At 40.1% G+C, this 70,510-nt stretch overlaps 2 protein-coding genes across 4 annotated transcripts; one reads left to right on the forward strand and one right to left on the reverse strand.

Moving 5' to 3' along the window:
- The first annotated feature begins 10,363 nt into the window (after positions 1-10,363).
- Positions 10,364-20,294, forward strand: LOC133662635 (neuroepithelial cell-transforming gene 1 protein-like). 2 transcript variants are annotated; one of them, XM_062066750.1, is made up of 9 exons: positions 10,364-10,614; positions 15,136-15,243; positions 15,323-15,487; positions 15,824-15,886; positions 15,972-16,145; positions 16,219-16,476; positions 16,557-16,727; positions 18,316-18,502; positions 18,561-20,294. In XM_062066750.1, the coding sequence occupies exons 1-9, from the start codon at positions 10,522-10,524 to the stop codon at positions 18,968-18,970; spliced, it is 1,629 nt and encodes a 542-aa protein (XP_061922734.1). In that variant the 5' UTR covers positions 10,364-10,521; the 3' UTR covers positions 18,971-20,294. The 2 variants fall into 2 exon arrangements, with proteins under 2 accessions (XP_061922734.1, XP_061922735.1); XM_062066751.1 differs by lacking the exon at positions 10,364-10,614 and adding an exon at positions 12,034-12,136.
- A 22,803-nt stretch (positions 20,295-43,097) lies between these two features.
- Positions 43,098-56,924, reverse strand: LOC133661327 (aldo-keto reductase family 1 member B1-like). Of its 2 annotated transcripts, none has more exons than XM_062064455.1 (10): positions 56,767-56,924; positions 50,531-50,698; positions 47,764-47,880; positions 47,609-47,686; positions 46,234-46,356; positions 44,204-44,310; positions 44,035-44,116; positions 43,877-43,960; positions 43,731-43,813; positions 43,098-43,661 (listed from the first exon to the last, which is right to left on the reverse strand). In XM_062064455.1, exons 1-10 carry the CDS (start codon positions 56,830-56,832, stop codon positions 43,619-43,621), a joined length of 951 nt encoding a protein of 316 aa, XP_061920439.1. In that variant the 5' UTR covers positions 56,833-56,924; the 3' UTR covers positions 43,098-43,618. The 2 variants fall into 2 exon arrangements, 1 of the variants encoding a protein (XP_061920439.1); XR_009827920.1 differs by having other exon boundaries at positions 43,640-43,661; positions 43,731-43,823.
- Between the last annotated feature and the right edge of the window lie 13,586 nt (positions 56,925-70,510).

A 70,510-nucleotide genomic window follows, 5' to 3' on the forward strand; every position in this document is an offset into this window, starting at 1 on the left:
ATAAACAAAATATATATAAATAAATAAATAGATTACTGTACAGATAAATATATTGCACTTTTTCACATGCGTCCACGTTTATGGATGTATGTTATATTGTCTTTTTTGGGGGGAGTTGAGGGGATCATTTAAATATATATATATATATATATATATATATATATATATATATATATATATATATATATATATATATATATATATACTGTACGTGCAGTGGTGGCATCCTGTGCAGTGGTAGTATCATGTGCAGTGGTAGTATCATGTGCAGTGATAGCAGAAAGTGGAAGGCCAGAAAGAGAAGATGTGCTGTAGAGAGGTTCTTTGGTTCTTCAGTCATGGAACATCAGAAAGAGAAGACGTGCTGGAGAGAGAGGTTCTTTGGTTCTTCAGTCATGGAACATCAGAAAGAGAAGACGTGCTGGAGAGAGAGGTTCTTTGGTTCTTCAGTCATGGAACGTCAGAAAGAGAAGACGGGCTGGAGAGAGAGAGGTTCTTTGGTACTTCAGTCATGGAACGTCAGAAAGAGAAGACGTGCTGGAAAAAGAGGTTCTTTGGTTCTTCAGTCATGGAACGTCAGAAAGAGAAGACGGGCTGGAGAGAGAGAGGTTCTTTGGTTCTTCAGTCATGGAACATCAGAAAGAGAAGACGTGCTGGAGAGAGAGGTTCTTTGGTTCTTCAGTCATGGAACATCAGAAAGAGAAGACGTGCTGGAGAGAGAGGTTCTTTGGTTCTTCAGTCATGGAACGTCAGAAAGAGAAGATGTGCTGTAGAGAGGTTCTTTGGTTCTTCAGTCATGGAACATCAGAAAGAGAAGATGTGCTGTAGAGAGGTTCTTTGGTTCTTCAGTCATGGAACATCAGTAAGAGAAGACGTGCTGGAGAGAGAGGTTCTTTGGTTCTTCAGTCATGGAACATCAGAAAGAGAAGACGTGCTGGAGAGAGAGGTTCTTTGGTTCTTCAGTCATGGAACGTCAGAAAGAGAAGACGTGCTGGAGAGAGAGAGGTTCTTTGGTTCTTCAGTCATGGAACGTCAGAAAGAGAAGACGGGCTGGAGAGAGAGAGGTTCTTTGGTTCTTCAGTCATGGAACGTCAGAAAGAGAAGACGTGCTGGAAAAAGAGGTTCTTTGGTTCTTCAGTCATGGAACGTCAGAAAGAGAAGACGTGCTGGAGAGAGAGGTTCTTTGGTTCTTCAGTCATGGAACGTCAGAAAGAGAAGACGGGCTGGAGAGAGAGAGGTTCTTTGGTTCTTCAGTCATGGAACGTCAGAAAGAGAAGACGTGCTGGAGAGAGAGAGGTTCTTTGGTTCTTCAGTTATGGAACGTCAGAAAGAGAAGACGTGCTGGAGAGAGAGAGGTTCTTTGGTTCTTCAGTTATGGAATGTCAGAAAGAGAAGACGTGCTGGAGAGAGAGGTTCTTTGGTTCTTCAGTCATGGAACGTCAGAAAGAGAAGACGTGCTGGAGAGAGAGAGGTTCTTTGGTTCTTCAGTCATGGAACGTCAGAAAGAGAAGACGTGCTGGAGAGAGAGAGGTTCTTTGGTTCTTCAGTCATGGAACGTCAGAAAGAGAAGACGTGCTGGAGAGAGAGAGGTTCTTTGGTTCTTCAGTCATGGAACGTCAGAAAGAGAAGACGGGCTGGAGAGAGAGAGGTTCTTTGGTTCTTCAGTCATGGAACGTCAGAAAGAGAAGACGTGCTGGAAAGAGAGGTTCTTTGGTTCTTCAGTCATGGAACGTCAGAAAGAGAAGACGTGCTGGAGAGAGAGGTTCTTTGGTTCTTCAGTCATGGAACGTCAGAAAGAGAAGACGGGCTGGAGAGAGAGAGGTTCTTTGGTTCTTCAGTCATGGAACGTCAGAAAGAGAAGACGTGCTGGAGAGAGAGAGGTTCTTTGGTTCTTCAGTTATGGAACGTCAGAAAGAGAAGACGTGCTGGAGAGAGAGAGGTTCTTTGGTTCTTCAGTTATGGAACGTCAGAAAGAGAAGACGTGCTGGAGAGAGAGAGGTTCTTTGGTTCTTCAGTTATGGAATGTCAGAAAGAGAAGACGTGCTGGAGAGAGAGGTTCTTTGGTTCTTCAGTCATGGAACGTCAGAAAGAGAAGACGTGCTGGAGAGAGAGAGGTTCTTTGGTTCTTCAGTCATGGAACGTCAGAAAGAGAAGACGGGCTGGAGAGAGAGGTTCTTTGGTTCCTTTGATTCTCAAACACGACCAAAGACTTGGCTCTCATTACTTTCATGTTGTCTCAGTTTGTCAATCATGGGTCAGTCCAAAGATGTCCCACATCCCAGAAGTCCTGGCACTTGGACTTTCCCCAAGGTTTAGTCCAGTCGGCTTTGAAGAATTGCCAGATGTGGACGTGGGGGTGTATTGGCCCCGAGGAACCGGGCAAGGCAAGCATTCTCCTCTCAAGAGAGCCTGGGGGCCTTCCTGTCCTGAGAGTGTGCGTCAGGTGTCGGGGCCAAAGCCAAGGTGCGCTAACTCACACGCCCACAAGGGCCACAAAAGACGGAGGTATGCAGTGTTCCTTTTAGAACAGGTATGCAGTCTTCTGCTTCTGGGCCACAAAAGACAGAGGTATGCAGTGTTCCTCTTAGAACCAGGCAGAGTCATGTCAGCTATGCCAAGACATCAAAGGTTGTATCCATCTTATGTCAGCATGTTTAGACTCTGGTAGGTCAAACCTGCCGGTACTACCGAGTACTGCTTCATGCCATGTATCCATCTTATGTTAGCATGTTTAGACTCTGGTAGGTCAAACCTGTCGGTACTACCGAGTACTGCTTCATGCCATGTATCCATCTTATGTCAGCATGTTTAGACTCTGGTAGGTCAAACCTGCCGGTACTACTGAGTACTGCTTCATGTCATTTATCCAGCTTATGTTAGCATGTTTAGACTCTGGTAGGTCAAACCTGCTGGTACTACTGAGTACTGCTTCATGTCATTTATCCAGCTTATGTCAGCATGTTTAGACTCTGGTAGGTCAAACCTGCTGGTACTACCGAGTACTGCTTCATGTCATTTATCCAGCTTATGTTAGCATGTTTAGACTCTGGTAGGTCAAACCTGCTGGTACTACTGAGTACTGCTTCATGTCATTTATCCAGCTTATGTCAGTAAATGCCAGCTATGCTAAACATGTTGGACACGAAGCGTTATAATTGCTGAGGATTCAGGAAGCGGATCTTCACACACTTCCTGTTTGTCCCAGCAGAGGCCTGTGGATGATGGACTGAGCAGAAGAGCCTTCAGGGGATCTCAGGACCTTTCAGTTTTTGGTCAGAAGTCTTCTTAGCTGCCGAGTGACTCTGCTGACAATCCACACCAGGTGTTAATGAACTATTTCCTGTCAGCTGAAACACCTCCAGTGCTGGCAATTGTTCCTTCACAATAAAAGCTGCTGACAATCCACACCAGGTGTTAATGAACTATTTCCTGTCAGTTGAAACACCTCCAGTGCTGGCAATTGTTCCTTCACAATAAAAGCTGCTGACAATCCACACCAGGTGTTAATGAACTATTTCCTGTCAGTTGAAACACCTCCAGTGCTGGCAATTGTTCCTTCACAATAAAAGCTGCTGACAATCCACACCAGGTGTTAATGAACTATTTCCTGTCAGCTGAAACACCTCCAGTGCTGGCAATTGTTCCTTCACAATAAAAGCTGCTGACAATCCACACCAGGTGTTAATGAACTATTTCCTGTCAGCTGAAACACCTCCAGTGCTGGCAATTGTTCCTTCACAATAAAAGCTGCTGACAATCCACACCAGGTGTTAATGAACTATTCTAATTGTCCCGCTGAGAGGAAGAACATTTGTGCAAGGAGGTTTGCTGTCCTAATAAAAACAAGAATCTCTGCTTGGCGACTTTATTTATGCTCTTTGGGATGGAAATAGGCGTTCAAAACATTCAGTGAGAATCGGGGCAACAATTGTTAATCAAGCTCATTTAGTATTAAAAATGATGATAATACAAGATGGTGTGATGCTCCACTAAAACAATGAAATAGTTCTATTCCTATTATTCTATGACATTTATTGTATTTCATTTCAGATCTTTTTGACATTTTCTCACTGCAGCAAACTTTGCTGCTGGATGTTCCAAAATGAGGATTGCCATTTCCATGATGTAATATTTTGGTGCCAAGCTGACACTTTAATCTTCATTTGTATGCCTTTTAAAGTCATTTTACCATCAAAGTCTTCAACCACAGTAAGTCTGCATTGTTGGCGGCAGAATGTTGGGCAGCTGACGTTTGATAGAGCAGAAGTCTGGCAGAATGTGGCGTGATTAGGAAGGTTTGACTTAGCACTCCTTTGTGACGTAAGATGCCATCAAAGGCAGGACTGATGACGAATCATGAGAGCGGCAGTGAGGAGAGCAAGAATGGAATGGAGGGAAAGTCAAATACAAAGAAGACTAAAGTCCTGATCGCTAAAATGAAGTTTGAACTGTTTTTACTACTACATCTTTATTACACACCTAAACAATGTGATCAAGAACATTTGACATCAATCAAACTAGGGATGTAGATATCTGCTCAGGACACTCCTCACTCTTTTGTCTTCACCTTCATTGTCCATTCCTTTTTGCTGACTTGATATACTCTGGACCTAGACGTTGACATACATGGCGGACAAGAACTGAGGAGTGCAGGGGAGACGTTCCTCCAGGGTCTATGTACTTTGTACTTTGTACTTCACCGCTAACACCCTTCACTTTACCCGGCAGTGGGTCTTTACAGCTGACGGTGAATGACGGTTTGTTGCAACTTTGTGACTTTATTGGTGTCTTCCACACTCCCTCACCTCTCTCGCCCACTCACTCACTGACGTCACTCACCTCACATGCTGTCATATCTTAAAGGGCCCCACACACACACACACACACACACACACACACACACACACACACACACACACACACACACACACACACACACACACACACACACACACACACACACACACATATGCTACTCTCATAACAGCTAACAAGACATCATGGCGAAGCCAGAAGTCGAGTTTCTTAACATTCTCACTACTTTTGTTTTGTCGAGCACCAAGAAAAGAACATTTGAGTTAAATGTAAGTTGTGTCTTGGATCAAAGATCTTATCTACTTCAAGTTCAACAATGATAGTCACACACACACACTAGGTGTGGCAAAATTATTCTCTGCATTTGACCCATCACCCTTGATCACCCCCTGGGAGGTGAGGGGAGCAGTGAGCAGCAGCAGTGACCGCGCCCGGGAATACTGCCCAAAACAGCAATTAAAATCTGCTGAAACAGCTACAAAAGCAACATGCTTCGACGAAGGTAGTAAAGAGAGACACAGACTCCGATGCCACTTCAGCTCCACTTAAGGATTTTAACGGAGGCACTGCTAGCCAGGACAACACTGATAGCGTATGTGCTAGAAGACATGCAGGCTATTTCTACAGTGGAGTCACCCGCTTTCAGGCAGCTAATTAGCATGATGCCGGCGTCAAACAGCAAATGGCACGGAAAACATGTTCCAAGTACCTGGACGGTGAGTACATAAACATGGAAAGCGAGCTAAAGAAGACACTCCAAACTCTGCCTCTGCTCATCATTCAGTACTAAAGGTACACACACTCTGTCAATACTCTTTCATTCTAGACTTCTAGAGTTTTGGATTATCACAACACTCTAAATGTATAGACTACAAAGTTCACAAAAATAAAGAGGGATGCTAGTGGGCCAGGCCAATCTTTCCTTTTCTCTAAACTAAAACTGGGGAAATGTGTAGAATGTTCTGGGCTTCAGTACAGTGTTGATCTCATGAAGACATGATTTTATTTCACAATTCCTTGAGAGAGAAAAATGCCTGGTTAGGCTTTGTGTATGTAGTGTGCGCCTTCCTTGCTTTGTGTGTGTAGAGTGTGCCTTCCTTGCTTTGTGTATGTAGAGTGTGCCTTCCTTGCTTTGTGTATGTAGAGTGTGCCTTCTTTAGATGAAGCCAGCTTTACAGCTATGTTGTTATTATGCTGTTTGTTACTTATGTATGTTATGTTGCAGCTAGTTCAAATAGTTGTGTCAGTTTGTTCTGGCCTGAAACAAATCGGCCCTTTGAAACATATCTTTGTCTTTGCGTGTTGTATGTAGAGCACATTGTTTGTGTGTTGTATGTAGAGCACATTGTTTGTGTGTTGTATGTAGACCACATTGTTTGTGTGTTGTATGTAGAGCACATTGTTTGTGTGTTGTATGTAGAGCACATTGTTTGTGTGTTGTATGTAGAGCACATTGTTTGTGTGTTGTATGTAGACCACATTGTTTGTGTGTTGTATGTAGAGCACATTGTTTGTGTGTTGTATGTAGACCACATTGTTTGTGTGTTGTATGTAGACCACATTGTTTGTGTGTTGTATGTAGAGCACATTGTTTGTGTGTTGTATGTAGAGCACATTGTTTGTGTGTTGTATGTAGAGCACATTGTTTGTGTGTTGTATGTAGACCACATTGTTTGTGTGTTGTATGTAGACCACATTGTTTGTGTGTTGTATGCAGAGCACATTGTTTGTGTGGTGTATGTAGACCACATTGTTTGTGTTATGTATGTAGACCACATTGTTTGTGTGTTGTATGTAGAGCACATTGTTTGTGTGTTGTATGTAGACCACATTGTTTGTGTGTTGTATGTAGACCACATTGTTTGTGTGTTGTATGTAGAGCACATTGTTTGTGTGTTGTATGTAGACCACATTGTTTGTGTGTTGTATGTAGAGCACATTGTTTGTGTGTTGTATGTAGACCACATTGTTTGTGTGTTGTATGTAGAGCACATTGTTTGTGTGTTGTATGTAGAGCACATTGTTTGTGTGTTGTATGTAGAGCACATTGTTTGTGTGTTGTATGTAGAGCACATTGTTTGTGTGTTGTATGTAGAGCACATTGCTTAGCAGAGTTGAGTGATGCAAATGCATGTGAAGTTGATCAACACATTGTATTATTATTATTCTCCAGTGCAATAACAGTACTGACATGAAGGCTAAAAGGGCATTAATGGGAGCTTTAAAAAAAAAAGAAAAAAAAAGAAGAAGTAACTAAATAGTTACTTTTCACAGTAACGCATTACTTTTTGGTGTAACAAAGAACATTACAAATAGCATTTTTAGAATTTTACAAATAGTATTTTTTAGAACGTTACAAATAGTATTTTTTAGAACGTTACAACTAATACTTTTAGAACGTAACAAATAGTATTTTTAGAACATTACAAATAGTACTCTTGGAACGTAACAAATAGTATTTTTAGAACGTTCCAAATAGTATTTTTAGAATGTAACAAGTAGTATTTTTAGAACGTCACAAATAGTACTTTTAGAACGTTACAAATAGTACTTTTAGAACGTAACAAATGGTATTTTTAGAACGTTCCAAATAGTATTTTTAGAACGTTACAAATAGTACTTTTAGAAGGTAACAAATAGTACTTTTAGAAGGTAACAAATAGTATCCTCCTGGCAGCACTTTGTCTTAACGCTTGTCATGAATCCCAAAATGATGAATTCAGCTTTTATGACGGCAGATTCAACACCTCTACATCTTTCATTGTTATTACTATTATTTGTATTACTATTATCTTTATTATTATTATTCTATTATTATTATTATTATGATTTACACTACCGTTTGGGGTCACCCAAACAATTTAGTGGAATAGCCTTCATTTCTAAGAACAAGAATAGACTGTGGAGTTTCAGATGAAAGTTCTCTTTTTCTGGCCATTTTGAGCGTTTAATTGAGCCCACAAATGTGATGCTCCAGAAAGTCAATCTGCTCAAAGGAAGGTCAGTTTTGTAGCTTCTGTAACGAGCTAAAGTGTTTTCAGATGTGTGAACATGATTGCACAAGGGTTTTCTAATCATCAATTAGCCTTCTGAGCCAATGAGCAAACACATTGTACCATTAGAACACTGGAGTGATAGTTGCTGGAAATGGGCCTCTATACACCTATGTAGATATTGCACCAAAAAGCAGACATTTGCAGCTAGAATAGTCATTTAGCACATTAGCAATGTATAGAGTGTATTTCTTTCAAGTTAAGACTAGTTTAAAGTTATCTTCATTGAAAAGTACAGTGCTTTTCCTTCAAAAATAAGGACATTTACATGTGACCCCAAACTTTTGAATGGTAGTGTATGTCATTGTTACTATTATAATTACTATTATTTTATTATTATTACTATTTTTATCACTATTATTATTATTATTTTATTGTTATTATTACCATTATTTTACTATTATCATTTTTATTTACATGACGCTCTGTCACCCATTTGCCGGAAAACACTTTCTGTGTGCACAAATTGCGCGTTTTGTGTGTGTGTCTGTGTGTGTGTGTGTGTGTGTGTGTGTGTGTGTGTGTGTGTGTGTGTGTGTGTGTGTGTGTGTGTGTGTGTGTGTGTGTGTGTGTGAGTGTGTGAGTGGGTGTGTGTGTGTGTGTGTGTGTGTGTGTGTGTGTGTGTGTGTGTGTGTGTGTGTGTGTGTGTGTGTGTGTGACGCAGGTGAAAGTGTAGCTCCAAAAAAGGCCTTTGCTAACAAGGTTGTTAGAGGAATCCACATAAAGGTGTTGGCCCCTCCCCTCTCCTCCCCTCCCCGCCAGGTAATCAGTATGCAGGTTTCAGGTGATCTTCAGGTGACCCCCGCTGGGCTGAGAGCAGCAGATGATTGATTCTCACACTTGATGAAGTCATCTTCTTGTTTCCTCTCAAGTCGACCTTTGACAGTGTGTGCCTTATAAGGGCGTGTGTGCCTTATAAGGGCATACAGTGTGTGCCTTATAAGGGCATACAGTGTCATAATAGATTATGAAACAAATATGTTCCCTCACTCCAACTCTGCTCAAATCATCTTTGTGATCGCCTTACGTTTATTTAGTTTCTATATATCATCATATTGATTTTATCATCATATTTAGTTTCTATATATCATCATATTGATTTTATCATCATATTTAGTTTCTATATATCATCATATTGATTTTATCATCATATTTAGTTTCTATATATCATCATATTGATTTTATCATCATATTTAGTTTCTATATATCATCATATTGATTGTATCATCATATTTAGTTTCGATACATCATCATATTGATTTTATCATCATATTTATTTTCTATGTATCTTCATATTTATTTTATCATCATTTTCTATATATCATCATATTTATTTTATCATCATATTTATTTTCTATATATCATCATATTTATTTTATTATCATATTTAGTTTCTATATATCATCATATTCATGTTCTATATATCATCATATTTATTTTATCATCATATTCATTTTCTATATATCATCATATTTATTTTATCATCATATTTATTTTCTATATATCATCATATTTATTTTATCATCATATTTAGTTTCTATATATCATCACATTTATTTTATCATCATATTTATTTTCTATATATCATCATATTTATTTTATCATCATATTTATTTTCTATATATCATCATATTTATTTTATCATCATATTTATTTTCTATATATCATCATATTTATTTTCTATATATCATCATATTTATTTTATCATCATATTTAGTTTCTATATATCATCATATTTATTTTATCATCATATTTATTTTCTATATATCATCATATTTATTTTATCATCATATTTATTTTATCCTCATATTTATTTTCTATATATCATCATATTTATTTTATCATCATATTTATTTTATCCTCATATTTATTTTCTATATATCATCATATTTATTTTATCATCATATTTATTTTCTATATATCATCATATTTATTTTCTATATATCATCATATTTATTTTATCATCATATTTATTTTATCCTCATATTTATTTTCTATATATCATCATATTTATTTTATCATCATATTTATTTTATCCTCATATTTATTTTCTATATATCATCATATTTATATATATACATATATATGTTTATATGTATGTATGTATATATACGTAAACCAACGTAATATATACGTAAATATATATACTGTATATATATATACATACTGTATATATATATATATATATATATATATATATATATATATATATATATATATATATATATATATATATATATATATATATATATATATATATATATATATATATATATATATAAGACATAGAAGAAGAAAGCACATGTTGAGTGTAGAAGAAGAAAAGAAGTCCTGCCTCCTCCCTGCAAAGTTGAGCCTGCCTCTTCTGGCTCCTCAGCCCCATAAAGTCCTCCCAGTCCCTATAAGTCCTCCCAGTCCATATAAAGTCCTCCCAGTCCATATAAAGTCCTCCCAGCCCCCATAAAGTCCTCCCAGCCCCTATAAAGTCCTCCCAGTGTGGTCCCAAGCAGACGGAAGTGAAGCCAATGAGAGTGGAGCTCCTCTCAAAGATTTGTCCCTACAGGGATGCTTCCATCTTGATTATTATTCTACTTCCTGTTTCTCTGTGGATTACCTGAAACCCGACTAAGGATTTGGAAAGATACTGAGAGCTATGGTGGCCTACGAAGACCTGGGCAGCTTGGTGCCTATCAAGCGGACTCTGCAAGTCCTCCACCAACAGAACCAGGTCCACAAAGAGTCGGAGGTGAGTTACCACAAAGAAGAAAAGCTGGTTGGACTGCAAATGTGAGGCTGTGTCTAACACACCTTTTATTTCACTCAACTTTTATTACACTCACCTTTTATTTCACTCACCTTTTATTTCACTCACCTTTTATATCACTCACCTTTTATTTTGCTCACCTTTTATTTTGCTCACCTTTTATACCACTCACCTTTTATTTCACTCACCTCTTATATCACTCACCTTTTATTACACTCACCTTTTATTTCACTCACCTTTTATTTCACTCACCTTTTATTTCACTCACCTCTTATATCACTCACCTTTTATTACACTCATCTGTTTATTTCACTCACCTTTTATACCACTCACCTTTTATACCACTCACCTCTTATATCACTCACCTTTTATTTCACTCACCTTTTATTTCACTCACCTTTTATTTCACTCACCTCTTATATCACTCACCTTTTATTTCACTCATCTGTTTATTTCACTCACCTTTTATACCACTCACCTTTTATACCACTCACCTCTTATATCACTCACCTTTTATTTCACTCACCTTTTATTTCACTCACCTCTTATATCACTCACCTTTTATTTCACTCATCTGTTTATTTCACTCACCTTTTATACCACTCACCTTTTATACCACTCACCTTTTATACCACTCACCTCTTATATCACTCACCTTTTATTACACTCACCTTTTATTTCACTCACCTCTTATACCACTCACCTCTTATACCACTCACCTTTTATTTCACTCACCTTTTATTTCACTCACCTCTTATGGGTGAGCGCCGACATCCGGGCAACTGAGCTACATACGGGTTCTTCGAGCCGTAGCAACCAGACTGGCGTTGAAAACAAACCGTCGCCATCACTCTTTAACCTGTCGCCCTACGCTGGTTAAACCCGTCATTCTGCCTCCAAAATGCCGAAAAACGGTGTTGTTTTTGGTTGTGCTAACCACAACTGGAAACAGGGAAAACAAAGGTTGTATTTTGTTCTGCCAAAGCGTGATAAAAGCCCACAGAGACGAGACAAATGGCTCGCAGCTTTACACCGGGAAAACCAGGAGGGTTCTCACTGGAGTCCCCCAAAGTCCCGGGTCGTGTGTTCGGATCACTTCGTTTCTGGTAAATATAAGGAACAAAAATCCACCTTCTTAACCACAACTTGGCTATACGTCCGTGCTAATGTTGTACTTGTTGAATTTGTACCTTATAACGTTCGACAGCTGAAGTTGTTGTTGTACAAAAACAACATGCGGTATATACTATATAGTCTATAGCCTAGCTAGCTATTTTGGAAAAGCGGACAAGGAGAGGATACCAAAGGCAGCGTTAAGATGGACACCACCTGGAAAACGTAAGCCAGGGCGGCCAAAGAACACCTGGCGAAGAACAGTTGAAGGGGAGCTGAAAGAGATGAAGCTTACATGGGGCGAGGCACAGAGACGAGCACAGCAGCGAGATGAATGGCGTCGAGTCGTCGAAGCCTTATTTCCCATCCGGGAAGAAGAGGATTAAGTTAAGTAAGTAATATACTATATAGTCTATAGCCTAGCTAGCTATTTTGAAGACCGGTTTCGTTTAAATTTGCACTTAACAGTTGGGTTTTTAAAAACCAATAAAGCCTATAATTTTCATGTTGCCATTCAATACATGTAGCCCTCAAATCTCTCAATATTTTATACACTAACACTTGATCTTGTTGTTGATAACTTCCACGTCTCTTTCTTAGTAGCGCGCAGGCTAAGCTAACTAGCAAGCTAAGCTAAGCCTGAGAAGCTTTAAAGTTCACTGAGACGAGTCTGACGCAAATAATACATTTTCGTTTTTTCACACGATATGCGAATAAGTAAAAATGCGTAAATGAAGGATTTAACGCCGACTTCCAAGCCACAACGCTCGTTAAATGCTTGTTCTGTCAATGCTGTGTTCGCTGTGAGCTGCTTTGTTTTCAACCAATTCCCGGTTGCTAGGGGATTGGTAGGCGGAAGTGACGTAGGTCCGCCCTCACCCATATCACTCACCTTTTATTTCACTCATCTGTTTATTTCACTCACCTTTTATTTCACTCACCTGTCTATTTCACTCACCTTTTATACCACTCACCTTTTATTTCACTCACCTCTTATATCACTCACCTTTTATTTCACTCATGTGTTTATTTCATTCACCTTTTATTTCACTCACCTTTTATACCACTCACCTTTTATTTCACTCACCTCTTATATCACTCACCTTTTATTACACTCACCTTTTATATCACTCACCTTTTATTTCACTCACCTTTTATACCACTCACCTTTTATATCACTCACCTTTTATTTCACTCATCTGTTTATTTCACTCACCTGTCTATTTCACTCACCTTTTATATCACTCACCTTTTATATCACTCACCTTTTATATCACTCACCTTTTATTTCACTCATCTGTTTATTTCACTCACCTTTTATTTCACTCACCTGTCTATTTCACTCACCTTTTATACCACTCACCTTTTATTTCACTCACCTTTTATATCACTCACCTTTTATTTCACTCATCTGTTTATTTCACTCACCTGTTTCTGTTTCCTCACCCGCCTCAGGACATTCAACCTTCTACTAATTACTTCACACACACACACACAGACACAGACACAGACACAGACACAGACACACACACACACACACACACACACACACACACACACACACACACACACACACACGCAAGCAAACACACACGCGCATACACACACACGCAAGCAAACACGCACACGCACACACACACACACTTTTGTGTATTGGCCGTCTTGTCGTAAAGATTGGTGCCAGCGGGTCAGGAAGTACCTCAGAGAGTCAAAGTCCAGAGAGTTTGAGAATAGTGTTGACATGGTCCACGTAGACCTCTTGGGTCTCACATCTTAGGTGGAAAAGGAAGCAGTTTTTGTCCCAATAATCAGAACCCGGCGGCCCAGGACTCGATGAGTTGGTGGACAGGTATTAAGCAGACTGGGTCAGTACTGTTCCAGGAACTTGTGCTTGGACTGACAGTAAAGGTGCTGAGCTGTGGAGAAGTCTGACACTTCCCAGACTTGAGGAAACAAGAACTTTGGAGGTCTGCTCTCAGCCACGCTCTGCTGGAAAAGCACATCTGGAGTTGTTAGCTCAGAGCTTGTAACACTAGCCTGGGGCACAGGACACGTGAGCACTGGCTTTTGTGTTCCCACAGACTATAGTGCGGCAGCCCCAAGGAGATGAAGGTTTTTAGGAGCTTGCAGGTCAAATTACCAGGGTTGTTTGACAAAGACCAGGACCATTGACCTTTTTGTCATGTTGGACCTGCCTGCCCCTCCCCCAGAGGGCAGGAGTTGTTCCAATATTGACTTTGGAACCCCCACGTTTAGCTAACCTGTGGTTTTATTCCTGCGGTCTGGGAGAGGGCCTGTGACGTTGTGTCTGTGACCCATGAAGCCGGTGGATGGCTTCCACAGCTGTGTCCACGTGGCCTGGAGAACCATAAAAAGTTCTCTTGGTGTGTCGGGACATGCAGAGTTTTTCAGCGCCACGTTTTGCAAGAACATCTGCGGGCTGAAAGTTGTTTTTGGCATGCAGCCGAGCAACTTCTGACTCTTGTCTCGCCGGCTAAGTAGGGTCGGGTGTTGGGCGGTGGGGGATTTACCTGGCCCAGGTGTTGTTGAGCTCTCACGTGAGCCGTGTTCAACAACTTGTGTCAACTTGCAGCAGCACTGGAAACACATGGAAACACTCAAACAGGGGACGGCGGCTCCTTTTCCGTGACCGGTGGTTGGTTTTGCGTGAGCAGGCCGACACGCTGGCCAGTGTGTCTGGAAAAGGACGTTAAAGAGCAGCAGCAAGCCACAGGGAAGCGTTGATTTCCCCCCAGTGATAGACTCAAAGAAGGCTTGTTGTCACAGAGCGGGCACGGGGGGGTGGATGGATGTGGAACAGCTGAGAGGGTGTCTCCTGCATTCCTGGCATTCCTCCAGACCCCCCTTGCCTTGCAGATCAGCAGTCGAGGGAGGGTCTTATACTTTGGTGGGCTGCCTCTCTCGTGATGGAGCCAACAGCTGCAGAAGCCTTGAGCCTCCATATTCCCACTAAGCAATATTTCTGTCTGCCCTGCACCCGTTCCAGTCTGCCTGATCGTCTTCTCCTCCTGTTTCCTGGCTCCAAAGCCTGCAAAAAATGAGTCCATAAAGAGGATTTATGACTTTATTTGGGGGGTTTGAAGTCTCAAGTAAGTTTTGTGGACACTCTTTGGGGAACTTGTCGATTGTTTAGCTTGTTGCAGAGTGTTATCGCAGCTGAAGCTAATCGATGTTGTATTGCAAATGTTGATGCAAAATCAGAACAGAAGGCGTTCGAGAAGGTGGACTTAGGCAAGTCGATGTATGAGAATGTGCTGAAAGTGGACCAGTCACAGCCCTCACCACCAAAAACCAGCATCATCAGTCTCTAACTGGCCCCTAGCCCAGTTCCTGCTTAGGACTTAGCTGACTTTGTTCCTCTCTTCCCAGGAACCCAGAACCAAGCGTGTCCGTCCTCTCGGCAGGGTGTCGTCGTTAGCCAACCTCATCTCTCCGGCAAAAAATGGGGCCGTCCGGCGCTTCGGCCAAACAATCCAGGTAAGCCTGGTGACATCACTTCCATCGCAGCAACACTAACGTTGAGTAAGTCTGACCTGTTGGGCTTTCCCGCTCGCAGGCCTCCTTCCGGAGCGATGGCAAGTCGCCGGGCGTTCCCCAGAAGCCTTGCAGCAAGGCGACGGCCCCCACGCCGCCTAAAAGGAGAAACAGCACGCTGTGGTCGGAGACGCTAGACATGCACCAGAAGGGGACCTTAACCACCAAAGAGATCAAGCGGCAGGAGGTGAGGAGTTCACTGCGGGTGAAAAATCCAGACAGCAGACTTTAAAAGCTCCCAGACAAGTTTCACGTATCCCTGCAGTATTTGCAGTGTCAATAAAAGCCTGATTGGGGCCCATTTTCCAGGCTGCGTAAGTTCACATAGAACCGAGGACAAACCCCTACTTATGTCCCACATCTTTGCCAGCTGTCAGCGGCTAGAAACTTTCAAACGCAAAGTAAGCGAGGCAAAGACGGCGGCCAGAGAGATTTTGGGCATTAGTCTGGAGTCTTAGTCAGCAGCTAATGGGTTCTTAAAACAATAATCCAAAAATTAATGTGTTCTACTTCTCATTTTCAGGCCATATTTGAGCTGTCTCGCGGAGAACAGGACCTCATTGAGGACCTCCAACTGGCACGCAAGGTTTGTACTCAAACATGTATCTTTTATCTTCAGACCTTTTCTAAGCTCGCTTGGATTGGTTGAACAATTTCCTGTCTGCCTGCAGGCGTACCACGACCCCATGCTGAAGCTCTCCATCATGTCTGAAGAGGAGCTCTCTCACATTTTTGGCGACCTGGACGCCTACATCCCCCTGCATGAGGATTTGCTGGCACAGCTCTCCAAAGCCACGGGCTCAAATGGAACCGTGGGACAGATCGGTCAGATTGTAGTCGATTGGGTAAGCGACATTTCAGTGAAGCGTCAAGTGTTGAAGACAGCGGTGCTAAGAGAAGAGCTTTGTTGTGATGCAGCTACCAAGGCTGGATGCGTACAAGGAGTACTGCAGCAAACAGCTGGCAGCTAAGGCCCTCCTGGACCAGAAGAAACAGGACTGGCGCGTGCAGGACTTCCTGCAGCGCTGCCTGGAGTCGCCCTTCAGCAGGAAGTTGGATCTGTGGAGCTTCCTGGACATCCCGCGCTCCCGCCTGGTCAAGTACCCGCTGCTGCTCAAAGAGATCCTCCGACACACTCCGCCAGAGCATCCGGACACCGCCAGCTTAGAACGAGCTGTAAGGAAGACCCCTCAGGACCTTTTGAACTCTGCCAGATTGCAAGACGTGCTAACGACCCCCTTCATCCTTGGCTTCAGATCTCCATCATCCAAACTGTGCTGTCAGACATCAACATGAAGAAGGGCGAGTCGGAGTGCTTGTACTACATGGACAAGCTGGAGTACCTGGACGAGCGGCAGAAAGACCCTCGCCTCCAGCGGTGCAGAAGCCTGCTGTGTCACGGGGAGCTTCGCAACAAGAGTGGGACGGTAAGCCACAATTAGACTGGTACCGAGTACACGGTGCTCCTTCTTTGCAAGCAGGCGGGGACAATAACAACGCTCCGTATCATAGATGTGATCCACTCAGCTTCTGGACATAGCCAGAGTGGAAATTCTACAGATTCGTGCAACCACGCTAGAAAATGTTCACCGTCTTGCTAACTCGCTAACAAATACCGAAAACATATCAACGTGGGCTTGGAAGTGCTTAGTTGAGTCGTCCAATCACTGAGGAGTGTGCAAAGTGAGGTGATTAGCATACAGTAGCGACTAGTCACCATTATTCCTTACAAATGGATGAAATGTGGACCAATGGGGTGCCAGAAACCTTCAATGTGCGCTCATGAGACAGCGACATGTTTATGTTTTCAATGCACTAAAAGTGCATTTATTAGAAAAAAGAATGACGGTTATGGCAAGCAAAGAAATATTTGTTGATTTGAACTATGATCCATCGAGGCTTGTGTTCTGTCCCATTACTCCATGATTCCAGTCGGTACATTCCTGGAATAATAAAACAAATGGTCGCTGCATCCCAAGTTGCCAAATGACTTTACGTTTAACCTGGCAATAGAAAATAAAAGGGGGGGGGCAGCGATATAAAAAACTACAAAAAGGCACAAGCAGAAAAAGAGAAACAAAACCTAAACAAAACTTGACAAAGAAATTGCAAAATGGTCCCCGCATTTCTTCTACCCTGTGCTGTAAAAGTCCACCAAAGTGCTTGAAACACCACAAGTAAGTGAATAAAAGACCTTTTTTTAAGTAAATAAATATGACAGTTGAAGCAGGAAGTAGTTGTTTAAAAAAAAAAAAGTAAATAAGAGTGACTGCTGAAACAGGAAGTAGTTGATTTAAAAAGTATAAAAATGTGACAGTTGAAACAGGAAGTAGTTGTTTTAAAAAGTAAATAAAAGTGAAGTTGAAACAGGAAGTAGTTGTTTTAAAAAGTAAATAAATGTGAAGTTGAAACAGGAAGTAGTTGTTTTAAAAAGTAAAGAAATGTGAAGTTGAAACAGGAAGTAGTTGATTTAAAAAGTAAAGAAATGTGAAGTTGAAACAGGAAGTAGTTGTTTTAAAAAGTAAATAAATGTGAAGTTGAAACAGGAAGTAGTTGTTTTAAAAAGTAAATAAATGTGAAGTTGAAACAGGAAGTAGTTGTTTTAAAAAGTAAAGAAATGTGAAGTTGAAACAGGAAGTAGTTGTTTTAAAAAGTAAATAAATGTGAAGTTGAAACAGGAAGTAGTTTTAAAAAGTAAAGAAATGTGAAGTTGAAACAGGAAGTAGTTGTTTTAAAAAGTAAATAAATGTGAAGTTGAAAGAGGAAGAAGTAGTTTTAAAAAGTAAATAAATGTGAAGTTGAAAGAGGAAGTAGTTGTTTTAAAAAGTAAATAAATGTGAAGTTGAAAGAGGAAGTAGTTGTTTTAAAAAGTAAATAAATGTGAAGTTGAAAGAGGAAGTAGTTGTTTTAAAAAGTAAATAAATGTGAAGTTGAAAGAGGAAGTAGTTGTTTTAAAAAGTAAATAAATGTGAAGTTGAAAGAGGAAGTAGTTGATTTCCAAAGCAATGTTTGCAGAAGCTGCACGTGTTCCTGTTCACCGAGCTGCTGGTTCTGACTCGCTCAGTCACCCGAAACGAGAGGCAGTGTTTCCAGGTGTACCGCCAGCCCATACCCGTGCAGGACCTGCTGGTGGACGACCTGCAGGACGGTGACGTCAGGATGGGCGGCTCCTTCAGAGGCGCCTTCAGCAACCCGGACAAAGGTGAGGCTTGAGCGAGCCTCCTCCATTAGAGCAGCGCTCACCTTTTCTTTACTTGCAGCCAAAAACATTTTCCGTGTGCGCTCCCAAGACCCGAGCCAGGTCCAGGTCCAGGTCCAGGTCCAGGCCCAGGCCCAGGCCCAGGCGCACACGCTGCAGGTCAACGACGTCTTCCACAAGCAGCGCTGGCTCAACTGTCTCCGCGCTGCCATCTCCGTCTACCGGCCCCACGCCGAGACATCATCGCCCGTGACGGACGCCCACCCGTCCTCCGCCTCGGCCGTGGAGGTCATGGAGGTCATGGAGGAGACGGACGAGAACCGTCCTCAGAGGTTGACTCGGTCGGCGCCTTGCGGCCCCTCGTCTCCGAGTCCTGCACCTTCCTCCTCGTCATCGCCAACGCCTCACAAAAGCAAAAAGAAGAAGAAGACTCTTTATTCTTTAGGGAAGAGAAAAGAGACGATGGTGTGACGCCAACACAAACTCTGACACTCCTATTTATTCTTTACTGTTACGCTCCTCTGTGGCAGCCAACACGACACACTGTATGCCGACAACACATTTATGTCCACAACACCTGTACGCCGACAACACATTTATGTCCACAACACCTGTATGCCGACAACACATTTATGTCCACCACACCTGTACGCCGACAACACATTTATGTCCATCACACCTGTACGCTGACAAGACATTTATGTCCACAACACCTTTACGTCGACAACACATTTATGTCCACAACACCTTTACGTCGACAACACATTTATGTCCACCACACCTGTACGCTGACAACACATTTATGTCCACAACACCTGTACGCCGACAACACATTTATGTCCACAACACCTGTACGCCGACAACACATTTATGTCCACAACACCTGTACGGCGACAACACATTTATGTCCACAACACCTGTACGCCGACAACACATTTATGTCCACAACACCTTTACGTCGACAACACCTGTACGCCGACAACACATTTACGCCGACAACACATTTATGTCCACAACTTGTACATGTCCACAGCCCGTTTATGTCGACTACACATTTATGTTGACAACTTGTAGATGTCCACAGCCCATTTATGTCGACTACACGTTGATGTCGACAACACAAAAATGCAGATAACACGTTTTTTGGCGACAACGTACAGTATGTACAGTATTTATTCCGATAACCCATTTATGTTGACAACCCGTGAATGTTGACAACACGTACAATATATGGCAACAACATGTTTATGGTGACAACCTGTTTCTGTTGACGACCTGTATGTGCTGACAACCCGTATATGTCGACAACCCGTTTAGGTCAACAACCCGTTTAGGTAAACAACCAGTTTATGGCGACAACTTGTTAATGTTGACAACCTGTATATGTCGACAACGTGCATATACACCAATCAACTTCTGCTCACTATACTCAAAACTTCCTGCTTCACTCGACATCACCACACATGGTCAACCGCTTCTGCTGACATGAAAGTGACAGGTCATGTCCGTCTGAAATAGTTCCGTTTATGTTGACAGGCCGTGTCTATTGTCTTCCTCTAGTACCTTGTCAACATACACGATAAGTTTATGTTGACATACACAGATGACCGCTCATGTCGATCAGTCGGTCCGTTTATGTTGACATGTGTATTGTTGTAACAGCGACTAGTCTCATTCCAAAGCTCTAAAATGTGCTCATGGTGATTTCCTGTTCAGCTTCAAAATAAAAGCATGGCAGTTTTAAGGTACAAACCCCGTTTCCATATGAGTTGGGAAATGGTGTTAGATGTAAATATAAACGCAATACAATGATTTGCAAATCCTTTTCAAGCCATATTCAGTTGAATATGCTACAAAGACAACATATTTCATGTTCAAACTCATAAACTTTATTTTTTTTTGCAAAAAATAATTATAATTTCATGGCTGCAACACGTGCCAAAGTAGTTGTGAAAGGGCATGTTCACCACTGTGTTACATGGCCTTTCCTTTTAACAACACTCAGTTTTGGTTTGGGAAGTGAGGAGACACATTTTTGAAGTGGAATTCTTTCCCATTCTTGCTTGATGTACAGCTTAAGTTGTTCAACAGTCCGGGGGTCTCCCTTCTCACATTGCAGGTGCCACACATTTTCAATGTCTGGACTACAGGCAGGCCAGTCTAGTACCCGCACTCTTTTACTATGATGTAACACGTGGCTTGGCATTGTCTTGCTGAAATAAGCAGGGGCGTCCATGAAAAAGACGGCGCTTGGATGGCAACATATGTTGTTCCAAAAGCTGTATGTACCTTTCAGCATTAATGGTGCCTTCACAGATGTGTAAGTTACCCATGTCTTGGCCACTAATACACCCCCATACCATCACACACTAATACACCCCCATACCATCACACACTAATACACCCCCATACCATCACACACTAATACACCCCCATACCATCACACACTAATACACCCCCATACCATCACACACTAATACACCCCCATATCATCACACATGCTGCCTTTTACACTTTGCATCGATATCAGTCTGGATGGTTCGCTTCCCATTTGGTCCGGATGACACAATGTCGAATATTTCCAGAAACAATTTGAAATGTGGACTCGTCAGACCACAGAACACTTTTCCACTTTGCATGAGTCCATCTTAGATGATCTCGGGCCCAGAGAAGCCGACAGCGTTTCTGGGTGTTGTTGATAAATGGCTTTGGCTTTGCATAGTAGAGCTTTAACTTGCACTTACAGATGTAGCGATCAACTGTAGTTACTGACAGTGGTTTTCTGAAGTGTTCCTGAGCCCATGTGGTGATATCCTTTAGAGATTGATGTCACTTTTTGATACAGTGCCGTCTGAGGGATGGAAGGTCACGCTCATTCAATGTTGGTTTCCGGCCATGCTGCTTACCTGCAGTGATTTCTCCACATTCTCTGAACCCTTTGATGATATTACGGAGCGTAGATGGTGAAATCCCTAAATTCCTTGCAATAGCTGCTTGAGAAAGGTAGTTCTTAAACTGTTCAACAATTTGCTCAGGCATTTGTTGACAAAGTGGTGACCCTCGCCCCATCCTTGTTTGTGAATGACTGAGCATTTCATGGAATCTACTTTTATAGCCAATCATGGCACCCACCTGTTCCCAATTAGCCTGTTCACCTGTGGGATGTTCCAAATAAGTGTTTGATGAGCATTCCTCAACTTTATCAGTATTTATTGCCACCTTTCACAACTTCTTTGTCACGTGTTGCTGCCATCAAATTATAAAGTGAATGATTATTTGCCAAAAAAAAAAGTTTATGAGTTTGAACATGAAATATGTTGTCTTTGTAGCATATTCAACTGAATATGGCTTGAAAAGGATTTGCAAATCATTGTATTCTGTTTATATTTACATCTAACACCATTTCCCAACTCATATGGAAACAGGGTTAGTAGATTGCATCATAGCAACTAACAAAATGCAACAACAATTGACTTGTTATTTAGTTTGTTAGCCACGGACAAAAAAGATTTGAGCAAGAAGTTGAATTGTAAGAAAATGAGTTCTGTTAGACTTTGTAAGAAAACTCAATCATGAGAATAAAACTCCAAAGACGGCCATTTTCTTCAGGACTAAATCACAGAGAGTGCAAGACATGCTAGTTCTGCTTGCGGTTATGTCGACAACAGTTTATGTTGACGTCAGTTAGCCGGGCCCATGTGTCGACCTAAACGGGTTCCACTGTAACACACATCCTGCATCATTGACTTATACATACAGTATGTGTACAGTATACGTACAGCAGGTGTACAGTATACATACAGTAGGTGTACAGTATACGTACAGTATGTGTACAGTATACATACAGTATGTGTACAGTATACGTACAGCAGGTGTACAGTATACATACAGTATGTGTACAGTATACGTACAGTATGTGTACAGTATACATACAGTATGTGTACAGTATACATACTGTATGTACAGTATACTGTACATACAGTATGTGTACAGTATGCAAAGAGTATATACAGGAGAAGTTGGGAACCCTGCCATAGAAAAAGGGATGCATAAAACTTGAAAGAACAATCTGGTGTTCGAAGTCTTTTAAACTTTGTTTACTATTAATATTCAAGCTTTTTTTTTTTACTGCAGAAGAAGTAGTTTTACACTTTTATACTTTACATGTGTGGTTTTTTAGCTTTAGTACAAGGAGCAATGTTTATCTTGCACATGTTTTAATGTAAGACACATTCTTCTTCTTTGACAAGGTGCCATACAAGAGTGCTCTTATTTTGATACATTCTTTGACAAGGTGCCATACAAGAGTGCTCTTATTTTGATACCTTCTTTGACAAGGTGCCATACAAGAGTGCTCTTATTTTGATACCTTCTTTGACAAGGTGCCATACAAGAGTGCTCTTATTTTGATACCTTCTTTGACAAGGTGCCATACAAGAGTGCTCTTATTTTGATACATTCTTTGACAAGGTGCCATACAATAGTGCTCTTATTTTGATACATTCCTCCGACAACCACATGCTCCTTCTTGGTTTGGTTTGTTTGAAATACAAACATAGTCCTTGCTTTGGAATCCCAAATACTTTTTATTACTGAGCCAACTTTTCTAAGGGGACCATGAACTTCCGGCTGTAGCAAGAGGAACTTCTGGTTGTAGCAAGAGGAACTTCTGGTTGTAGCAAGAGGAACTTCTGGTTGTAGCAAGAGGAACTTCTGGTTGTAGCAAGAGGAACTTCTGGTTGTAGCAAGAGGAACTTCTGGCTGTAGCAAGAGGAACTTCTGGTTGTAGCAAGAGGAACTTCTGGTTGTAGCAAGATGAACTTCTGGCTGTAGCAAGAGGAACTTCTGGCTGTAGCAAGAGGAACTTCTGGTTGTAGCAAGAGGAACTTCTGGTTGTAGCAAGAGGAACTTCTGGCTGTAGCAAGAGGAACTTCTGGTTGTAGCAAGAGGAACTTCTGGTTGTAGCAAGAGGAGCTTCTGGTTGTAGCAAGAGGAACTTCTGGTTGTAGCAAGAGGAACTTCTGGTTGTAGCAAGAGGAACTTCTGGTTGTAGCAAGAGGAACTTCTGGTTGTAGCAAGAGGAACTTCTGGTTGTAGCAAGAGGAACTTCTGGTTGTAGCAAGAGGAACTTCTGGTTGTAGCAAGAGGAACTTCTGGCTGTAGCAAGAGGAACTTCTGGTTGTAGCAAGAGGAACTTCTGGTTGTAGCAAGATGAACTTCTGGCTGTAGCAAGAGGAACTTCTGGCTGTAGCAAGAGGAACTTCTGGTTGTAGCAAGAGGAACTTCTGGTTGTAGCAAGAGGAACTTCTGGCTGTAGCAAGAGGAACTTCTGGTTGTAGCAAGAGGAACTTCTGGTTGTAGCAAGAGGAGCTTCTGGTTGTAGCAAGAGGAACTTCTGGTTGTAGCAAGAGGAACTTCTGGTTGTAGCAAGAGGAACTTCTGGTTGTAGCAAGAGGAACTTCTGGTTGTAGCAAGAGGAACTTCTGGTTGTAGCAAGAGGAAATTCTGGTTGTAGCAAGAGGAACTTCTGGTTGTAGCAAGAGGAACTTCTGGTTGTAGCAAGAGGAACTTCTGGTTGTAGCAAGATGAACTTCTGGTTGTAGCAAGAGGAACTTCTGGTTGTAGCAAGAGGAACTTCTGGTTGTAGCAAGAGGAACTTCTGGTTGTAGCAAGAGGAACTTCTGGTTGTAGCGTATCTTGCATAGGGTTGAAGTTGCAGACACTTTAGTGCTTGATGATGGATGAAAAGAAGATGGAGAAGAGAAAGTTGAGTAAAGGGTTTTAGAAAAGTCAAAGCAAAGGATTGTTGGAAGAGAAAAAAGTATGTGGCAAAGAATGTGACTGTACGTTTACGTCAATAGTGGAGTGGAAACAAGAATGTGATTGTACGTTTACGTGAAGAGTGGAAACAAGAATGTGACTGTACGTTTACGTCAATAGTGGAAAAAAGAATGTGACTGTACGTTTACGTGAAGAGTGGAAACAAGAATGTGACTACGTTTACGTGAAGAGTGGAAACAAGAATGTGACTGTACGTTTACGTCAATAGTGGAGTGGAAACAAGAATGTGACTGTACGTTTACGTCAATAGTGGAGTGGAAACAAGAATGTGACTGTACGTTTACGTCAATAGTGGAAAAAAGAATGTGACTGTACGTTTACGTGAAGAGTGGAAAAAAGAATGTGACTGTACGTTTACGTCAATAGTGGAGTGGAAACAAGAATGTGACTGTACGTTTACGTCAATAGTGGAAAAAAGAATGTGACTGTACGTTTATGTGAAGAGTGGAAACAAGAATGTGACTGTACGTTTACGTGAAGAGTGGAAACAAGAATGTGACTGTACGTTTACGTCAATAGTGGAAACAAGAATAAGACTACGTTTACGTGAAGTGTGGAAACAAGAATAAGACTACGTGTACGTGAAGAGTGGAAACAAGAATGTGACTGTACGTTTACGTCAATAGTGGAAACAAGAATAAGACTACGTTTACGTGAAGTGTGGAAACAAGAATAAGACTACGTTTACGTGAAGAGTGGAAACAAGAATGTGACTGTACGTTTACGTGAAGAGTGGAAACAAGAATGTGACTGTACGTTTACGTGAAGTGTGGAAACAAGAATAAGACTACGTTTACGTGAAGAGTGGAAACAAGAAGGGTGTACTTTCCATCATCCATCCATCCATTTTCTACCAGTTGTCCCATCAACTTGACTTGAGTGAAAATAATAAAGATGTGCAGAAGTTTTGCATCTGAAACTCACGTCTTCTGTTTTCATTTCACTGACTGAACTACTGTAAGTCTTTTTCTCACAGCTACTGAATAACAAACACATTGTGCAACACCCGGCTGCACAATCAACACATTTTCACATGTGTAGCGAAGCCTTTTTGCCTTAAGAAGGGGAGTTGAAGGTGTTTTCTTCTTCTTGTGAAGGTTAGTTGAAGGTGTTTTCTTCTTGTTGTGAAGGTTAGTTGAAGGTGTTTTCTTCTTGTTGTTGTGAAGGTTAGTTGAAGGTGTTTTCTTCTTGTTGTTGTGAAGGTTAGTTGAAGGTGTTTTCTTCTTGTTGTGAAGGTTAGTTGAAGGTGTTTTCTTCTTGTTGTTGTGAAGGTTAGTTGAAGGTGTTTTCTTCTTGTTGTTGTGAAGGTTAGTTGAAGGTGTTTTCTTCTTGTTGTGAAGGTTAGTTGTAGGTGTTTTCTTCTTGTTGTGAAGGTTAGTTGAAGGTGTTTTCTTCTTGTTGTGAAGGTTAGTTGAAGGTGTTTTCTTCTTGTTGTGAAGGTTAGTTGTAGGTGTTTTCTTCTTGTTGTGAAGGTTAGTTGAAGGTGTTTTCTTCTTGTTGTTGTGAAGGTTAGTTGAAGGTGTTTTCTTCTTGTTGTGAAGGTTAGTTGAAGGTGTTTTCTTCTTGTTGTTGTGAAGGTTAGTTGAAGGTGTTTTCTTCTTGTTGTGAAGGTTAGTTGAAGGTGTTTTCTTCTTGTTGTTGTGAAGGTTAGTTGAAGGTGTTTTCTTCTTGTTGTGAAGGTTAGTTGAAGGTGTTTTCTTCTTGTTGTTGTGAAGGTTAGTTGAAGGTGTTTTCTTCTTGTTGTTGTGAAGGTTAGTTGAAGGTGTTTTCTTCTTGTTGTTGTGAAGGTTAGTTGAAGGTGTTTTCTTCTTGTTGTTGTGAAGGTTAGTTGAAGGTGTTTTCTTCTTGTTGTGAAGGTTAGTTGAAGGTGTTTTCTTCTTGTTGTGAAGGTTAGTTGAAGGTGTTTTCTTCTTGTTGTTGTGAAGGTTAGTTGAAGGTGTTTTCTTCTTGTTGTGAAGGTTAGTTGAAGGTGTTTTCTTCTTGTTGTGAAGGTTAGTTGAAGGTGTTTTCTTCTTGTTGTTGTGAAGGTTAGTTGAAGGTGTTTTCAGAATCAGAATAGTTTTTATTGCCATTGTTTGAGAAAGGGTTGACAAACTAGGAATTGTACTTGGTGCAAAGGTGCAACATAAAACAGACATATAACACAGAATAGGTAATAACATGAGCTGTAACTGAACTATCAGATCTTGTTATTGTTCATGTGTCTGATGGCCGAGGGGAAAAAGTGTTCAGGTGGAGGGAGGTGTGGGTCTGGATGGAGCGTAGTCTCCTACCTGGATGGAGCGTAATCTCCTGCCTGGATGGAGCGTAGTCTCCTGCCTGGATGGAGCGTAGTCTCCTGCCTGGATGGAGCGTAGTCTCCTACCTGGATGGAGCGTAATCTCCTGCCTGGATGGAGCGTAGTCTCCTGCCTGGATGGAGCGTAATCTCCTGCCTGGATGGAGCGTAGTCTCCTGCCTGGATGGAGCGTAATCTCCTGCCTGGATGGAGCGTAGTCTCCTGCCTGGATGGAGCGTAGTCTCCTACCTGGATGGAGCGTAGTCTCCTACCTGGATGGAGCGTAATCTCCTGCCTGGATGGAGCGTAATCTCCTGCCTGGATGGAGCGTAGTCTCCTGCCTGGATGGAGCGTAGTCTCCCTGCCTGGATGGAGCGTAGTCTCCTGCCTGGATGGAGCGTAGTCTCCTGCCTGGATGGAGCGTAGTCTCCTACCTGGATGGAGCGTAATCTCCTACCTGGATGGAGCGTAGTCTCCTGCCTGGATGGAGCATAGTCTCCTGCCTGGATGGAGCGTAATCTCCTGCCTGGATGGAGCGTAGTCTCCTGCCTGGATGGAGCGTAATCTCCTACCTGGATGGAGCGTAGTCTCCTGCCTGGATGGAGCGTAGTCTCCTGCCTGGATGGAGCATAGTCTCCTGCCTGGATGGAGCGTAGTCTCCTGCCTGGATGGAGCGTAGTCTCCTACCTGGATGGAGCGTAGTCTCCTGCCTGGATGGAGCGTAGTCTCCTGCCTGGATGGAGCGTAATCTCCTGCCTGGATGGAGCGTAGTCTCCTGCCTGGATGGAGCGTAGTCTCCTGCCTGGATGGAGCGTAGTCTCCTGCCTGGATGGAGCGTAGTCTCCTACCTGGATGGAGCGTAATCTCCTACCTGGATGGAGCGTAGTCTCCTGCCTGGATGGAGCATAGTCTCCTGCCTGGATGGAGCGTAATCTCCTGCCTGGATGGAGCGTAGTCTCCTGCCTGGATGGAGCGTAGTCTCCTACCTGGATGGAGCGTAGTCTCCTACCTGGATGGAGCGTAATCTCCTGCCTGGATGGAGCGTAGTCTCCTGCCTGGATGGAGCATAGTCTCCTGCCTGGATGGAGCGTAGTCTCCTGCCTGGATGGAGCGTAGTCTCCTACCTGGATGGAGCGTAGTCTCCTGCCTGGATGGAGCGTAGTCTCCTGCCTGGATGGAGCGTAATCTCCTGCCTGGATGGAGCGTAGTCTCCTGCCTGGATGGAGCGTAATCTCCTACCTGGATGGAGCGTAGTCTCCTGCCTGGATGGAGCATAGTCTCCTACCTGGATGGAGCGTAGTCTCCTGCCTGGATGGAGCGTAGTCTCCTGCCTGGATGGAGCGTAGTCTCCTGCCTGGATGGAGCGTAGTCTCCTGCCTGGATGGAGCGTAGTCTCCTGCCTGGATGGAGCGTAATCTCCTACCTGGATGGAGCGTAGTCTCCTGCCTGGATGGAGCGTAGTCTCCTACCTGGATGGAGCGTAGTCTCCTGCCTGGATGGAGCGTAGTCTCCTGCCTGGATGGAGCGTAGTCTCCTGCCTGGATGGAGCGTAGTCTCCTGCCTGGATGGAGCGTAGTCTCCTGCCTGGATGGAGCGTAATCTCCTACCTGGATGGAGCGTAGTCTCCTGCCTGGATGGAGCGTAGTCTCCTACCTGGATGGAGCGTAGTCTCCTGCCTGGATGGAGCGTAGTCTCCTGCCTGGATGGAGCGTAATCTCCTACCTGGATGGAGCGTAGTCTCCTGCCTGGATGGAGCGTAGTCTCCTACCTGGATGGAGCGTAGTCTCCTGCCTGGATGGAGCGTAGTCTCCTGCCTGGATGGAGCGTAGTCTCCTGCCTGGATGGAGCGTAGTCTCCTGCCTGGATGGAGCGTAGTCTCCTACCTGGATGGAGCGTAGTCTCCTGCCTGGATGGAGCATAGTCCTCCTACCTGGATGGAGCGTAGTCTCCTGCCTGGATGGAGCGTAGTCTCCTACCTGGATGGAGCGTAGTCTCCTGCCTGGATGGAGCGTAGTCTCCTACCTGGATGGAGCGTAGTCTCCTGCCTGGATGGAGCGTAGTCTCCTACCTGGATGGAGCGTAGTCTCCTGCCTGGATGGAGCGTAGTCTCCTGCCTGGATGGAGCGTAGTCTCCTACCTGGATGGAGCGTAGTCTCCTGCCTGGATGGAGCGTAGTCTCCTGCCTGGATGGAGCGTAGTCTCCTGCCTGGATGGAGCGTAGTCTCCTGCCTGGATGGAGCGTAATCTCCTACCTGGATGGAGCGTAGTCTCCTGCCTGGATGGAGCGTAGTCTCCTACCTGGATGGAGCGTAGTCTCCTGCCTGGATGGAGCGTAGTCTCCTGCCTGGATGGAGCGTAGTCTCCTGCCTGGATGGAGCGTAGTCTCCTGCCTGGATGGAGCGTAGTCTCCTGCCTGGATGGAGCGTAATCTCCTACCTGGATGGAGCGTAGTCTCCTGCCTGGATGGAGCGTAGTCTCCTACCTGGATGGAGCGTAGTCTCCTGCCTGGATGGAGCGTAGTCTCCTGCCTGGATGGAGCGTAGTCTCCTACCTGGATGGAGCGTAGTCTCCTGCCTGGATGGAGCGTAGTCTCCTACCTGGATGGAGCGTAGTCTCCTGCCTGGATGGAGCGTAGTCTCCTGCCTGGATGGAGCGTAGTCTCCTGCCTGGATGGAGCGTAGTCTCCTGCCTGGATGGAGCGTAATCTCCTACCTGGATGGAGCGTAGTCTCCTGCCTGGATGGAGCGTAGTCTCCTACCTGGATGGAGCGTAGTCTCCTGCCTGGATGGAGCGTAGTCTCCTGCCTGGATGGAGCGTAGTCTCCTACCTGGATGGAGCGTAGTCTCCTGCCTGGATGGAGCGTAGTCTCCTGCCTGGATGGAGCGTAGTCTCCTACCTGGATGGAGCGTAGTCTCCTGCCTGGATGGAGCGTAGTCTCCTGCCTGGATGGAGCGTAGTCTCCTGCCTGGATGGAGCGTAGTCTCCTGCCTGGATGGAGCGTAGTCTCCTACCTGGATGGAGCGTAGTCTCCTGCCTGGATGGAGCGTAGTCTCCTACCTGGATGGAGCGTAGTCTCCTGCCTGGATGGAGCGTAGTCTCCTACCTGGATGGAGCGTAGTCTCCTGCCTGGATGGAGCGTAGTCTCCTGCCTGGATGGAGCGTAGTCTCCTGCCTGGATGGAGCGTAGTCTCCTGCCTGGATGGAGCGTAGTCTCCTGCCTGGATGGAGCGTAGTCTCCTGCCTGGATGGAGCGTAGTCTCCTACCTGGATGGAGCGTAGTCTCCTGCCTGGATGGAGCGTAGTCTCCTGCCTGGATGGAGCGTAGTCTCCTGCCTGGATGGAGCGTAGTCTCCTGCCTGGATGGAGCGTAAGTCTCCTACCTGGATGGAGCGTAGTCTCCTGCCTGGATGGAGCGTAGTCTCCTACCTGGATGGAGCGTAGTCTCCTGCCTGGATGGAGCGTAGTCTCCTACCTGGATGGAGCGTAGTCTCCTGCCTGGATGGAGCGTAGTCTCCTGCCTGGATGGAGCGTAGTCTCCTGCCTGGATGGAGCGTAGTCTCCTACCTGGATGGAGCGTAGTCTCCTGCCTGGATGGAGCGTAGTCTCCTGCCTGGATGGAGCGTAGTCTCCTACCTGGATGGAGCGTAGTCTCCTGCCTGGATGGAGCGTAGTCTCCTGCCTGGATGGAGCGTAGTCTCCTGCCTGGATGGAGCATAGTCTCCTACCTGGATGGAGCATAGTCTCCTGCCTGGATGGAGCGTAGTCTCCTACCTGGATGGAGCGTAGTCTCCTGCCTGGATGGAGCGTAGTCTCCTGCCTGGATGGAGCGTAGTCTCCTGCCTGGATGGAGCGTAGTCTCCTACCTGGATGGAGCGTAGTCTCCTGCCTGGATGGAGCGTAGTCTCCTGCCTGGATGGAGCATAGTCTCCTACCTGGATGGAGCATAGTCTCCTGCCTGGATGGAGCGTAGTCTCCTACCTGGATGGAGCGTAGTCTCCTGCCTGGATGGAGCGTAGTCCTCCGGCCTGGATGGAGCGTAGTCTCCTACCTGGATGGAGCGTAGTCTCCTGCCTGGATGGAGCGTAGTCTCCTGCCTGGATGGAGCGTAGTCTCCTGCCTGGATGGAGCGTAGTCTCCTGCCTGGATGGAGCGTAGTCTCCTACCTGGATGGAGCGTAGTCTCCTACCTGGATGGAGCGTAGTCTCCTGCCTGGATGGAGCGTAGTCTCCTCCCTGGATGGAGCGTAGTCTCCTCCCTGGATGGAGCATAGTCTCCTGCCTGGATGGAGCGTAGTCTCCTACCTGGATGGAGCATAGTCTCCTGCCTGGATGGAGCGTAGTCTCCTACCTGGATGGAGCGTAGTCTCCTGCCTGGATGGAGCGTAGTATCCGGCCTGGATGGAGCGTAGTCTCCTACCTGGATGGAGCGTAGTCTCCTGCCTGGATGGAGCGTAGTCTCCTGCCTGAAAGGGAGAGGGGAGAATAGTGTGTGTCCAGGGTGAGAAGAGTCAGCTATGATCCGACCCACATGCTTCCTGGTCCTGGAGGAGAACAGGTCCTGGAGGGATGGGAGCTTGCAGCCAATCACCTTCTCAGCAGCACGTACCATGCGCTGCAGTCCATGCTTATCCTGGACTGTGGCGCGGGGAACCACACGGTGATGGAGGAGGTGAGGATGGACTCCATGATGGCTGAGTAAAACTGCACCAGCATCTCGGTCGGCACCTTCAGTTTCCTCAGCTGCCGCAGGAAGTACATCCTCTGCTGGGCCTTCTTGATGAGGGAGCTGATGGTCGGCTCACACTTGAGGTCCTGGGTGATGGTGATGGTCATGGGTGATGGTGATGGGTGATGGGTGATGGTCCTGGGTGATGGTGATGGTCATGGGTGATGGTGATGGGTGATGGGTGATGGTCCTGGGTGATGGTGGTGCCCAAGCAACGGAAGGAATGTGTGTGTGTGTGTGTGTGTGTGTGTGTGTGTGTGTGTGTGTGTGTGTGTGTGTGTGTGTGTGTGTGTGTGTGTGTGTGTGTGTGTGTGTGTGTGTTTAGTACAATTGTATTTCTTTTTGAGTGTTTTGGCTCATGCAAATGAAAACAGCATGAACATAATATGAGCATTTAATGGTGACAGCATGAACATATATTAAATATGAGCATTTAATGGTGACAGCATGAACATATATTAAATATGAACATTTAATGGTGGCAGCATGAACATATATTAAATATGAACATTTAATGGTGGCAGCATGAACACATATTAAATATGAACATTTAATGGTGGCAGCATGAACATATATTAAATATGAACATTTAATGGTGGCAGCATGAACATATATTAAATATGAACATTTAATGGTGACAGCATGAACATATATTAAATATGAACATTTAATGGTGGCAGCATGAACATATATTAAATATGAACATTTAATGGTGGCAGCAAACATATATTAAATATGAACATTTATTGGTGACAGCATGAACATATATTAAATATGAGCATTTAATGGTGACAGCATGAACATATATTAAATATGAACATTTAATGGTGACAGCATGAACATATATTAAATATGAGCATTTAATGGTGCCAGCATGAACATATATTAAATATGAACATTTAATGGTGACAGCATGAACATATATTAAATATGAACATTTAATGGTGACAGCATGAACATATATTAAATATGAGCATTTAATGGTGACAGCATGAACATATATTAAATATGAGCATTTAATGGTGACAGCATGAACATATATTAAATATGAACATTTAATGGTGACAGCATGAACATATATTAAATATGAACATTTAATGGTGACAGCATGAACATATATTAAATATGAGCATTTAATGGTGATAGCATGAACATATATTAAATATGAGCATTTAATGGTGACAGCATGAACATATATTAAATATGAGCATTTAATGGTGACAGCATGAACATATATTAAATATGAGCATTTAATGGTGACAGCATGAACATATATTAAATATGAGCATTTAATGGTGACAGCATGAACATATATTAAATATGAACATTTAATGGTGACAGCATGAACATATATTAAATATGAACATTTAATGGTGGCAGCAAACATATTAAATATGAGCATTTAATGGTGACAGCATGAACATATATTAAATATGAGCATTTAATGGTGACAGCATGAACATATATTAAATATGAGCATTTAATGGTGACACTATGAACATATATTAAATATGAGCATTTAATGGTGACAGCATGAACATATATTAAATATGAACATTTAATGGTGACAGCATGAACATATATTAAATATGAGCATTTAATGGTGACAGCATGAACATATAATTAATATGAGCATTTAATGGTGACAGCATGAACATATATTAAATATGAACATTTAATGGTGACAGCATGAACATATATAAATATGAACATTTATTGGTGACAGCATGAACATATATTAAATATGAGCATTTAATGGGTGACAGCATGAACATATATTAAATATGAACATTTAATGGTGCATGCAAACATATATTAAATATGAACATTTATTGGTGACAGCATGAACATATATTAAATATGAGCATTTAATGGTGACAGCATGAACATATATTAAATATGAACATTTAATGGTGACAGCATGAACATATATTAAATATGAGCATTTAATGGTGACAGCATGAACATATATTAAATATGAGCATTTAATGGTGACAGCATGAACATATATTAAATATGAGCATTTAATGGTGACAGCATGAACATATATTAAATATGAGCATTTAATGGTGACAGCATGAACATATATTAAATATGAGCATTTAATGGTGACAGCATGAACATATATTAAATATGAGCATTTAATGGTGACAGCATGAACATATATTAAATATGAGCATTTAATGGTGACAGCATGAACATATATTAAATATGAGCATTTAATGGTGACAGCATGAACATATATTAAATATGAGCATTTAATGGTGACAGCATGAACATATATTAAATATGAGCATTTAATGGTGACAGCATGAACATATATTAAATATGAGCATTTAATGGTGACAGCATGAACATATATTAAATATGAGCATTTAATGGTGACAGCATGAACATATATTAAATATGAACATTTAATGGTGACAGCATGAACATATATTAAATATGAGCATTTAATGGTGACAGCATGAACATATATTAAATATGAGCATTTAATGGTGACAGCATGAACATATATTAAAATATGAGCATTTAATGGTGACAGCATGAACATATATTAAATATGAACATTTAATGGTGACAGCATGAACGTATATTAAATATGAGCATTTAATTGTGACAGCATGAACATATATTAAATATGAGCATTTAATGGTGACAGCATGAACATATATTAAATATGAACATTTATTGGTGACAGCATGAACATATATTAAAAATGAAGCATTTAATGGTGACAGCATGAACATATATTAAAAATGAGCATTTAATGGTGACAGCATGAACATATATTAAATATGACATTTAATGGTGACAGCATGAACATATATTAAATTATGATCATTTAATGGTGACAGCAAACATATTAAATATGAGCATTTAATGGTGACAGCATGAACATATATTAAATATGAACATTTATTGGTGACAGCATGAACATATATTAAATATGAACATTTATTGGTGACAGCATGAACATATATTAAATATGAGCATTTAATGGTGACAGCATGAACATATATTAAATATGAGCATTTAATGGTGACAGCATGAACATATATTAAATATGAACATTTAATGGTGACAGCAAACATATATTAAATATGAGCATTTATTGGTGACAGCATGAACATATATTAAATATGAGCATTTATGGTGACAGCATGAACATATATTAAATATGAGCATTTAATGGTGGCAGCATGAACATATATTAAATATGAACATTTATTGGTGACAGCAAACATATATTAAATATGACATTTAATGGTGACAGCATGAACATATATTAAATATGAACATTTATTGGTGACAGCAAACATATATTAAATATGAGCATTTAATGGTGACAGCATGAACATATATTAAATATGAACATTTAATGGTGACAGCATGAACATATATTAAATATGAGCATTTAATGGTGACAGCATGAACATATATTAAATATGAGCATTTAATGGTGACAGCATGAACATATATTAAATATGAGCATTTATTGGTGGCAGCATGAACATATATTAAATATGAACATTTAATGGTGACAGCATGAACATATATTAAATATGAGCATTTAATGGTGACAGCATGAACATATATTAAATATGATCATTTAATGGTGACAGCATGAACATATATTAAATATGAACATTTAATGGTGACAGCATGAACATATATTAAATATGAACATTTAATGGTGGCAGCAAACATATTAAATATGAGCATTTAATGGTGACAGCATGAACATATATTAAATATGAGCATTTCATGGTGACAGCATGAACATATATTAAATATGAGCATTTAATGGTGACAGCATGAACATATATTAAATATGAGCATTTAATGGTGACAGCATGAACATATATTAAATATGAGCATTTAATGGTGACAGCATGAACATATATTAAATATGAACATTTAATGGTGACAGCATGAACATATATTAAATATGAACATTTATTGGTGACAGCATGAACATATATTAAATATGAGCATTTAATTGTGACAGTATGAACATGTATTAAATATGAACATTTAATGGTGACAGCATGAACATATATTAAATATGAGCATTTAATGGTGACAGCATGAACATATATTAAATATGATCATTTAATGGTGACAGCATGAACATATATTAAATATGATCATTTAATGGTGACAGCATGAACATATATTAAATATGAACATTTAATGGTGACAGCATGAACATATATTAAATATGAACATTTAATGGTGGCAGCAAACATATTAAATATGAGCATTTAATGGTGACAGCATGAACATATATTAAATATGAGCATTTCATGGTGACAGCATGAACATATATTAAATATGAGCATTTATTGGTGACAGCATGAACATATATTAAATATGAGCATTTAATGGTGGCAGCATGAACATATATTAAATATGATCATTTAATGGTGACAGCATGAACATATATTAAATATGAACATTTAATGGTGACAGCATGAACATATATTAAATATGAACATTTAATGGTGGCAGCAAACATATTAAATATGAGCATTTAATGGTGACAGCATGAACATATATTAAATATGAGCATTTCATGGTGACAGCATGAACATATATTAAATATGAGCATTTAATGGTGACAGCATGAACATATATTAAATATGAGCATTTAATGGTGACAGCATGAACATATATTAAATATGAACATTTAATGGTGACAGCAAACATATATTAAATATGAGCATTTATTGGTGACAGCATGAACATATATTAAATATGAGCATTTATTGGTGACAGCATGAACATATATTAAATATGAGCATTTAATGGTGGCAGCATGAACATATATTAAATATGAACATTTATTGGTGACAGCAAACATATATTAAATATGAACATTTAATGGTGACAGCATGAACATATATTAAATATGAACATTTATTGGTGACAGCAAACATATATTAAATATGAGCATTTAATGGTGACAGCATGAACATATATTAAATATGAACATTTAATGGTGACAGCATGAACATATATTAAATATGAGCATTTAATGGTGACAGCATGAACATATATTAAATATGAGCATTTAATGGTGACAGCATGAACATATATTAAATATGAGCATTTATTGGTGGCAGCATGAACATATATTAAATATGAACATTTAATGGTGACAGCATGAACATATATTAAATATGAGCATTTAATGGTGACAGCATGAACATATATTAAATATGATCATTTAATGGTGACAGCATGAACATATATTAAATATGAACATTTAATGGTGACAGCATGAACATATATTAAATATGAACATTTAATGGTGGCAGCAAACATATTAAATATGAGCATTTAATGGTGACAGCATGAACATATATTAAATATGAGCATTTCATGGTGACAGCATGAACATATATTAAATATGAGCATTTAATGGTGACAGCATGAACATATATTAAATATGAGCATTTAATGGTGACAGCATGAACATATATTAAATATGAGCATTTAATGGTGACAGCATGAACATATATTAAATATGAACATTTAATGGTGACAGCATGAACATATATTAAATATGAACATTTATTGGTGACAGCATGAACATATATTAAATATGAGCATTTAATTGTGACAGTATGAACATGTATTAAATATGAACATTTAATGGTGACAGCATGAACATATATTAAATATGAGCATTTAATGGTGACAGCATGAACATATATTAAATATGATCATTTAATGGTGACAGCATGAACATATATTAAATATGATCATTTAATGGTGACAGCATGAACATATATTAAATATGAACATTTAATGGTGACAGCATGAACATATATTAAATATGAACATTTAATGGTGGCAGCAAACATATTAAATATGAGCATTTAATGGTGACAGCATGAACATATATTAAATATGAGCATTTCATGGTGACAGCATGAACATATATTAAATATGAGCATTTATTGGTGACAGCATGAACATATATTAAATATGAGCATTTAATGGTGGCAGCATGAACATATATTAAATATGATCATTTAATGGTGACAGCATGAACATATATTAAATATGAACATTTAATGGTGACAGCATGAACATATATTAAATATGAACATTTAATGGTGGCAGCAAACATATTAAATATGAGCATTTAATGGTGACAGCATGAACATATATTAAATATGAGCATTTCATGGTGACAGCATGAACATATATTAAATATGAGCATTTAATGGTGACAGCATGAACATATATTAAATATGAGCATTTAATGGTGACAGCATGAACATATATTAAATATGAGCATTTAATGGTGACAGCATGAACATATATTAAATATGAACATTTAATGGTGACAGCATGAACATATATTAAATATGAGCATTTAATTGTGACAGTATGAACATGTATTAAATATGAACATTTAATGGTGACAGCATGAACATATATTAAATATCAATCAATCAATCAATCAATGTTTATTTATATAGCCCTAAATCACAAGTGTCTCAAAGGGCTGTACAAGCCACAACGACATCCTCGGTACAGAGCCCACATACGGGCAAGGAAAAACTCACCCCAGTGGGACGTCGGTGAATGACTATGAGAAACCTTGGAGAGGACCGCATATGTGGGTAACCCCCCCCCTCTAGGGGAGACCGAAAGCAACGGATGCCGAGTGGGTCTGACATAACATTGTGAAAGTCCAGTCCACAGTGGATCCAACACATCAGCGGGAGTCCAGTCCACAGCGGGGCCAACAGGAAACCATCCCGAGCGGAGACGGGTCAGCAGCGCAGAGATGTCCCCAACCGATGCACAGGCTAGTGGTCCACCCGGGGTCCCGACTCTGGACAGCCAGCACTTCATCCATGGCCACCGGACCTATGCAACTCCCCCTCGCAAGGGACAGGGGAGAAGAGGAGAGAAGAAAAGAAACGGCAGATCAACTGGTCTAAAAAAGGGGGGTCTATTTAAAGGCTAGATTATACAAATGAGTTTTAAGATGAGACTTAAATGCTTCTACTGAGGTAGCATCTCTAACTGTTACCGGGAGGGCATTCCAGAGTACTGGAGCCCCAATAGAAAACGCTCTATAGCCCGCAGACTTTTTTTTTGGCTCTGGGAATCACTAATAAGCCGGAGTTCTTTGAACGCAGATTTCTTGTCGGGACATATGGTACAATACAATCGGCGAGATAGGCTGGAGCTAAACCGTGTAATATTTTATACGTAAGTAGTAAAACCTTAAAGTCGCATCTTAAGTGCACAGGAAGCCAGTGCAAGTGAGCCAGTATAGGTATATATATATATGTATATAAAGGTATATACAGTATAGGCGTAATATGATCAAACTTTCTTGTTTTTGTCAAAAGCCTTGCAGCCGCATTTTGTACCAACTGTAATCTTTTAATGCTAGACATAGGGAGGCCCGAAAATAATACGTTACAGTAATCGAGACGAGACGTAACGAACGCATGAATAATGATCTCAGCGTCGCTAGTGGACAAGATGGAACGAATTTTAGCGATATTACGGAGATGAAAGAAGGCCGTTTTAGTAACACTCTTAATGTGTGACTCAAACGAGAGAGTTGTTTTAGTAACACTCTTAATGTGTGACTCAAACGAGAGAGTTGTTTTAGTAACACTCTTAATGTGTGACTCAAACGAGAGAGTTGTTTTAGTAACACTCTTAATGTGTGACTCAAACGAGAGAGTTGTTTTAGTAACACTCTTAATGTGTGACTCAAACCAGAGAGTTGTTTTAGTAACACTCTTAATGTGTGACTCAAACGAGAGAGTTGTTTTAGTAACACTCTTAATGTGTGACTCAAACGAGAGAGTTGTTTTAGTAACACTCTTAATGTGTGACTCAAACGAGAGAGTTGGGTGGAAGATAATACCCAGATTCTTTACCGAGTCTCCTTGTTTAATTGTTTGGTTGTCAAATGTTAAGGTGGTATTATTAAATAGATGTCGGTGTCTAGCAGGACCGATAATCAGCATTTCCCTTTTCTTAGCGTTGAGTTGCAAAAAGTTAGCGGACATCCATTGTTTAATGTCATTAAGACACGCCTCCAGCTGACTACAATCCGGCGTGTTGGTCAGCTTTAGGGGCATGTAGAGTTGAATAAACCTTGTTAAATCTTTCAGAAGTAACTTGCCTCAGACTGTTCTACAAAAGAACGAGGCTGGAGTCTAACACGAGGTACCACTGTGTACTACCATTGATTGACCACCGATCACTATCGGACGGTTTTCATGAAAAAGGATGATTGCCATTGCCCATAAATATCTTTTAATGCCGATCACGAAAGCCAATCTCCCTGTTGACTATACTGTACTATAATTGTGTATCTTCATATACAATGTGGAGACACTTCCCGAAGTTCAATCACTGATGAAAAATGATAACAGTCATAACTTCCTTCCATACGCTCCGATCTTCTCCAATTTGTTGATGGTGGCTCACACTAATGAGTGGGATGCAACTGCATCGCTGCAGTGTTGCCAATATCGCCACCGTGTGGCGGAAAGTTGTAACAGTCTTAACTTCCTTCGACAAGCTCCAATCTTCCTGACATTTTTGATGGTGTGTTGGGTGGAAGTTACATTTCCAGTATATTGGAAGAACAAGTTGTCTCTATATTGAAGCTATTATCACATACATCTGATTCATGACACCAAAAGACTTAAAGGTTGCGAGTAAATAGATATGATCAAAATGGTATCAATCTCACAGAGATTGCCGAGCTATTTTGAGCAAGCCAGTTGCATGATCCGTGATGTAGAGAGGAACCACAGATCCCTTCCCCATCAACAACAATGCAAATCATGCAGATTTTGAGATTTGAGAGAATGCCAAGAGTGTACAAAGCAGTAATCAGAGCAAAGGGTGGCTATTTTACCTCTTTTTGTTAAGTACATAACTCCACGTGTTCTTTCATAGTTTTCATGCCTTCATTGACCATCTACAATGTAGATATAGAATAGTCATGAAAATAAAGAAAAAGCATTGAATGAGGAGAAGGTGTGCCCAAACTTTTACCCTGTACTGTATATACACACACACACACACACACACACACACGTGTATATATACACATGCACACACACACTATATATATATATATATATATATATATATATATATATATATATATATATATATATATATATATATATATATATATATATATATATATATATATATATATATATATATACACACATATATATATATACACATATTATATATCAATCAATCAATCAATCAATGTTTATTTATATAGCCCTAAATCACAAGTGTCTCAAAGGGCTGTACAAGCCACAACGACATCCTCGGTGTCGAGTGGGTCTGACATAATATATATATACAGTATATACACACACATTATATATATATATATATATATATATATATATATATATATACACACACACATATATATTATATACATACACACAAATACATATATACACAGAAATATATATACACATATCATCATCATCATCGGCAGCTCAGTCTCGAGAGACCATACTGATGCGCGTCTGGAGTCTTGTCATGTTGTTTGGCATCGTCTGCTATGGCTGCGCAGTCCGATCTGTGAGTGACAGTCTTTATTGCAGTTTGTGCAAATGAATAAGGTGGCCTGGGTTTGAGGGGTTGCTGCAGTGCACTTCCTGCGTCTCCTCTTCTCTGCTGCAAGCCGATCTCTTGCCACCTCAGCTTCTGCACTGCCCTTGTGGACAGTCTGACGCCAAGCATTTCTGTCCATGGCCTGTACCTCCCAGCTGTCAGGAGAGATGTTGCATGCTTTCATGTCTCTTTTGCAGACGTCCTTGAAGCGTAGTAGGGGGCGACCAGCTCGTCTGGTGCCAATGGTCAGTTGTCCATACATGATGTCCTTAGGTAGTCTTCCATCCTCCATCCGTCGGACATGGCCGAGCCAGCGGAGACGGCGTTGACTCAGCAGGGAGTACATGCTGGGGATCTTGGCGCGCTGCAGGATGTTGGTGTATGGGATGTGGTCCTGCCAGCTGATGTTGAGGATGCACCTGAGGCACCGCATGTGGAAGGTGTTGAGCCGACGTTCTTGCTTCATATAGGTGGTCCAGGATTCACTTCCATAGAGAAGGGTGCTGAGAACGCAGGCCTGATATACACGGATCTTGGTGTGTTCTGACAGCGCTCCGTTCTCCCACACTCTCTTGGTCAGTCTAGCCATGATGGTATTTGCCTTTCCGAGACGCCTGTCCAGTTCGATGTCCAGTGAGAGGTTGTTGCTGATTGTTGATCCCAAGTAGGTGAACTCGTCCACAGTGTCCAGTCTGATGTTATCAACTGTGATGGAGGGGGCAGTACTGATGTCTTGTGCACTGATGTTGGTCTTCTTCAGGCTTATTGTGAGCCCAAACTGCTTACAAGCATCGGCAAAGCGGTCAGCCAAACTCTGAAGGGCATCCTCTGTGTGAGTCATGAGGGCTGCATCATCAGCAAACAACATCTCCCTGATGAGAACTGTCCTGACCTTGGTCTTAGAACGCAGTCGCGCCAGGTTAAACAATCTCCCATCAGACCGGGTGTGCAGGTATACACCATCAGTGGAGGAGTCGAAGGCGTAAGACAGGAGCAGGGAAAAGAAAATCCCGAAAAGGGTTGGTGCAAGTACACAGCCCTGCTTGACACCACTGTTGATACAGAATGGTTCTGAGGATGATCCGTCATACAGGACTGTGCCCTTCATGTTGACATGGAAGGAGGTCACCATGCTGCCGAGCTTTGGGGGGCAGCCAATCTTCTCAAGGAGCTGGAATAGGCCTTCCCTGCTGACCAGATCGAAGGCCTTGGTGAGGTCTATGAACATCATGTAGAGTGGCTGGCCTTGCTCTCTACTCTTTTCCTGGAGCTGTCGAAGGGAAAAGATCATGTCAGTTGTCGACCTGCCTGCTCTGAAGCCACATTGGGATTCTGGATAGACACGATCCGCGAGTCTCTGCAGCCTGTTGAGGAGGATGCGTGCATACACTTTGCCGACAATGCTGAGAAGGGAGATCCCTCTGTAGTTGTTGCAGTCACTGCGGTCACCTTTGTTTTTATACAGTGTCACAATGGTGGCGTCACGCATGTCTTGTGGGACTGCACCTTCCTCCCAGCACATGCAGAGCAACTCATACAGAGGCTGAAGCAGGGCAGGTTTCCCGTGCTTGATGGCTTCAGGTGGGATGTTATCGCTACCTGGTGCTTTGTCGTTTGGGAGGGCATCAATGGCTTTGCTGAGCTCTTCCATAGTGGGCACTTCATCTAGCTCCTCCATGATGGGCAGATCCTTCGTACCACTAAGGGCAGCATTGGAAACTGATGTTTCACGGGAGTACAGTTCTGAGTAGTGTTCCACCCATCTGGTCATCTGTTCCTCCCGGTTAGTGATCTTCTCCCCTGACAGAGATTTCAGGGGGGCAATTCCTTTTACTGCAGGGCCAAGGGCCTTTTTGATGCCGTTGTACATGCCGCGTGTGTTTCCGGACTCGGCACAGCTCTGTATTTCCTTACACAGTTGTTGCCAATATTCATTGGCACACTGTCTAGCAACACGCTGGGTGGTGTTCCGAGCCCTTCTGAGTGCTGTGAGTGTCTGTTCATTTGGGCATTCCTTGCTGAGTCATGTACACATATACACACACACATATTATACATAAACACACACACACACACACACACAAATACAAAGTGAGACAAAACCGTGTAGCTGCTTAATCTACTTTTATTGTAACACAAACAAAAAGCCTTATCACAACCTACACATTTTTAAATCAGCTTTTTGATTTATTTGTAGCTATTAATTGTTGTTGGCACAAGTGGTCTTTAAAACCAGTAACAGCGGCCCTTTGGCACATGAGAAGTGAAAAGGAAGACGAAAGAAAGAAGTACAAATATATGTAGTCACAAGCAGCACACATGACTCAGCAAGGAGTGAAGTCACAAGTGCCACATATGACTCGTGCAAATAATGGGAAGTGCTGGCGTCCTATGGGAAATCATACAATTATTCTTTACATGGCCAATATGAAGTTGATATGATTACTGAAAATGGATGAATACCGTAATAGGAATGAGGATTGATTTTTAGGGTTCAATTGGTTGACGGAAAGCAGTTTTTCCCAGGCCAAATGTAACGCGTGAAGGCCACATGGAACAGTACCAGTGCTATAATAAAGCTACTCATCTTGGGACACGATGTTAGCAAACCTCCGCACGCGCTCCGTGTCAGAATTCAGCGTGGAAAGGGTAGTCCTTGTGCTTCTTGTTCCTGAAGTCAAGTAAAACATATTGAACAAAACTCTATTCAAAAAACAATCATTTTCAAACACAAACTCACATTAGAAAGGGGCAAACTCTCCAGTTGCGATTGAAGCCCAATATGGTTTTCATGTCCTCGTCGCTCAGTTGGAAGTCAAACACCTGCAAATTACTTTTTTTTTCAACACAAAGTGTGAGAGAAACATACTTGTTTTTTGTCCTTACCTGAAAATTCTCCTGAATACGGTGAGGGGTGATTGATTTGGGAATCACCACAACATTACGCTGGATGTGGAAACGGATCAGGACCTGGCAAAGAAAGAAGAAACAACCCATTAGAACACTTTTTTTTCAAATAAAAAACAATGATATTGGCAGCGTACCTGAGCAGTTGTCTTCTTGTGCTTCGCAGCGATTGCTTTGATGTCAGGATGCTCCAGAAGGGATGGGTCGTCTGGCTTCGCCCTGGAACGAACATCATCACACACTGCAGAGTGCCAAGATGGCGATATTGTGATGTGGCGTTGGCGAGAAGCACAAGGCAAAACTTACCAAGGTCTATCGGGAGAGCCCAGGGGACTGTAGGCAGTCACAGAGATGCCCTTAGAGTTGCAGTAGCTGATCAGCTTCTCTTGGGTCAGGAAGGGATGGCACTCCACCTTCAGGTACACATGTTCACGTGAAACTGCCGTTTCCACGTTTTGCTTTGCAATTATCTTTTTATAAATCATAGGGTAAAGTTGTCTATTAGGGCTGCAACAACTAATCCATTACAATCCATTATAAAAATAGTTGGCGATTAATTTAGTCATCGATTCGTTGGATCTATGCTATGCGCATGCGCAGAGGCTTTTTATTTTATTTTAAATAAACGTTTATTTATAAACTGCAACATTTACAAACAGTTGAGAAACAATAATCAAAATAAGTATGGTGCCAGTATGCTGTTTTTTTTCCAATAAAATACTGGATAGGATAGAAATGTAGTTTGTCTCTTTTATCCGATTATTAATCAAAGTAATAATCGACAGATTAATCGATTATCAAATTAATCGTTAGTTGCAGCCCTAATATATATATATATATACATACACACATATATATATACATACATATATATACATACATATATGCATAATCTCCTCATGATGGTATTACACAATTCTCTATGCATTTGATTTACAAATTGATGGAGAACGTACTTGGTTTTGAAATCATGAGTCGGGGGAACAAGCATTTTATTGGACCAAATTTTTTTGGAATTCATGTTAATATAGGGATGTCCAAACTTTTTCACCCAAAAAGGTATGCAGGAGCCATTTTGATAGATTATTTTGTCAAAAAAATGCTAAAAACAGACATTACCTATATTTTTAAAGACAAAACTTACTGTTAGTGTTGTTATAGGTGACAAAAATGTACTATTATTAATTATTACAGGGGTAAAAAAAAAAAAAAGTAAATAAAAAGCAAAATGACGTAATGAAAAAAAGCTGAAATGTTGATACTAATAATTAATAATAATAGTTATTACTTACAAAAAAAGCTGACTAGCTTTTGTCTTTAAATATTTATGTTGTTTTTTTATTTATTTATTGTTTTACAAAACAAAACACTGACTTATCAGTATGCGACCTTTGGTGAAAAAAGAACTGAGTTATTATCAACACATTTTTAGGTTTTTTCCTCATTAAATTACACATTTAAACATTTTTTTCACCCTTACTGCTGCTTTTTTCTCCAAAACTCCAGCTGTGGGCCGCACTTTGGACACCCCTGTGTTGACATAATGTTTTTTGCACGGGCAGATCATTCTCAAGCATATTTGATTTGATTATATATTTGATTTGATATATTTTTATTTCAAATATGCAAAAAAACAAGAGCAAGCCTGATCCAATACAGTGCTATAGCCTTAACAGCCATTATAACAAAATGAAAACAATGGAGGATAAAAAAAATGAAAAAAATAAACAAAATGAGCAATTTGAAAAGGAGTGAGAAGAAGTTTACACTTATTTAATCCCACCCCTTTTCTTGAAACCATAAATTACTCTGAGCTAGAACTACCATGTACAAACTTAATGAAAAATCAAGCAAAATATCAAGCAATTGTATGCAGTAAGTGCAATTTTTCTGTCAAAATTGAAAGAACAAATATGTTTCGTAAGAAAGATGAAGTGCTTTGGCGCACATTATTTCTCGGGTTTCGTGGGCCACATAAAATGATGTGGCAGGCCAGATCCAGCCCCTGGGCCTTGAGTTTGACACGTGTCATAGGGCAACAAATAACAGATCTGCAATGTGGCACTGGCATTATGTCATTATTTGCAATGATTTGTATAACAGCTGGAGGCTAGACAGAAATAAGGGCTTAAATCTAATACTTGGCAAGGCACTGACGGTAAACAAAAGGCTAAGCTAATTAGGCTAGCTTCAGGGTAAACAGCCACAGACGCTCGCATCGGAAAATCATTTACTTCCCTTCTTCGAGACATTAGGGTCTCTTTTCCCCTCAAAAACCAGAGGGTTAAGATGCCTCACGCTAGCTATGATGGAAAAAAAACAATGAATTGACGTACCTGGATGTTAGCGGGCTTGTATTTGAGGCCCGGCTTGTTGAGAAGGCTTTCGATCTGATCCCGGTTGAAATTGGAGATCCCGATAGCCTTAACCAATCCGGCATCCAGCAGCTCCTCCATCCCCTGACACAAACATAACAAAGGGTGTTCCACAGGGCTCTCTAATAGATCTCCCCGGCTTCATAATTAGCTAAGGGTGTAACGGTACATGTATTTGTATTGAACCGTTTCGGTACGGGGGGTTCAGTTCGGAACGTAGGTGCACCGAACGAGTTTCCACACTGTGACGTAACATTATCAGGTAATGAGAAGGGACCTTTATTTTGAAGGCGAGTTGCTCCCTCCTCTAGTTTCCGGTAGTCTCCGTGCGACAGTCAGACGCTCACTTGTTTACACACGAGACGGATTTATGAGTTTCAGCGCTCCAAGTTTGTTGTTTCTTCCCACAAAGTGCCTTGGAAATATTGTCTGTAAGTCCTGTGTCTGTTTTAGGAGTAACATGAAGACGTTGTGTGCGCGTGTAAATGTAGAAATAGTACTGTGCGACGATAGCTTATTCTCCTGTTGCTACTTAGCATGTTGCTTCTTTGCTCGCTAGCTCACTCCTCTAAGGGAGGGTGCAATGTTTGAGTCTCTCCTCCTCATATATATAATATATATTATCCTGTGTTGTTTGCAACTATTCCATATGTAAATCTTATTTATGTGTGGCTTTGAGTGTTAAATGGGCTATGCACGGCTATTTACATCCCTTTATGAGCACTGTTTACATGCTATTGTGTGTGAAAACATGTTATGCAGCAAACATTTATAGAAATGTAGTTACTTAGTAGTGTTTGACATATATTTTGTGTCTCTTTATACAGTTTTACAAATAAATAAAGAAGAGAAGATAACAAAAACAAAAGGGACACAAGGAAAAGAGAAAACAAAGAAAGAAGTTAACTTTAACTTAAATGACCAATTAGACAGGAAGGAAGGAAAAGTGCATTGTCTGTGAAAACCACTAAAGCTTCTTAAAGATAAAAGGCCTGGAGTCTTTCTTCCCTTTCCTTGGGATCTTCATGTTAACCATCTGTCAACTTGTTTACGTCACGGACACAGACACGTAGGACGGAACACACACGGACATATTAAGTAGCTACAGAGCTATTTTAAAGCAATGTTAAAAGGATAAAGCCATTGTTTACAAATTTTGGTAAACAAATAACCAGAAAATGTATATTTTGTTGTTTTCTTACTGTACCGAAAATGAACCGAACCGTGACCTCTAAACCGAGGTACGTACCGAACCGACATTTTTGTGTACTGTTACACCCTTATAATTAGCCCATAAACATTCCAAGCTGCACCTTGTTTTATAGCGTTTACTTACCTCCCATGTCTCTAGGAAGTTGGAATGATCAGGAATTGTGTCACCGGCGCTGTCAGTAGGAAACAGGTCGCTGCCGGCCTGTGTCGTAACAGACTTGACGTTCACGCTACATTGTGTTAGGATTATAAACACACATTTACACAGTCTCGGTGTACCTTTAATCCCATTGGCCAGTGCACCAGGTATAAGTCCAGATAGTCCAGTTTAAGGTCACTCAAGGTCTTCTCACAAGCTTCCCTCACCATGGACTTGGCATGGAAAGTACACCATAGCTGAGCAGCAAAGAATAGGATATGGTGAGTTAGGGTGCATGATGGGGGTGCAAAGATTCCACAACAAAAATCGATAATAGAAGTTGTCGCCAACATCATTTGTTTGACGATAATAGTCAGTGACATCATCGCTTGCGTTTTTCCGGACATGTACGATTCAGTGGGACTGGCGACAGGCAGCAACAGGAAGATAAAAATGGCTGTGGCCATTGGCAACAACACTGTGGATGAAAACATCGCAAGTATTGAAACATTTGACAGAAAACACGTCAGACACAAATAACTTGTTCAAATTGCAAAGCTGACATTGCTTTTCACGGTAGGGCTGCAACGACTAATCGATTGAAATCGATTATAAAAATAGTTGGCGATTAATTTAGTCATTGATTTGTTGGATCTATGCTATCCGCATGCGCAGAGGCAATTTTTTTAATTATAAAACAATCTTTTATTTTTATTTTTAATAAGCCTTTATTTATAAACTGCAACATGTACAAACAGCTGTGAAACAATAATCAAAATAAGTATGGTGCCAGTATGCTGGGTTTTTTTCAATAAAATACTGGGACGGATAGAAATGTAGTTTGTCTCTTTAATCTGATTAATCGAAGTAATAATCGACAGATTAATCGATTATCAAATTAATCGTTAGTTGCAGCCCTATTTCACGTCAGTACGTCTTTTATGCGGGAGCATTTGTTTTCTCCTCCGTGAAATAGTTAGCTTGTTAGCTAACTAAGAACAGCTATCTATACTTTACCTGTGTTATAAAACAGTGTGGCTAACTTATGCATTTTTTTCCCACAGACGCCATTATACAAACAGTTAAAAAAAACAAAAACAAGCAAAGACACTGAATAGGTGTTATGGTGTGTGCAATAGCGCCACCTTTTGGACAAGTTTGCTCACTGCAGGTGCTGCATTGGCCATCGGTTTAGACTGCGCTTTCAACCGGATTTGGAGTGCCGTTCAGTCTTCTTCCCATCCATTGCATTTTCACTCGTTTCTCACTTCTTTATTCATCACTACAAGCAACGTTTGTAAGTTTTACACTACAACTCAAACAATTCATACTCAACCGTTCCCTGTGTGATGTCTGTAAGAGTGTTTTCATTCATATTTGTACGTGCTATCGTTATGTAATGAAGCTAGCGTCTTTAGCATTAGCTAATATGCTAACATGTTTACGAGTGTTTTTGTTAGTATTATTAATTTACAATGGCGTTCTTTTTGTATCGTAAATTCACCAAAATGTCACCGTGGAGTTATTGAGTCTGTTCAGCTGATTAGAGAGCTAGCTTCCGCAGCTTGTGGGCCCATGACGATGACTTCTGTTTTGTTTGATCAGCCGTTTTACTGCTGTGTTACAGACACAATTTGGAAACAATAAAGTATGTAAATAAACATTTACAAAATCTTTCTGTGTAAATAACTAATTTCACAATGTATATATCTGCAGCTTATAGTCCAGGGTTATGCTAACATATGGAAAAATATATTTTTCTCTAAAAATGTTGTGGGTGCAGCTTGCATACCGGTGAGCTCTATGTTACAACTATAGTGTTGTAACGATACCAATATTTTGGTACCGGTACTACAATTATTTCTGTACTTTTCTAAATAAAGGGGACCACAAAAAAATTGCATTATTGGCTTTATTTTAACAAAAAATCTTAGGGTACATATATATGTTTATTATTGCAGTTAAGTCCTTAAATAAAATAGTGAACATACAAGACAACTTGTCTTTTAGTAGTAAGTACCGGTAAACAAACAAAGGCTCCTAAGTAGTCTGCTGCCATATGCAGTAACATATTGTGTCATTTATCATTCTATTATTTTGTCAACAATATTAAGGACAAGTGGTAGAAAATGTATTATTAATCTACTTGTTCATTTACTGTTAATATATGCAGACTTTCTCTTTTAACATATTCTGTGAAAAAGTAATAATCACTTATTCTTCTGTTGTTTGATAATTTAAATTAGTTTTGAATGACACCACAAATTTGGGTATCAATCCGATACCAAGTAGTTACAGGATCATACGTTGGTCATATTCAAAGTCCTCATGTGTCCAGGGACATATTTCCTGAGTTTATAAACGTGATATACATTTTTTTTTTAAACGAAAGAAGATGTTATGATGCCAAAAAATTATCGACGTAATCATAGTAGTATCGACTAGATACGCTACTGTACTTGATATCATTACAGTGGATGTTAGGTGTAGATCTACCCATGGCGTTTGTTTACATTTTGATGCCAGTGAGCTACGGTGTGTAGTGAAGCATGTTTAGCTATTCCTCGTCCTGCAGGGATGATACGAGACCGGTACGTTTCAGAGGTGATATAGTACAGAAAACGATTCATTAGTATTGCGGTACTATACTAATACCGGTATACCGTACAACCCTAGTCCGTGTATAAAGCTTCAATTAAAATTTGATGGCTCAAGTAGAGCCACTAAATAGGTGTACGTTTCACATTCCAACTAGTCCACTAATAGTTAAGATAGTGGACTAATAAAATAGTTGCAGCCCTTGTCCACAAGCATGGCAGCATATTGATGCGGATCCACTCCAGTCCCGTCAGTGACAAGCACGATGGGTAAACACAGCAGAAATGGTAACAACAAAAAACGTCTCACCTTGCTAACAATGAAAAGTTCCTCACGCTTAACCACGCCGTCCTTGATCATGGCCGCTATCCCCTCGCCGACTTCAACCTCGTTCTGGTAAATGTACGCCCCATCGATGTGTCTGTAGCCTGCAGAGATGGCGGCTTTCACCGCCTCTGTGACTTTTCCAGGAGGAGACTAGTGGAGAATTTAAAAACAATTAATTGTATAAAGTTGATTAATTAATGTTGCCACAGTGACTACAATGTTACCTTAATGCCAGAAATTAAGACAACCACAAGAAAGCAGTCTGAAAAAGACTTGTTATTTTATATTGTGGTCTGACAAGTTTATACAAAGAAACGGGGCATTACATGAACACATCAAGTAAAGCCACACCCAAACTTCAAATGAAAGCACTGCACAAAACAAACAATCAGAATAATGACTCGTCATTTCAGAGCCTGGAGTTTGTGAACAGGTCGATAGTTACCTTGCCACTAATAAACTCATGTACAAATTCCAATCCGGCTTCAGAACTAACCACTCCACTGACACATGCCTTCTCTATCTGACCGACCACATCAAACATGAGGTGGACGCGGGCAAATACTGCGGCATGGTCATGCTGGACCTTCAGAAGGCCTTTGACACCGTTAACCACGCTATACTGTTGGATAAGCTCAGAGCAATCGGATTTAACAAAACCTCTTGGAGCTGGATGCAGTCTTACTTGGAGGGGAGGGCGCAGGTGGTAGAGGTGAACGGCACCGTGTCCCCCCCCCTCTCGGTGAGCTGTGGAGTCCCCCAAGGCAGTATATTGGGACCTTTACTGTTCCTAATATACATAAACGACATGTCATCGGCATGTGACTGTGAATTGTTTTTGTTTGCGGATGACTCTGCCCTGCTGGTATCCGGCAAGGACAAGTCACAGGTGGAGAAAATCCTCAGTGCTGAGCTCTGTAGAATTTGCACCTGGCTCGCTGACAACAAGCTATCCATCCACTTGGGTAAAACAGAATCCATCCTGTTTGGGTCCCACATCAAACTTAAGAGAGTCAATCACTTCACCATAAAAGTAGGTGACAGTGTCATCACCAGGAAAGATGAGGTCACCTACCTAGGTTCCATTCTAGAGGCTAACCTTTCCTGTGATAAAATGGCAACCAAGGTAATCAAAAAGGTTAACCAACGAACGAGATTTCTCTACAGAATTTCCTCTCTGGTCAACAAAAGCACCTTGAAGATTCTGGCGGGAACTCTCGTTCAACCCTTTTTCGATTACGCATGCACCTCCTGGTACCCTAGCACCTCCAAAACCCTCAAATCTAAACTCCAAACATCTCAGAACAAGCTAGTCAGGTTACTTCTAGACCTCTACCCCAGATCCCACCTCACTCCTACCCACTTCTCCAAAGTGGGCTGGCTCAAGGTGGAGGACAGAGTTAAACAACTTGCACTGAGCCTAGTCTATAAAATCCGCTACACCTCCCTGATACCGAAGTACATGTCAAACTACTTCCTTAACGTAAATGACCGCCATAACCACAACACCAGGGGGTGCTCCACTAACCACGTTAAACCCAGATTCCGAACTAACAAAGGTCTTAACTCATTCTCTTTCTATGCCACATCAATGTGGAATGCGCTCCCAACAGGTATAAAAGAAAGGGCATCTCTATCCTCCTTCAAAACCGCTATAAAAGTTCACCTCCAGGCAGCTACAACCCTAAACTAACACCCTCCCCGGATTGCTAATAATCAAATGTAAACAATCAAATGCAGATTCTTTTTCTTATGCCTTCTGATCTCTCTCTCTCTCTCTCTCTCTCTCTCTCTCTCTCTCTCTCTATGTCCACTACTTGATGTCCATATCCCCACCCCCCCACCCCACCCCCCCTCCACACTCCTGATTGTAAATAATGTAAATAATTCAATGTGATTATCTTGTGTGATGACTGTATTATGATGATAGTATATATGATAGTATATATCTGTATCATGAATCAATTTAAGTGGACCCCGACTTAAACAAGTTGAAAAACTTATTCGGGTGTTACCATTTAGTGGTCAATTGTACGGAATATGTACTTCACTGTGCAACCTACTAATAAAAGTCTCAATCAATCAATCAATCAATGTTTTGGTAGTACCTTAGCAATCGAAATCCAGTCCAGTGGAAAGTTATTTTTAATTTCAACACACAAGGGATTTAGCTCTTTGTGAAAGTAACTGCTGCTGTTTGATTTTTATTGTGCCATATAGTTTTGCTGAGAGGGGGAAATCTAAAATGGTGATCTCGTTGTCAAAGCGCGGGGATACGGCACCACTTTATAGAATGTACACAATAAAAAAACACAACCCAAATACAATCAAACTGGTTTAAATGTAGCTTAAAGATGTAAACAAAAAGTAGCAAGAAACACATCAATAATGAATAAAGCAAAACATGTTCTAGACCAAAAATCACTTCATATTCTCTACTGCTCGCTAGTGTTACCATATCTGAGTTACTGTGCAGAAATATGGGGAAGTAAGTAGAAAAGTACACTTCATTCATTAACCAAGTTACAAAAAAGATCAGTTAGAATAATAATAATGTTGGATACATACAAACACTTTATTCATTGAATCGAAAATACTGAAATTCCACCACATAGTGAATTTGCAAACAGCTAAAATGATACACAAAGCAAACTATAACCTGCTAGCCAAAAATGTACAACAATTATTCAGAACAAAAGAGGAGAAATATAATCTAAGAGAAAATTGTAATTTAAAACATTTGTACGCACGTACAACACTTAAGACCTTCAGTATATCAGTATGTGGAATTAAATGATGGAATGGATGAAGCAAAGCAATCTAACAATGTACTAACATGATACACTTCAACAAACTCTTCACACTTAAAGTGTTTACAAAGTACAAAGAAGAAGAACCATGACAAACATTCCGCGTCGTCTTCGATACCGAACGCGTCGTCTTCGATACTAAAACCATTGTCTTCGATACTAAAAACATTGTCTTCGATACTAAAAACATTGTCTTCGATACTAAAACCATTGTCTTCGATACTTAACGCATTGTCTAAAATACTAAAAACGTTGTCTTCGATACTGAACGCATTGTCTTGGATAAAACCATTATCTTCGATACTAAAACCATTGTCTTCGATACCGGACGCGTTGTCTTGGATAAAACCATTATCTTCGATACTAAAACCATTGTCTTCGATACCGGACGCGTTGTCTTGGATAAAACCATTATCTTCGATACTAAAACCATTGTCTTCGATACCGGACTTTTGATTGATTGAGACTTTTATTAGTAGGTTGCACAGTGAAGTACATATTCCGTACAATTGACCACTAAATGGTAACACCCGAATAAGTTTTTCAACTTGTTTAAGTCGGGGTCCACTTAAATTGATTCATGATACAGATATATACTATCATATATACTATCATCATAATACAGTCATCACACAAGATAATCACATTGAATTATTTACATTATTTACAATCAGGAGTGTGGAGGGGGGGGGGGTAGGATATGGACATCAAGTAGTGGACATAGAGAGAGAGAGAGAGAGAGAGAGATCAGAAGGCATAAGAAAAAGAATCTGCATTTGATTGTTTACATTTGATTATTAGCAATCCGGGGAGGGTGTTAGTTTAAGGTTGTAGCTGCCTGGAGGTGAACTTTTATAGCGGTTTTGAAGGAGGATAGAGATGCCCTTTCTTTTATACCTGTTGGGAGCGCATTCCACATTGATGTGGCATAGAAAGAGAATGAGTTAAGACCTTTGTTAGTTCGGAATCTGGGTTTAACGTGGTTAGTGGAGCACCCCCTGGTGTTGTGGTTATGGCGGTCATTTACGTTAAGGAAGTAGTTTGACATGTACTTCGGTATCAGGGAGGTGTAGCGGATTTTATAGACTAGGCTCAGTTGTCTTCGATACCGGACGCGTTGTCTTCGATACGGGACGTGTTGTCTTCGATACCGGACGCGTTGTCTTCGATACCGGACGCGTTGTCTTCGATACCGGACGCGTTGTCTTCGATACCGGACGCGTTGTCTTGGATAAAACCATTGTCTTGGATAAAACCATTGTCTTCAATACCGGACGCGTTGTCTTCGATACCGGACGCGTTGTCTTCGATACCGGATTTGATTGATTGATTGATTGATTGATTGAGACTTTTATTAGTAGGTTGCACAGTGAAGTACATATTCCGTACAATTGACCACTAAATGGTAACACCCGAATACGTTTTTTCAACTTGTTTAAGTCGGGGTCCACTTAAATTGATTCATGATACAGATATATACTATCATATATACTATCATCATAATACAGTCATCACACAAGATAATCACATTGAATTATTTACATTATTTACAATCAGGAGTGTGGAGGGGGGGTGGGGTGGGGGGGGTGGGGGGGGGGGGGTGGGGATATGGACATCAAGTAGTGGACATAGAGAGAGAGAGAGAGAGATCAGAAGGCATAAGAAAAAGAATCTGCATTTGATTGTTTACATTTGATTATTAGCAATCCGGGGAGGGTGTTAGTTTAGGGTTGTAGCTGCCTGGAGGTGAACTTTTATAGCGGTTTTGAAGGAGGATAGAGATGCCCTTTCTTTTACACCTGTTGGGAGCGCATTCCACATTGATGTGGCATAGAAAGAGAATGAGTTTTTTTTTTTTTTTTTTTTTTTTTTTTTTTTTTTTTTTTTTTTACTTCTTGCAGTGTGCTGTACATTCACACATGTAACTATCATCTAAACCTGTGATTGACGTAGGTGTAACCCTCCTTCCGCCAGCTAGCTGGGTGAGGCTCCAGCTTACGTGAAGCCAACAGGCTAAGTGGCAATTAAAATGACACAAAAACAATGATAAAATCACATTTCAACAAATACAGACATTCTATCTTGGTAATGCAGTGTCCCTAATAGATGCCTGGTACTCTCTGCCGTTGAGAGTAAATAAACCCTGTCAATGACTAATGTTTTCATAGCTCTTAATATGTACCTGTGTTGGCATTTAGAAAGGTGAACCTTTGTTTAAAACGAGGCACGGCCAGCCCAAAACTGTCAGCGACGCCACTGATGCACTTCTCCTGATGTACGACTCCTGTTCTTGTTTTTGAACACTGACCTGGTATTTCTTCGCGTTGTCTTCGATACGGGACGTGTTGTCTTCGATACCGGACGCGTTGTCTTCGATACCGGACGCGTTGTCTTCGATACCGGACGCGTTGTCTTCGATACCGGACGCGTTGTCTTCGATACCGGACGCGTTGTCTTGGATAAAACCATTGTCTTGGATAAAACCATTGTCTTGGATAAAACCATTGTCTTCAATACCGGACGCGTTGTCTTCGATACCGGACGCGTTGTCTTCGATACCGGACGCGTTGTCTTCGATACCGGACGCGTTGTCTTCGATACCGGACGCGTTGTCTTCGATACCGGACGCGTTGTCTTCGATACCGGATGCGTTGTCTTCGATACCGGACGTTTTGTCTTCGATACCGGAGGCATTGTCTTCTATACTGAACGCACTATCTTCGATACCGAAAGCGTTGTCTTTGATACTTAAAGCATTGTCTTCGATACTGAAAGCATTGTCTTCGATACTGAAAGCATTGTCTTCGATACTTAAAGCATTGTCTCGGATACTTAAAGCATTGTCTTCGATACTTAAAGCATTGTCTCGGATACTTAAAGCATTGTCTTCCATACTGAAAACATTTTCTTCGATAAAAATAAAACAAAAAACTAAAGTGATATAAACCCGTTTCAATAAAAAATATTGTGTAATAACGAGCCAGTTTTTGAACGTCTCCCATCAAAGAGCCGTAAATCCCATCTCTACAATAGATTATATATTGTTATTATGCGTCAATTTGAATTATTATGATAGAATTTTTAACTCGTTACAAAAACTGAAACTCCACAACGGCTACAGTGTTGGTCATTGCAAATAGAACCGCCCTACGATCGGGAGTAGAGATGTCCATACACAGATACATGACGAGGGTCCATTTGTACATTTAAAGACCACACAAACAAATACTTAAAGGCAGGCAGAAGTAGCATTTTAGCAGGCATGACAGTGGATAGACGAAGCTAAACGTTGCATAGCATGGATTAGCTACGGTTAGTTAGCCACAGTCACCTATAACACGCACTATCAAACTAACATTGCTTTTATTCCTAACAAATGATGGATATTTGGGAGAAAAAAACACTCACTTTCCAGGTGCCCAGGCCAACAATGGGCATTTGTGCACCGTTACTCAACTTCACAGACGTCGCCATTGCTTCTTCACCCAGAAAAGTGATCCTCACAGATTTGGGCACAGCATTAAATTGCTCATCGATTAGTCATGTCTGGCAGCACTGGCAGGTAGCCGGCGGCTTTTGAAATTTTACCCAAATAAAAAAGACGGGAAACCACCGCAAACGTCCTTGGAATGAGTTTAAATCACATAAATAAAACAAACTAGATGACGCTGTAAATTATCTCGACTGTTCAACTTGTTATAGATAAACATATATCGATAGCACATACGTGCTTCCACATACCACCGCTAGAGGGAGACATTACCCCAACTAATAAATGGCAATATGAGACTTGCTGTACTAAAATAAACACTATGTAAATTGATGTATCAAATCATTAAAAAATGTATGTATTTATGTGTATATGTAAGCAGGAATAAATATTTTACCTATTTTTTCCCTTTATTATATAATTTTCAATGTGGTTTTATTTTGTTATTGTTTGCTTGTTTATCTATCCTTTTTATTGGTCTTTTTCCATTTTATTATTAGTATGAAAACAATCACTATTGAAATATAAGCCAATATGCACAATTTTAACAAATAAGGGTGCCCAAAGTGTGGCCCAGGGGGCCATTTGCGCACCGTAGGTAATTTTTAAACAGCTTGCGGCACAATCATTACCATTCAAATATTAGTGTGCTAGTTTTTTGGGGTTTTTTTTGCAAATTTTGCAGGTATGTACCGTAACGTGAAATATTTTGTTACTTAATGAATGATATCTGTTATAGTATTTTTAAGCTATTTTTTAGGCCTACACTTAAGTAATATTTTGGTACTTGATGCCTGCTAACATCAGCATGGTAGCATTTTAAACCCATTTTTCAGGTACACGCCTCAGAGTAATATATGTTACAATTAGCATTTTAGCATGCTTACTTACATTTGCATGCCAGCTTTTATTTTTTTAAAATCAAATTTAGCAAGTATAGTGTCATATGGGACGGCGTGGTGAGGTTGGGAGAGTGGACGTGCCAGCAACCTGAGGGTTCCTGGTTCAATCCCCACCTTCTACCAACCTTTTCACGTCCGTTGTGTCCTTGAGCAAGACGCTTCACACTTCACACTCCTCAGTGGAAAAAGTTTGGGCACCCCTGCAATAAAGTAATAACAAATATTGAATATTTGTAAATGTATTTCAATACATTTAAAAAATCCAATAAAAACAGTTTAAATATAATTTAGTGTACAATTGTACATATTAAGATTGATACATGAAAATGTTTGCAATGTGGAAAAAATGCTCTATTGTTAGTTTATTATTATGGTTTCATGCATGTACAACATGCATTTGATTATTAGATGTTATTCCACTTTATTATTTATATTACCATTTCTTTCTTTTCTCATAAAATGCTTTCTTTAAGTCAAATCAGATAAAACCTCACAGCTCTTTAACTGAAGACGATAAGAGCTGAGAAGATATATTCTTTAAACAACATACAAAGGGAGAAGTTCTAGGCGCTGGTGTGGTGTGGACCTCACAATGGCTCTTGCTGAAAGTTTTTTTTTGTTTTTTCTTCCCCACTCCTCTGATCTTCTCCCCTGCTGGACGTCCACGTCTCAAGCCTTTACTTCGCCTCGTCTGATCTGACTTCAGACGGGCCTGCAAACTGCCAGAGTGGCTTCCGGAATCAAACACTGTCGCCATCAAAGAGCCGCAGGTGAACCAGACGGAGGCGAAGACGCGGCCACACGGACGCAACAGTTTTGATTCCAGTTTGTTGCAAGTGCAGGTCTCCATTAGAAGAAAGACCACCTGGCATTTCAACATGATGCCCACTCTCAAGCCCATGACGAGCTGTGACATTAAATGGCCACAAGGGGTCGACAAACCCAAACAAAATGCACGAAAGCCTGTTACCTCTTTAGAGGACCCTTAGTTTCATATGGCTCTTATTCAAATGTGTCAATCTGTTATCTTTAGTTAGATTTCCATATCACAATTCTAGTCATTTTGTATTTTATTGGATTTCAAACGTAATTAATATATCATTAACTGTAGTGTAGATTCACTTCGTGGTACGAGTACATAACCTGAGGACCTTCCAGGCAGTGCCGATTCTAGCTTTTTGTGGCCCTCAACAAGATTTAGTTTTAAAGTTAAAGTTAAAGTACCACCGATAAGTCACACACACACTAGGTGTGGTGAAATTACCCTCTGCATTTGACCCATCCCCTTGTTCCACCCACTGGGAGGTGAGGGGAGCAGTGAGCAGCAGCGGTAGCCACGCTCAGGAATCATTTTGGTGATTTAACCCCCAATTCCAACCTTTCAATCAATGTCAATCAATGTTTACTTATAAAGCCCTAAATCACCAGTGTCTCAAAGGGCTGCACAAGCCACGACGACATCCTCGGCTCAGATCCCACACCAGGGCAAGGAAAAACTCAACCCAATGGGACAATGAGAAACCTTGGAGGGGACCGCAGATGTGGGACCCCCCCCCCCCCTTGGAGGGGACCGCAGATGTGGGACCCCCCCCCTTGGTGAGACCGCAGATGTGGGACCCCCCCCCCCCCACACTGGGCGACCGGTGCAATGGACGTCGAGTGGATCTAGCATAATAGTGTGAGTGTCCAGTCCATAGTGGATCTAACATAATAGTGTGAGAGTCCAGTCCATAGTGGATCTAACATAATAGTGTGAGAGTCCAGTCCATAGTGGATCTAACATAATAGTGTGAGTGTCCAGTCCATAGTGGATCTAACATAATAGTGTGAGAGTCCAGTCCATAGTGGATCTAACATAATAGTGTGAGAGTCCAGTCCATAGTGGATCTAACATAATAGTGTGAGAGTCCAGTACATAGTGGATCTAACATAATAGTGTGAGAGTCCAGTCCATAGTGGATCTAACATAATAGTGTGAGAGTCCAGTCCATAGTGGATCTAACATAATATTGTGAGTGTCCAGTCCATAGTGGATCTAACATAATAGTGTGAGAGTCCAGTCCATAGTGGATCTAACATAATAGTGTGAGAGTCCAGTCCATAGTGGATCTAACATAATAGTGTGAGAGTCCAGTCCATAGTGGATCTAACATAATAGTGTGAGAGTCCAGTACATAGTGGATCTAACATAATAGTGTGAGAGTCCAGTCCATAGTGGATCTAACATAATAGTGTGAGAGTCCAGTCCATAGTGGATCTAACATAATATTGTGAGTGTCCAGTACATAGTGGATCCAACATAATAGTGAGAGTCCAGTCCATAGTGGATCTAACATAATAGTGAGAGAGTCCAGTCCATAGTGGATCTAACATAATAGTGTGAGAGTCCAGTCCATAGTGGATCTAACATAATAGTGTGAGAGTCCAGTCCATAGTGGATCTAACATAATAGTGTGAGAGTCCAGTCCATAGTGGATCTAACCCTTGATGCTGAGTGCCAAGCAGGGAGGGAAAGGGTCAAATTTGTATAGTCTAGTTCAGTGTTTTTCAACCACGGCACATTAGTGTACCGTGAGATATAGTCTGGTGTGCCGTGGGAGATGATGTCATTTCACCTAATTGGGTTAAAACAATTTTTGGCAAGCCAGTAATTATAATCCACAAATAATGTCCCGTTGTTGAGTGTCGGTGCTGTCTGGAGCTCGGCAGAGTAACCGTGTAATACTCTTCCATATCAGTAGGTGGCAGCAGGTAGCTAAATGCTTTGTAGATGTCGGGAACGCGTCGTGTCATGATCATAATATGCAGACGACAGCGGGAGGCAGGGTGCAGGTAAAAAGGTATCTAATGCTTAAACCTAAAATAAACAAAAGGCGAGTGCCGCTAAGAAAAGGCATTGAAGCTTAGGGAAGGCTATGCAAAACGAAACTAAAACTGAACTGGCTACAAAGTAAACAAAAACAGAATGCTGGACAACAGCAAAGACTTACAGCGTGTGGAGCAGCAGACGGCGTCCACAAAGTACATCCGTACATGACATGACAATCAACACCAAAATAGGAGCGCAAGACAAGAATTAAAACACTACACACAGGAAAACACCAAAAAACTCCAAATAAGTCACGGCGTGATGTGACAGGTCGTAACAGTACACCTACTTTGAGACAAGAGCTACATTGATGCATGCTTGGTTATGGTTTGAATTTATATCCAACAATTGTGAGAACGACTTTTTACTGTCAATATCGGCTGCTGAGTTTAATTTTTTTATATTTTCTACTAGTGGTGTGCCTAGGGATTTTTTCAATGTGTCTTGGCTCAAAAAAGGTTGAAAAACACTGCTCTAGTTGTATAGTATAGCTTTAGGCCCCTTTTAAGTCTGTAGTATCACAAAGGGTTTCATTTCATAAGATGTCAATCCGTCTCCAAATGTAACTCGACGTTGCCCTCTAGTGGGTCCTTCAGACCACCACACACTGCCAGGGGAGCCCGGAGTTCTGGGTAGAACTGTTTTATTTTCATCCAATGGTGCAAAGTGTCTTTTCTGCGTGTGTCTCTCTGCAGCACCTCCAACTCCAACAACGTCTCTCCTCCCGGTTGCTGCTTATACAGAGCGACAGGTGATTAGATAACAAGGCCCAGGTGGGCCATCTGCGCACCTGTCGCTGACTTCGAGGCCGGTCCTGGCACACCCCGTTCCGCCGCAGGCCACGCCCCCCTCCACAGTAACTAATTATTGAAAATAGGAAATCTATAAATTGACTTGAATGTGCATGGTCAAGTGGCGCCCCCTGGTGGCTGTATCCCCAAACAACCGTATCAAGTGTTTATGCCCGCACTATGTAAAAGAAATACACACACCAAAATAATATTAATGTCACGTATATGGCTTTAAACGGCACACGGGTGTGTCCTTCAAGGGTTGCCGCTCTAAAATAACACATTTTGTGAAGAGCACGTGAGAAGAAGAGGCGTCCTCTCGCATCACTTTTTGGGTCTGATTGAGCACTTCTTTCACATGCCAGACTGCCGCAAGAAAAGACACTAATGAAGTGCTTTTGAATACGCACACACACACACACACACACACACGCACACACACACACACACACACACACACACACACACACACACACACACACACACACACACACACACACACACACACACACACACACACACACACACAGACACACACAGACACACACAGACACACACACACACACACACAGACACACACACACACACACACACACACACACACACACACACACACACACACACACACACACACACACACACACACACAGACACACACAGACACACACACACACACACACACACAGACACACGCCGATGCGTGTGTGTTTGTTCCCGGGAAGTGTCCTCTCCTTTTCCAAGCGATGGCCAAGGAGCTCCTCCATATTGCTCCTTCATCAGCCGAACAAACACAATCAACAGCAGTGGAGGACGCCGCGCTCCTTGGCGCTCATTATGCAGGAGATCATGTGACCATCAAAGTCATATTGCAGTCAACATTTTGAAAGTCAAGTCTTATATTTTTGGGAGTAACATCACGGCCACTGGACAGAAGGTTCCGTATACCTGCAGATGACGGGGTTCAGTTATTTACTCTTATATAATCAATCAATGTTTATTTATATAGCCCTAAATCACAAGTGTCTCAAAGGGCTGTACAAGCCACAACGACATCCGTGGTACAGAGTCCACATAAGGGCAAGGAAAAACTCACAACCCAGCGGGACGTCGATGTAAATGACTATGAGAAACCTTGGAGAGGACCGCATATGTGGGTGACCGGAGACGGGTCAGCAGCACAGAGATGTCCCCAACCGATGCACAGGCAAGCGGTCCACCCCGGGTCCCGACTCTGGACAGCCAGCACTTCATCCATGGCCACCGGACCTGTGCCCCCCCTTCCACAAGGGAGAGGGGGGCAGAGGAGAAAATAAAAGAAACGGCAGATCAACTGGTCTAAAAAGGGGGTCTATTTAAAGCAGTGGTCCCCAAACTACGGCCCGCGGGCCAAATCCGGCCCGCCAGCGTCCAAAATCTGGCTCGCGGGAAGTACCAAGTATTAAAAAAATATATATATACACTACCGTTCAAAAGTTTGGGGTCACCCAAACAATTTAGTGGAATAGCCTTCATTTCTAAGAACAAGAATAGACTGTGGAGTTTCAGATGAAAGTTCTCTTTTTCTGGCCATTTTGAGCGTTTAATTGAGCCCACAAATGTGATGCTCCAGAAACTCAAATCTGCTCAAAGGAAGGTCAGTTTTGTAGCTTCTGTAACGAGCTAAAGTGTTTTCAGATGTGTGAACATGATTGCACAAGGGTTTTCTAATCATCAATTAGCCTTCTGAGCCAATGAGCAAACACATTGTACCATTAGAACACTGGAGTGATAGTTGCTGGAAATGGGCCTCTATGTAGATATTGCACCAAAAAGCAGACATTTGCAGCTAGAATAGTCATTTAGCACATTAGCAATGTATAGAGTGTATTTCTGTAAAGTTAAGACTAGTTTAAAGTTATCTTCATTGAAAAGTACAGTGCTTTTCCTTCAAAAATAAGGACATTTACATGTGACCCCAAACTTTTGAACGCTAGTGTATATATATATTTTTTAATTAAAAAAAAAAAAAAAAAAAAAAAAAAATTCTTTTCGTATGCACTTTGTACCGCTTACTACCCACGGTGTCTCCTAGCCGCTCAGCCAAATCATATTGTCTAAAAATGCATTTTCTCATCGATAACGTGACATCATCGCGCGCGCGGAAAGTGCGCTATATATTTAATATATATGCAGTATATATATATATATATATATATATATATATATATATATATATATATATATATATATATATATATATATATATATATATATATATATATACACACTACCATTCAAAAGTTTGGGGTCACCCAAACAATTTAGTGGAATAGCCTTCATTTCTAAGAACAAGAATAGACTGGAGTTTCAGATGAAAGTTCTCTTTTTGTGGCCATTTTGAGCGTTTAATTGACCCCACAAATGTGATGCTCCAGAAACTCAATCTGTTCTGTCTCCCTGTAATGTTTGATCCTGTTCTGTCTCCCTGTAATGTTTGTCTGCTCTTGTATTGGATTGTGCTGAACATCTTAATTTCCCCTCGGAGGTTGTTAAAAAAGATTTAGACACAATTTTTTTTTTTTTTTTTTTTAGAAACGATCCTGTTCTGTCTCCCTGTAATGTTTGATCCGGATCTGTCTCCCTGCAATGCTTGTCTGCTCTTGTATGGGATTGTGCTGAAAATCTTAATTTCCCCTCGGAGGTTGTTAAAAAAGATTTAGACAAACTTATTTTTTAGAAACAATCCTGTTCTGTCTCCCTGTAATGTTTGATCCTGTTCTGTCTCTCTGTAATGTTTGTCTACTCTTGTATGGGATTGTGCTGAACATCTTAATTTCCCCTCGGAGGTTGTTAAAAAAGATTTAGACAAACTTTTTTTTAATTTTTTTGTTAGAAACGATCCTGTACTGTCTCCCTGTAATATTTGATCCTGTTCTGTCTCCCTGTAATGTTTGTCTGCTCTTGTATTGGATTGTGCTGAAAATCTTAATTTCCCCTCGGAGGTTGTTAAAAAAGATTTAGACAAACTTTTTTTATTTTTAGAAACGATCCTGTTCTGTCTCCGTGTAATGTTTGATCCTGTTCTGTCTCCCTGTAATGTTTGTCTGCTCTTGAATGGGATTGTGCTGAAAATTTTAATTTCTCCTCGGGGATTATTAAAGTATTTCTGATTCTGATTGAAGTGGAGTGTTTATTTACAATTTGGCGACACCTGGTGGTCACAATTGTTTATTGAAGTACCAGACGAGTGGAAAAGCAAGTTGGCTTTTTATCAGGGGTGTCAAACTCATTTTAGATTGGGTTTTTCTCTAAATTTGGCCCCCCCGAGTCAAAATAATTGCCCAGGTCTGGTCTAGCTTGTGTGCTAGTGTGTACTTAGGTGTTGCGTAGCTGCTAGCTCCTCTTTTCTTTTTTCCTGACATGGGATGGGGACAGCCCTACTGGAAACACAGAAAAGTCTACTAAAACATGTGAAGGAAGCAACAATGACTTGCTAGAATGGTCCTCATCCTGGACATGTTGGAGAAGAATTTGGGTCACTTCCGTTTGCAGCCGGCTCCAAGATGCCCGAAAAGAGGAAACTCACATGGGTTTAAATCTCGGCCCTTTCACTTGCCCATACTTCTAGGAATGACAAAACGTAAACAGTGGGTTCAAATACAGAAGAAACAGATCATCCTCCAAAACTACAGGTAATTAAAATGCATTTTTCATACCTAAATTCTGCCTATACTTTATTATGTGTATCTTTAACAACTGCTTTATTATGTATGACACATTCTATAATAGAGCACAAAGTGCACTGCAAAGTAGTTTGTTAAGGCTAATTAAAGATGCAAAACAGTACACAAAAGTAATATGTAAAAATATAACTAATATTATTTGTTGTGAATATTACTATAACTGCTTTGTTGTGGTCAACAAAACTTAAATAAGCTGATAATGACATTACCTTGCTTATAATAATGGACAGGAACAAAATGGGCATTCAGATGCAACATCCTGTTTTGAAAGGATATCCATTAAGGACTAATTAAAGATGCAAAAAAGGAAACAAATAAATAAAGGGGAAAAAATGGTTTAAAAAAAACCCAAAACACTTCTATATATATTATACTACCTGCCTTGTGTGTAACAAAACCTGTAAAACTTGGCTTAAAAACAGACATTAGCTTGCCTATATAATAATAATAATAATATTACTACTAATAAAATATGATCATAATTATCATGACAATAATAATGCAAAAAGGCAAATTGTTTTTCTCTTTTGACAGGAAGTTAATTAATGCTGTTTAATGAATTAATTGTTTCATTTATTATAAAACAAATGAAAAACAGCAATACAAACCTTACCTATTTAAAAACAAAACATGTGTTTAATGTAGTTTAAAAAAAAAAGTAGGATAATAACATAAACATAGCAAACATGTTGCACAATTTTTATTGAAAAAAAAAGGGCATAATTATGATCATTATTGTGAGGAGGAGTATATATTGTTTTTATTTATTTATTTATTTAGCTTGCCTGTATAATAATTATAACAATAATCATACTACTACTAATAAAAAATAATCATAATTATATGACAATAATAATGCACAAAGGCAAATTGCTTTTCTCTTTTGACAGGAAGTTAATTAACGCCAATTAATTAATTGTTACATTTATTATTAAAAAATGTGAAAAAGCAATAAAAACTCCACATATTTAAAAACAAAACAAAACATGTGTTTAATGTAGTTTAAAAAAATGTATGATAATAACAAACATAGCAAACATGTTGCACAATTTTTATTGAAAAAAATGTCATAATTATGATCATTATTGTGAGGAGGAGTGTATATCGTTTTTATTGTTCTGATTATTATTAACAGGCATTAGCTTGTCTATATAACAATAATAATACTATTACTACCAATAAAAAATAATCATAATTATATGACAATAATAATGCACAAAGGCAAATTGTTTTTCTCTTTTGACAGGAAGTTAATTAACGCCGTTTAATTAATTAATTGTTTCATTTATTATTAAAAAAATGCAAAACAGCAATAAAAACGCCGCATATTTAAAAACAAAACAAAACGTGTTTAATGTAGTTTTAAAAATGTAGGATAATAACATAAACATAGCAAACATGTTGCACAATTTTTATTGAAAAAAAAAAAGGCATAATTATGATCATTATTGTGAGGAGGAGTATATATAGTTTTTATTGTTCTGATTATTATTAACAGGCATTAGCTTGCCTATATAATAATATTACTACTAATAAAAAATAATCATAATTATATGACAATAATAATGCACAAAGGCAAATTGTTTTTCTCTTTTGACAGGAGGTTAATTAACGCCGTTTAATTAATTTATTGTTTCATTTATTATTAAAAAAATGCAAAACAGCAATAAAAACGCTGCATATTTAAAAACAAAACAAAACATGTGTTTAATGTGGTTTAAAAACATGTATGATAATAACATGAATTTTTATTGAAAAAAATGGCATAATTATGATCATTATTGTGAGGAGTATATCAAGTTTTTATTGGTCTGATTATGATTTGAGGGTTGGCATTATTGTTCAACTTAAAAATCCAATTCAATCAATTGGCCAATGGGATATTGTCTCTATAATAATCAATATCAGCCCCCCGTCCTGATCCAAAGGAAAGAGAACATCTGGAATAGGTTTTTTGTTTTCTTTGTTCACTGGTGGAAGGTCAGAATGACACAGCAAGAAAAATCTTCCTCCTCAAACTTCCTCATGCCCGCTAAACTTCCTCATATTGAGTCACCTGATCTTATTTACAATATGTTGAAAGGGACTTCTCCAGTCATGCATGCGGTGTGGGCATGCTTGTTGCATAACAGGCTGGATTACATCTCAGCATGTCTGTCTTTCATTTTCAAAATAAAATGTCTGAGAATATAAAAGCGGGCATGATTAATGACAGGCCAGGAGAAGAATCAGCTTGCAGATGATAGTGTGAGTTACAGCAGCGATGAAGTAGACAAAGGACATTGGAGTTGTGTGCAACATGGGGACGTGTGCACGCTATCTTTTTCTTGTTGCATGAGGCTCTCAGTGCTTGTGTTGCAATCTGGGCCATCGCTCATGTCCAAGTCATGGCTCATTTGCAGAGTCATGCAATTTATGGTACACCCTCCCAACTCATTCCAGACAGTCAAACACAAGTAAGGGTAGGATTTAGCACCATCTTGTGGTTGACACCGAAATTACTTCCACCCAGTCAACTGTGGTATTAAATATAAAATGAAATAAACATTAAAAAACCATATTATGTGCTCTCTAAAACGGGAAAATTCAAGCAAATTAAAATAAAACGTACAATAAAATGTATATTTTGTTTCCATAAATTACTACTAATTTATCAAATAAAAAAATACAAAATCTGGACACTAATGTGGGGAAATTAAAGCCTAAACAATTACATTTTGTTTACATAACATTGTGTATTCATCTATATATCATGAATTATTATTAATATATGAAATAAAAAAAGGTATTTAAAATCCGAAGACTTTAACACGCGAAAATGTAGGCCCCTCAAAAATGATGAATTAATTAAAATAATAAAAACAAATAAAAATATTATACATGTATCCCTCATTATTCATTACTAATATGTAAAATAAAGATGTTACATAATAAAATACAGAACTAATTGAAGGGATGAATAAAAACATGAATTAATGGGTGGCATTGTCAAAACGTGGTCCTTGGGGTGTTGTGTTTTCCCGGAATGCAAAGGAAAGTTGGCGCGGGCAAGGCGTGAGGGTAAGGACATCTTTTAATTAGTACTATAAAAAAGGAACAAAAGGCGCGCACAAGGCGGAAGTACAAAAACTTGCACAAAGGCAGAAACTATGAACATGAAGCAAAACGTCACTAACTGTGGCATTAATAACAAAAACTTACTTGGCATGGAACTATGGAAACACGGGTAGCAGAAGTCATCAGAGGTAAACAGGGGTCGCAGAGTTAATGTCCCCAGGCCGACCAACAGAAAATGAAAAGCTTAAATAACACAGACATGATTAACAACAGGTGCGTGAGTGCAAATTAATCAGGTGAAAATTAATGGGTTGTCATGGAAACAAAACAGGGAGTGAAAAAACAGGAACTGACAAAATCCAAAAAAGCACATGGCCAAACAAAACATGATCACACAGACGTGACAGGCATAAGCTAAACAACAGCAGATGTGCTCCTAATACTATTTTGAAAATGTGCTAAAAAACAAACAAAAACAAAAAAAACCTAATATTTTCTAGATATGAATACAATAAAATTATATATAACATAGAATAAAATAGATTAAGAAAAACTAAGATAAAAGAACACTGTAGGTATTCACTATAAACCATTTAAAATTTGTTTTTGAAATGATTTAAGCGTAAATGCTTAAAAAATTGCAAAAACAAAAATGAATACAAATTTAAAAACATTTAATCCAAAAATATTAATACACAATTATTCATCATCATTAATTATCTAAATATTAAGCAACTCTTTTTGAGACATGTCAAATTGTGCAATTGTGCAAAAATGTTTAATACATTTTTGAAAATGTGCTAAACAAAAAAAAAATTATATCTTCTAAATATGAATAAAATAAAATAATATATAACATAGAATAAAATAGATTAAGAAAAAATAAGAAAAATTAACACTGTAGGTATTCACTATAAAACATTTAAAATGTGTTTTTTAAATGATTTAAGCATAAATGCTTAAAAAATTGCAAAAACAAAAATTAATACAAATTTAAAAACATTTAATACAAAAATATGAATACACAATTATTCATCATCATTAATTATCTAAATATTAAGCTACTCTTTTTGAGACATGTCAAATTGTGCAATTGTGCAAAAATGTTTAATATATTTTTGAAAATGTGCTTAACAAAAAAATAAATTATATCTTCTAAATATGAATGAAATAAAATTATATACAACATAGAATAAAATAGATTAAGACAAAAATAAGATAAATTAACACTGTAGGTATTCACTATAAACCACTTCAAATTTGTTTTTTAAATGATTTAAGCATTAATGCTTAAAAAATTGCAAAAACAAAAACGAATACAAATGTCAAAACATTTAATACAAAAATATTAATACACATAATTATCTAAATGATCTAATTATCTAAATATTAAACTACTCTTTTTGAGACATGTCAAATTGTGCAAAAATGTTTAATAGCTACACTAAAGCATTATTACTAAATTGGGCCTAAATGCGGCAACGATTGATGATAAAAACATTATAAAGAATGTTAGTATAAGCACACACTGCACAATCAATGTTGACATGCATGCTGACTATTTGTAATACTACTAGTACTTTCTTAGTATTGTTGTGAAAATGTTATCATCCGCCAAGAAGCTTTGGCTGCCGTGGTCTTATTGGAGACAGGAGTGTCTTGTTGGGGTAACGTGCAGGAAGAATGTAAACATTGTCTGCTCGGAGGCACCACTTCAAAGCCCAAACCTCCTCTCAGCGGTGGTGTGCACTCTTCAACCGACAAGAAGTGAAAGTGAATGCTCATCCACAGTCTGCAGCCTTTTTCCTCTTTGAAGTCACACAAATGGATCTGATTGACTGGTGGAAAAAGTCCACATCAAAACATTCCTTTTGGTTGTTGACCGACTGACCAAAATGTTTAGCCTGAGAGAAAAATAATGGGACAACTTGATCTATCCATTAGATTGGTATGAGTGTATAACAAGTTTAGTTGAATTTCATCTTTTTTCTAGCTTAGTTTAGATCACTGCCATTTTTATGGAAGTATTAACAACTATTGTGCTTCTTTTTCCACATTTTTGAATGTATTATATATACATGTTATTTTGACAGACATATATATATATATATATATATATATATATATATATATATATATATATATATATATATATATATATATATATATATATATATATATATATATATATATATATATATACATATAAATAATAATGATAAATGGGTTGTACTTGTATAGCGCTTTTCTACCTTCAAGGTACTCAAAGCGCTTTGACAGTATGTATATATATATATATATATATATATATACACACATTT

Source organism: Entelurus aequoreus, linkage group LG12, assembly GCF_033978785.1.
Source record: "Entelurus aequoreus isolate RoL-2023_Sb linkage group LG12, RoL_Eaeq_v1.1, whole genome shotgun sequence".
NCBI classification, from domain to species: Eukaryota; Metazoa; Chordata; class Actinopteri; order Syngnathiformes; family Syngnathidae; genus Entelurus; species Entelurus aequoreus.

Excerpts from the sequence above, each read along its gene's own strand:
- LOC133661327 (XM_062064455.1), bottom strand. The coding sequence starts at position 56,832 with ATGGCGACGTCTGTGAAGTTGAGTAACGGTGCACAAATGCCCATTGTT. Across the intron at positions 47,881-50,530 it reads AACTTTTCATTGTTAGCAAG|CTATGGTGTACTTTCCATGC; the intron begins GTGAGACGTTTT and ends TTTGCTGCTCAG. Across the intron at positions 46,357-47,608 it reads ACTTCCTAGAGACATGGGAG|GGGATGGAGGAGCTGCTGGA; the intron begins GTAAGTAAACGC and ends TGTTTGTGTCAG.
- LOC133662635 (XM_062066750.1), top strand. The coding sequence starts at position 10,522 with ATGGTGGCCTACGAAGACCTGGGCAGCTTGGTGCCTATCAAGCGGACT. Across the intron at positions 15,244-15,322 it reads GCTTCGGCCAAACAATCCAG|GCCTCCTTCCGGAGCGATGG; the intron begins GTAAGCCTGGTG and ends TCCCGCTCGCAG. Across the intron at positions 16,477-16,556 it reads CCGCCAGCTTAGAACGAGCT|ATCTCCATCATCCAAACTGT; the intron begins GTAAGGAAGACC and ends CCTTGGCTTCAG.